Genomic DNA, 72,089 nt, shown 5'->3' with positions numbered 1-72,089 from the left:
GACAATCATTGAGGAAATTGTGGTCCCAGTTGCTAGTGGGAGTGGCCTAACGAGCTCAACTAATTTTGAGGACATTGACAACAACTCACTGCTTGAATTGTCTTTGAACATTCAGAGGGGGATGACACTGCTAATACCAATAACAGTGGGAAGGAGTGCTCCGGCTGAGAGTGTAAGCCCAATGAACATCCCCTCTGGATTGTTTAATCTTGTCGGGGGGCTACAGTCGACTGACAGCATGCCCAAATTTAGCTATGGCCTCAATGGTGGATCTCCCTGACAGGGCGACAGAGGACCTAGATTGTCCCTATCCGTGGGCAATTGAAATAGCTGAGATACAATCTTCAGTGGCATCCCTACAATTTGCACTTAGGATTCTATTGCAAATCTCTGGGCGTATTCTGGCTAAAACTAATATACTTGCCTTGGCTCAGGTGCAGGTGGGAAAAGAGTACGAAGAGGTAGAGGCTAATCTGTCTGAAGCTATCCAGATTGCTGAAGACACTGAAGAAGAACATAAAGAGATTAATCAGGTTCTAGAACAAAGTCTCGAAGTCTTTTTCTCAAGGAAGCAACGTAGAATGGCAAGGAAGGCGCAGAGGAGTAAGAAACCATGCACCCTGACCTCCCTGAGGGAGAAATGCCAACAACTGGCCTACGCTCTCAGAAAACAAAGAAAAGAGCAGACAGAGCGAATAAAAAGATGACAAGCTGGTGCTCGCAGAGCAGGAAAAGATGAAAGAGATGGTAGAGGATGTAGAATTACCGGAGGTAGAAGACCTGGGTGAAGAAGACACGATAATATTGAGCCCAGATAAACCCCTGAGCCCACTGACTGAATGGAACAAGTCAGCAAACATACCATCTAGGCAGGCCAAAGATCGGAAAGACCTGGTAGGAAACCACATCTGCTTGATCAAGAATGTGTATCAAAGCAGTGATCATAAATGGTTATAACAATCTGAATTGCTGATTAGATTAAACTCAGTCCCACAGCTACGAGTATTGAAATCAGATGACTTCCAATTTGTGGAGCCATTGAAAGGGCCCAACCCAAACGTTTCTGCCCTAAATTCTTATCTACAGCACAGATGATTAGAAAATATAAAGATGAGCTGATGGCAGTTGATGTCGACATTGATATTGATCTGGATGAGCTGGACCCCAGTTGCATATTTGAAGAGACAGTAACACCATCAAAGGTGTTAACATGCCCCATTATAACCAAATGAAAGAAGGTGGAAGTCTCTGAAGTACAGCAAGTTATGGCAAACCATTGAGATCTTACCATCCTTTCTTGGAATTGCAGGGGCTTTGGGCACCTAGAGGGTCAGAGGGTTCAGTGGAACTGATAGCAAAACATAGCTTTATTTGTCTCCAATAGACATGGGCTATGGACCCTTTGATATTAGATGGCTATGTTATCTACCAGTCATATGCAAAAAGGGGAGAAAGTGTCATGCCTTTGGGGGTCTTCTGTTGGGGGTGGCAAATATGTTGGTATACAGACGGATTAATTGTAACCAAGAGAGAAATTTGATTGCAGTTGAGGTGGAGTACGGGCAGGAGGGAAGTCTTGATAGATTTCTCCTTGTAAATCTTTATAATCCCCCTGGTGCAGTGTTAAGGGAGCTAATACAAGATGCTCTACCTGAACTTATGACATCATGGCTGACAAAGCCAGGAAATACAGCTGTAATAATGGTGGGAGACTTTAACTGCCACATGACAGAGGAGGGGTGGGGGACTTCCCAGAGCCCGAAGTTAAAAGAGAAATGTGTAATGTCCCATGCCAAGAATGAGGTGGAGGGGTTGGGATGGGTCCAACTGTTTAACTCCTGGGACTTAGAAATGATCAATGGCCATACATGTAGTGACCACCCAGGTAAACACACATGGACTATTCATGGAAGGCCCTGTGCGTATTTTTCCCGGGATGTGCGCCAAATCCGCGCTTACCTTATACGTCACTGTGACTTCCCAAGAGGGCGGAACACAGAGAATGGGGTACAACGCGTGAAAATGTAGGCGTAACGTGGGAAGTACCGCTGGGAAACACACACAATGCCCACACGCTAGTGAACAACACGTATTCATGGAATTGAATAGGGAAAACCCGCGTACGTCAAAACACACGCACACGCACAAATACGTCCGCCACACGAAAGCAGGCGGAAGCGCCCCCACGCAGCATAAAAGTGCACGCAAACAACAAGCAAGCATATACAGCTACGATGAATGTCCCATTCCTCGCAGCAGTGATCGTGGGACACCGCAGGAAGAGGAAAATAGCCAGGCCCAGCATTTTTCGGCCCAGAACCAGCCTTTTTGGGATGCCTGATGACGAGGTCTATGGCAGGGATAGGCTTCCAATTCATATCATCCTAGAGCTGGTCACTGAGTGGGAGGATGAACTCACATCACCCGCCCTGTGCCCCCAAGCATTGAGCCCACGCAGTCACTTTGCCTACACCAGGTGTTGTCAATCATCACTGCGCGCCCCTCAGTCCGCAGGCATATACATGCCCAAAACACCCGCAGAAAGGCAGGCCGTGGTCCAGGACTTCTACAGGGTGGCACACCTCCCCAAAGTGCTTGGTGCCATAGATTGCACCCATGTGGCCCTACTTCCACCTAGGGCCACTGAAAACATCTACTGCAACCGCAAGCACTGGCATTCCATCAACGTGCAGGTTGTATGCAATGCCAAGGGAATCATCACCTCTGTCTATGCAAACTATCCAGGGTCCACCCATGACAGTTTCAGACACAGAATGTCCGCCCTGAGCCAGGCCCTGGAAGCTGGGAAGCATGGCGACACATGGGTCATAGGTGAGTACAAATGCCTGTGCACATGCATGCATGTCACACACAGACAAATACACAAGCCCAACTAATGACAACCATTATCACCTTACCAGGGGACAGTGCCTACCCTCTAAGCTCCTACATGATGATGCCAATATGGAACCCCACCACACCACCCCAGGTAAGATACAACACAGCCCATATTGCAACCACGGCCATAGTGGAGCACACATTCAGAGTGCTCAAGTCACGCTTCTGATCCCTTGACCGCTCTGGCAGACAGCACCGATATGCACCCCCAGTAGTTTGCAGGATCATTGTGGCAGCATGTGTCCTGCACAACGTTGCAACACGGTGGGGCGTACCGGTGGACATGGTGGTGCCCCCACATCCCCAACCACATGCACGCCCACTGTGCATGGGAGAGGGAAAGGGCACGTGGCAAGGCAGCCCATACCCTGCATGTGGCCACATTTTTCACCTAAACTCCAACCCCTGGGGAGTGCACACAGGCCTGGCACATACCACGTGACAATCGATGATGAGAAAGGGGCAGTTAACTGTCACAACCTTACCACCCTGAGAATGTGTCCACGGAAGTGCCACATTGTGTGCATCACTAGCTACTTAAACACAACCAATCCAGTGTGACCAAAAAGAACACATGCAAGGTGCATATCCCACCCACCCCCCTGCAAAAGAGGGCATGAAAGTACTGGTATGCCACCGAAACCCTCCCAACCCCCATGACACCCGTCTGCCACACCATGCCATGGTATACAATGGCAAAATATCAAACCATATGCACAACACATTACACAATAGTCATGAAGTGCCACGTGATAAATGTAAATAAGCACCCGACAATCACACCTGATATGGAATCTGAAGAAATGACTGACCAAAACCTCACACTCTGAAAACTGTGGCACAAATGCATGCCACCAGTGGTACAAGCAACTAAAGTCAGAATACCTGTTGCCATGCACATTGGACAATAGCAAATTGGCATTACAAACACAGTGTGCTGCGTGTGTGTTCTCTACAACACACCGCTCACAGGATAGCACAGTGAGTGTGCATTGCGTTGGGGAAACCCCTTGAACATCATGAAAAATAAGTACAATCAACAAAATAGTACCATGTGATGCATGTACACAATCAATTAATTGGAAGTGAAAATGGATTGTAGGGACACAGCATGCCTGAGAAGGCAATCTGGGTGCATGTGTGTGCATGGTGTCGCCGTAGTTGGTGTGGGGGGGGTGTTGGCTAAGTGTTTGTGTCAGTAGGGACATGCATCGAATACATGCATGTGAAATGAAGTGAGCCTCAGCGTAATCAGTTTCTTATACACAGCACATGTGAACACTGCGCTCAAGGACCCCCCTGTGTGTTAAACCACACCATCCCCTGACAACTCAAAATCACTCTCAACATAGGATCAGCCACTGACCAGCAGAACATATCATTTACAGAGTACCCCAGATCGACAATGGCACACAATGAGCAATCATTGATTGATTGATTGTAAATCTGTATACGTCCTACACACAAAGTGCATCAAAGCACCTGATGGAGGGAGGGAACAAGGGAGAATAACAGTACATTCCTACAAGTCCTTCAAACAGTCCAGAATGTGAAAAATAGTCTAGGGAGGGAATGTGGGAAAACAAAACTAGCATCAACATTGCTATGCCTGACAGCAGTAGTTGCAGTGCAAGAGTCACATAAGGAGGGGGGGAGGTAAGAGGAGGGAAGAGGTGAGGAGAGTAACAAAACAAGTGACAAACAATGGAAGGTCGATGAATAATCAAGATAGTGCTGGGGAGGGGAAGAAGAAACACAGAAGGGAAAGGGGGAACAGACGAGCTGTAATCAGTAGTGGAGGGACTGATGATAAAAGTAAGTGCCAAAATAAAACTCAAAAAGGTGAAGGTGGGGGGTGGATGGACGGAGGCAGAGGGGGAAGTGTCTGCAAAGAACAAGTGGCTACGTATCACCATGCCTGATGCCAATTGGGTAGTGCCGGAAAAAGACAGACAGAGGACAAGGAAGAGGAGAAAGGGTGGTGGAGAGGGAGAGGGAGGAGAGAAGGGAGGAGGGGGCCAAGGTGTAAAGGCAAGAAGGGAATAGGGGAAAAGAAAGCACACACAGGGGGCAGAGGGAAAGAAGAGGGTGGAGATAGGGGAAGGGGTGTAACAGTGAAGGGGGACAGAGGGAGACTGGCGGGGGGCAGGTGGAGACTGGCAGGAAGCAAGGGATGCAGGCGGAGACACGCGGGGGGCAGGTGGAGACAGGCAGGAGGTAGGGAAGACAGGGGGACAATCAAGGGACCCAGAAGGGTGGGGTACCGTGGTGGACAGGAGTAGACAGGGCCTTCGCTGTGGGCCTTTGGTAGTGGGGGCTGGCTCCAGCCTCTTGGTTGCCCAGATTGTCTCAAGGGCCAAGTGCAACCAATGGGAGGGGGAGCAGGGCCAGGCCACAAACAGGACAGTCAAGTCAAAAGCAATGTGGCCATATTTCAAATGGCACAACAAAAAACCAGGCAGAGCTGCAAGATGGCCAAAGCAGGGGAAGCAAGGAACTGGGGGTCGATGAAATACGTGGTCACAAGGATAACTCAGCATGCAGCGTTGTTGTGGCATATGAAATCACTATATGCCAAGTGTCCTAATGCAACATTGTCAGCACACGGACCCCTCCCACCATCAGTGTGTGTTACACAGCCAAAGGGTGCATGGTACCGCCTACAGCAGGAAGTGCATGAACATAGACAGTCAAGTCATAAAAAAATCACAAGCAATATGATGAAATGCACAGTCAAAAGTATACTCACAAAAATGAAGTGCAGACATGCATTGGAGAAGCCATCTGGAATACCCACTAGAGGTGTACACACAAGTAGGACTGCAGGCTGGCCACAGATATGATGGAAGCCCAATGCCCCTGTGAAAGCTGCTGTCACACCCAGCCATCCTTGCGAGCCCATGGAAAGGGGAAGCAGGAGTAGCATATGTGTCAGGACCCCAAGCAAAACACGAGACAAGCCTGAATGGGCCTTGCTGGAACACACAGTGGATGCCTTCAAATGCCACAAAGCACCACCGTGTCACATGAATGCACAATAGACCATTTTCTTTGCTTAATATTGCAGGAAAAAAAAAAAAACATAAAAATAAAAAATGGCCACATACAACCCGGGGGGTGGGGAGGGCACCCTCAAGGGGGGAGGTACAGGGTGCACCTCAACACCCACATGTGTAGATGTTGAGATAAAAAAAAACTCAATGGTCTCAGCGCCTGCACAGCCCGACCTATGTGGGAGATAGGTTGTTGTTGTCACCCTCTGGATGGAAATCAGAAGGTGGACGTGGCACAGTTGCCTGCCCATGTCTATCCGCGGCTTGCCCCTCAGTGGCAGCAAGCATGCGGGTCTGGTAAGCAAGGTCCTGCATGTTAATGACACGTAGGTCTGCATGCATTACCGCATGGGGGAACACACAAATACAAAAAAACATATGGGGGGATCCCAAAAGTCCACTCCCGGGGCGGGGTGGATTCCTACCTTGGATTTGGGCTTTATAGAATTCTAGATACAAGGAAAGGTAGGGAAATGGAAATGTCAGCAGTTGCTCCCTTTCAATGAAACTTCATGAGTTTTTACAAAAATATTGATTTTATTAAGGGTTTCAAGATAAAAATCTCATAAATTTGAGAGAAAATTCATATTAAATAAACTGTCAAAAAACTCTAAGAATATAAACAGATATAATAATGACAAAACACATACAAAATTCAAAAAATAGAAACAACAAATGTTAAAGTACATCAATAAGTAAGTCAACCTCAGGAATATATCCTATTGGGTAGGGTTTCTGATTACTCAAGATCTCTAAATACTTTTAAATAATCTAGTAAAGCTCCTAGAATGCGAACTCAACATGTTTCAGTCCTCTCGATGGTGGTGGGACTTTCTTCAAGAGTAGTCATTTGCAGTATTACAGTTTTTACAAAGCTGGTGTACAATTTTCTTTTATTGAAGATTCATTCAATATAAGTGGAGCAACTGTTTACAAAAACCAAAAAAGAAAGAATCAGCACTTAGGCTCATGTTCTTTTGACACATTAAAGGTGTCGGGAAAAATTCATGGTTGATTAGATTACCTGAACTCCCAAGTGTAGTTGATCCCTTGAAGGAGGAAAAAGGTCCACAATAGTTGAGCAATTTTATCATGGGAAAAGGATAGTTTCCACAAACTCCTACAATTAAATTGAGAAAATGAAGGGATCATTAGATTGGCCTTTCAACCTTGGATGGCAGTGCATCTGTGTCTTGCGCAGTATACCTACACGGTCTGTGTAGTTAAAACTTTCTAACGCTGATAAAAAACCATTTTAGTTCCGGGAGTCATATGGTGGATCTAAGGACTTTAGAACAAATATGGTGAACACAAAAAGGGGAGGCATCTTACCTCCTTAAATGGATGGTTAAAGCTTTAGGATCAGTTTTCCATTTGTAGGATAGACTGGCTGGTAATGGTACAGCTGGTTTGAGATGATTTCAACGGATATTGTTGGTCTGATATTATGTTGCTATCCAGACATTATCTATAAAAAATGTAGCCACAGAAAACATAAAGAAATGTTAAATCTGTAACTCTATGTTGGTAAGTCTGTCAAGTTAATTATATTCTCGGCGTAGCTATCTGCTCTGCTCCCAAAACCAGCTGAGTCAAATATACACTTCTGACTCGATTCAATCTAGGTTGCTGTTGCGCTTCTCTATGCAGTGCCGATCAATCATCGTTGGAAAACATGCAATGTCTTACGGAGTGGAGACCTATTCCGTTTAATTATGGCATTAATATCTATTATCTAGCGTGTTTAACTACCGGAATATGACCGGTTGTTCACTTACCTTGGTTGATGTCGCGGTTGTGTTGTGTGCGGTCGGGAACTTGTTTCCTCAGCATGAGTCTTCCCCTCCTCTCTCTTAGCTGGCATCTATGTGCCTGTCGTGCATTGTTTACTTGACAAAAAGTGCCGTAAACAGCTAGAAAAATGCCGCAAAATTACGCCATCTTGGTGTTCCTAGATCGGGCTATTCAGTCTATCCTGAACCTAGATAATTGTCCCTTTTTGGTGTCTACCGGTATGTTGTTTTGAGTATAGCAGAACCTGAGAGTCCCTGGCTCGATACATGTTATTAAATAAATCTAATATCTGAAAATTTGGGCGAACAAGTCTCTTTTACTTTGGATCTCTTCAATCAGAGTAATTTGTGTGATCGTGTTCAAACCACGATATGCATGCTATTTTCAGGTGGAATTACAGGAAGCTATACAATGTCCCTATTGTTCATAGAGTATTTGGAACAGACCACAAAGAAAGTAGTCCTTTTATAGGAGGCTCACAACTAAGATGTTTAGACCTTGAGCCATTGAATGGACTCATTAAGACCGATCCTGACGCTTTTGGTAAAAAAAATAAGCCATTGTTCTTTTTCAAAAAGGATTTTACTTTTGGTGTTATGATTGCTACCCCATATTATCAGGAGTACTGTCCATTTAAAGTCTTCGAAGCCATGTTGTGCTTCGATAAAGTGTTTGACTAGTGAGGTGGTCAGTATTTTGTTTTTGAGGCAGCTTTTATGTTCTGAAATCCTCACTTTAACTTTTCTATTGGTTTTCCCTATGTAGTGTTTTTACATGGACAAGTGATCATGTATACCACATATTCTTAATTGCAATTGGTCATTTGTTTTTGTTGCCATGAATTTGGTAAGCCAATATTCACTTCTTTGGTCTTCTCGGTTAGTTTACACACTGTACAACTCCCGCAGGGATAGTGTCCAACAATGGGCATCAGTCCCCATGATTGTGTCAGACTATTCACAGTCGGTATTTTTTCTTTGAGTTTGCTGCTGCTAACTCGATTACCAATGGTAATAGATTTTTTTATATGCAAACATGGGTACGAATACTTCAGGGTTGGAATCTGTAAACACCTTCCAGTGCTTTTTGACAATTTGGCTAATTTTCAGACTTAAGTTGGTAAATGTGTTGACACACACTAGCCTGTCTCCTAGGGTTGTTTTGTCTTGTCTCCAGAAGGGCATCTCGATTGTTATTGGAGGCTCTTTTCATGGATTTCTTGATCAGTTTTGTTGATCAGGTTAGCCCCTTTGTTTTAAATTAGTCAGCCTAATTCGTGAAAAATTGTCAGATCCAAGAAATCTATAGACAGTTTTTGAATATTCATAGTCAATTGTAAATGGCGATTGCAATTGTTAAGCCATATGAGAAACTCTTCCGCTTTTTCAACTGTCACTGTCCAAGTCATCAGGACGTTGTTAATGTTTCTTGCCCATGATTGAAAGTGGGTGGATTGGGTGTGTAGATGAACTTCTTTTAAAAAAATTCCACAAATAAATTGGCTTGACATGGGGCCATAGTTGCTCCCATGGCTGTGCCTTCAATTTGCTGGAAGAAGGTGCCTTGGAATTCAAAGTAGTTACGTGTAAGGGCTACTTCTACTCACCAAAGAATAAACAAGCTGGGTACTGGGTCATCATCAATTCTGCTGAGTAAGATCTCGCTGATGGTTTCTAGAGTCGCTTGTTGCGGAATATTTGTATATAGTGAGACAATGTCTAGACCTATCAGGTAAGAGTTCTCTGGATTGTAGGGCTGGTTTTCATACTTTTTTTTATAACTTCCTTGGTGTTTTAAGGTAGGATTTCATGTTGAATACATAGCCTTTCAAATAGCGGTCAGCGAATTTGAAAAGAGGTTCTAATATCGAGTTAATGCCCGAAACTATTGGTCTACATGGGGGTTTCACTAATGATTTGTGAATTTTGGGTAGACAGTAGAATTTAGGTGTAACTGGTTCAGGATCATTAAGAAACGACCACTCTTGTTTGCTGATCCAGCATCTTTCATGAGCTTTCGTTGTTTTCAATTCAATTAGATTTTTCAGTTCATTAGTGGGAACTGTTGTCAATATCTTATAATAGTTTACATTGTCAAGTTGTCTAAGGCACTCTTCAATATAGTCCTTCCTGTTTAGCATCACAATGGCTCCACCTGTATCAGCTCTCTTGATAATGATATCATCATTCGTTGCCAGAGATTCCATTGCTTCTTTTTCTCGTCTATAGATTTCTTGGATCTGACAATTTTTCACGAAGAAGGTCGACTCTTGGTAAAACCATTCCATAAAGCAACAGAGAAAAACTCTCTTTTACACTATGAAAGCCGTCACGTCAAACAGCTGAGAGACAATTTACCATACGGCCAATTTTTACACCTAAAGAGGAACAGCAGTCACAGAGTAGCTTTTGAAACCGAAGCAAAATGCCCTTTTGGAAGACAAGACAAAACCACCCCCAGGAGACCGGCTAGTGTGTGTCAACACATTTACCAACTTAAGTCTGAAAATTAGGCAAATTGTCAAAAAGCACCGGAAGGTGTTTACAGATTCCAACCCTGAAGTACCTGTACCCATTTTTGCATATAAAAAATCTATTACCATTGGTAATCGAGTTAGCAGCAGCAAACTCAAAGAAAAAATACCTACTGTGAATAGTCTGACACAATCATGGGGACTGATGCCCATTGTTGGACACTATCCCTGCGGGAGCTGTACAGTGTGTAAACTAACCGAGAAGACCAAAGAAGTGAATATTGCCTTACCAAATTCATGGCAACAAAAACAAGTGACCAATTGCAATTCAAAATATGTGTTATACATGATCACTTATCCATATAATAAACACTACATAGGGAAAACCAATAGAAAAGATAAAGTGAGGATTTCAGAACATAAAAAATTGCCTCAAAAACAAAATACTGACCACCCCTCTAGTCAAACACTTTATCGAAGCCCAACATGGCTTTGAAGACTTTAAATGGACAGTACTCCTGATGATACGGGGCAGCAATCATAACACCAAAAGTAAAATCCTTTTTGAAAAAAGAACAAAGGCTTATTTTTTTGACCAAAAGTGACAGGATCAGTCTTAATTAGTCAATTGAATGGCGCAAGGTCTAAACATCTTAGTTCTGAGCCTCCTATAAAAGGACTACTTTCTTTGTGGTCTGTTCCAAATACCCTATGAAAAATAGGGACATTGTATAGATCTCTGTAATTCCACCTGAAAATAGCATGCATATCGTGGTTTGAATGTGATCACACAAATTACTCTGATTGAAGAGATCCAAATTAAAAGAGACATATTCGCCTGAATTTTCAGATATTAGATTAATTTAATAACATGTATCGAGCCAGGGACTCTCAGGTTCTGCTATACTCAAAACAACATACCGGTAGACACTAAAAAGGGACAATTATCTAGGTTCAGTATATACTGAATAGCCCGATCTAGGAACACCAAGATGGCCTAATTTTGTGGTGTTTTTTCAGCGGGTTCTGGCGCTTTTTGTCAAGTAAACAACGCACGACCGGCACATAGATACAAGCTAAGAGAGAGGGGAAGACTCATACTGAGGAAACAGGTTCCCGACCGCACACAACTCGACCGCGACATCAACCAAGGTAAGTGCACAACGGGTCATATTCCGGTAGTTAAACACTCTAGAGAATATATATTAATGACATAATTAAACGGAATAGGTCTGCACTCCGTAAGACATTGTATGTTTTCCAACGATGATCGATAGGCACCGCATAGAAAAGCGCAACAGCACCCTAGATTGAATCGAGTCAGAAGTGTATATTTGACTCCGCTGGTTTTGAGAACAGAGCAGATAGCCACGCCAAGAATATAAGTAACTCGACAGACTTACCAACATAGAGTTACAGATTTAACATTTCTTTATGTTTTCCATGACTACATTTTTTATAGATAATGTCTGGTTAGCAACATAATATCCAGACGAACAATATCCGTTGGAAACATCTCAAACCAGCTGTACCATTACCAGCCAGTCTACCCTACAAATGGAAAACTGATCCTAAAGCTTTAACCATCCATTTAAGGAGGTAAGATGCCTCCCCTTTTTGTGTTCACCATATTTGTTCTAAAGTCCTTAGATAAACTATATGACTCCCGGAACTAAAATGATTTTTTATCAACATTAGAACGTTTTAACTACACAGACCATGTAGGTATACTGCACAATGTTTATCAAAAAGGGCACCTGGTTGATGCCTTGCTCTACCAAGGTGGGTAGTCACGTATCAAAGAGCAAAAATGAGCAAGGTCATGGGATACCTGGCTGTTGAACGAAGAGTGAACACACTCCTATGGGGGTTACACATTGGTAAGTGTGTACACGTTACTGTAAATGAATTCTGACAAAAATGTATCAGGACAGTTCTCAGTACTGAAGTCAGATTTTTTATAAAACTGCAGTTTACGTTTTTGTAGATACACTTAACTAGAAGTTACACAAGATACAACAGTATTTACACATTTTTCAGGTATAGTAACCAGTTTGTAAGTGACAAATTTCAAATATTTGTAGCGTCTTTCCAAAGCTTACACATCTACTGAGGGGTCCTTGGGAAGGAGACCAGTGGATTTAGTGAGGTGATAGCATGTAATAATCAGCACATATACATAAAAACAATGTAGGGTTGAACAAGGACAACACAGACAATATAACAGTCAACACAACAGTGTTTCGGCCATAAGGTGAGCTGGGATGAGCTCTGATGGTGTGGCCTTCATCAGGACGAGATATTCCAAAGCGGGAAGTATCTTGTGAGGTCTGTTGAGATAAACAGACAAGATGTTATAGGAGTGGGCACATTCGTGGGTATCTAGCACAGGTAGAGGTTTAAATACATGAAGGACCGGTGCTTACCGGAACTTGGGAGCGCAGTGGCCCAGGGAGTAGCAGTGTCAGGAGTACACTGGAGGGTTTCGAGGTCCTAGAAGTGGCCGTTCCTGTGGAAGTAGGAAGGACATGGAGGCTTTGTTAAGCCATAAAGAGTGGGGGAGAAACTAAGGGTTAAAAAAGGTGTAAGAGCAAAGCTTACCTTAAGGAGGCCTGTTACCGCGCAAATTATGTGTGGAACAGGCTGATGTGATGAATACGCAAAGTCAACCGAAAGCGTGAGGGGCTGCAGAAAAAAGGACACACGGGCTCAGATTGCGGGCCTCGGAGTATAATAAGCGTCATGGTGCACGTAAGGGCTGGTGAGGCGTGCAGGTCACAGATGGCCACGGATGAGGTGTGGTGGATAAAATCACGGGTGGGTAACATAACATGTGTGTCCCATGAGGAAGTAGGTCTGAGCATGACTTAAAAATGGACAGAAGTGCGAATCGTTGTGTTCGCGGTGTCAAAAACGTCTGTGATGCTAAAAAGGGAGTATTTATAACATTACAAACCCAGGCGGCGGATTAGCGGGATTGCCAGTGCAGGATGTCATGCTGGGGTGAAGAAGGTGGAAGTCTAAAATGGAGGCTAGGCTCCCGTTCTTAAGTGAGACATGCAGCCGAAAAATAGGTGCAATGGATCACATAGCTGCAGTGGTTGCATGCGCGTGTACTCACCTAGGGTTAAAGGAAGGATGAGCGCTGAAGAGCAAGCTATCAGCGGTCGCGGTCCCTGGCAGCGCGGAGTGAGCTGGTGAGGTGACTGTGATTAAATGGGATGAGCGGCCATGATGCGGTGTGCGAGGCCGGGGTGCCCGTGAGGGTGCCTGACCGGAAATGGTGCTTGGTTCCAAAGTCAAAATAAAAAACACACTCAGCCATGGGGGAGCATACTGGTGTGTACGCATAGGCATGAAAAGATGCGTGGCTCGAGTAGGTTGTCCATGTACAGGCAGGCGGGCGAAGGACGCCGCACTGCCATGCTAGGATGCTGATTGGTCGGCATAAAGGGTGGAAAAGGTGCCGAGAGCTGCTAAAGAGGAGTAAAGAAATGGAATGGATGGTGTGAGCATAACAACATGTTTAGGTGACACATATCATGATACATATTTACAGGAAATGCCCCATTTTTGATGGTGGTTATGTTTAGCAGGAAAAGGCACATATTAACCGAATAGGGTTGCGTTTACAAAGTCCAGAAGTGCCACATGAGGTCAATTAGGAGTGGATGCATTGTCTCAATTACAGGAAGTGTTTCCACTCTATGCAGATGTTTAAACCTGACCGGACAGAATTTAATTTGTGCACCCATTTCTGTTCTAAACGGGTTAAGATTCTGTCGACGTCTCCCCCTCTGATGGTGGCAGTAACTTTTTGCATTACCACCCATTTGAGGTCCATATTGGTGTGATTTTTCTTGACAAAATGATCTACAAGGGGTTTATGAGGTACTTTGTTTTTTATGCACGAGCGGTGCTCGCAGATCCTGGTCTTGACTGGTCTCATGGTTTTGCCCATGCAAATGAGTCCACAAGGGCAAGTTATAACATATGTGACCTGTTTCATGTTGCAATTGGTGTGGTCTTGCAGAATCCAATTAATGTCATTATGTTGGAATATTTTGGTAGTCTCTGTAAATTGGCAGACAGTACATTTGCCACACCGGTAGTGGCATTGTACGGGTGGAAGATTGCATAGAGTGCTGGTGGACTTGGTGGGTTCGATGAAGGTGTGTACCAAGGATTCTCTGATGTTCTGGTTTTTCTTGAAGGCAAAAAGTGGGACTTTTTGTAGTGATCCCACGTTTCTGATGATGGGCCAGTGTAGTTTGATGGTCTTTTAAATGAGGTCACTGAGTGGGCTAAACGTGGTGACGCATACCAGTCTGTCAAGTTCCTTTTTGGCTGTTTTGGTGAGACATATAGTGCGGTCAGTGTTGGCGGCCCGCTTCTTGGCATTTTTGCTGGCTTTTCTGGGGTAACCCCTGTCGGCGAGCCTAGTTTGGAGGTCAGTGGCATGTTTGTCGAAAGAGGTGCGTTCGGTGCAGTTTCTTCTGATGCGAAGGAATTGTCCGTACAGTAAATTGTACTTCATGCTTATATACAAGACCAGGGGGGGTCAAAAGGGATAACTGCACAAAATATGTTGACAACCTAAAGGGGATGAAAACAGGCAGTGCAGTTCATCTTTAGGCCCAATTCAACATCAGTTATTCACCTAAGAGGCAGTCCAAGCCCTAAGAAGAGGGCAGCCTTGTGCTCAATAGTGCCTGTATGACAACGCACGCGGTTGTTCCAATGGGCAAAACAGGGTCTCTTCAGGGGTCTCTAGCAACTCGGGAAGGTGGATATGGTGATAAAGAATAAGTTCCCACTATTCAAGAAGGACCTCCACTTGAAGGCAGAGGCAGTTCGAGAGTTCAGGATGGAGTTGCTATTTCACAATAGCAATGAACAGGAGAGGGGCCCCGAGGGGCCACTCATGCATATAGTTGGGCTCTGGTGTTGGGGCCACCAGTTGGGGTAATGATTACTCACCGGTCCCTGAGGCAAGGAGACCCAAACCTCGGTAGGTTAGTCCAATTCAGTTGCAGGTTCAACGGCGGTAAAAAGGACGTCTCAGCACCTTTTAGTTCCTGAGATCCAGTGAAGATTCCCAAGTGGGACAGTGGCGATTCCTCCACTCTGGGTGTATGAATCGCCCCAGTTTCACTGCATCAGGCTTCAGGGGAAAGAGGGTCACAAATGCAGCGGACTTGCAAAGGACGTTGCCGCAGCAGGACAACACGGTAACCGCATTTACTCCGGACACACTTGTCTCACTTTAGACCTGGGAATGCCAAGTGTACAAAATTTGGTGTGAGGGTGCCATGGACACAGAGCTAGCAGTATACCAAGTTTTGAGGGTCTCCTCAAATCGACGGCGGAGACAGAGCAAAGGTCCTGCGTAAGCTGGTCAGCCCACTGGTTGGCCTAGGGACACTTCCGAGAAAGCTTACTTGCAGGTTTTGGTGAAGGTGCAGAGAATAGTTGGTCCCACTATTCCAATGGGTCTAAGCGTCTTCGCAGACCTTATAGGATGACCAGATGCAGAGTGGCCCCACGGGACGACAGCGGGCTCAGGGTGCCAAACTTTCGAGCAGGTCACCAGCGGTTTCTCGACTCAGCTTCGTAGTTGCACTATCCTTTGTTCAGTGAGAACTCAGGAGATCGACCTGGCAGTGGTGTTTCCAGCCTCATCTTATCCAAAGTTCCCATTGCGCCAAAACGGAAAAGACCTAATGGGAGCTCTGCTCACAAACACACACTCCATACGTGGACCAATCACAGACCATGGAGGTCTCAGGCATTCAGGACACTCCAGACTCTCTGGCACTCAGGATGTGTATTGGGACCAGACATCCCAGCCCACATCCTGGAGGCGCACCCACAGGGCATGCAGAAGCGCGCAAAAGCATTGGGATTCGCAGGAAAATGCATGACCAAATAAGGACAGGCCCGGGTCGACTCGACCTGGGGAAGGTGAAGGGGCAAGATGGCCAAAGGACAGGACAGAGAACCTCGTGGCATGGCCATTTTGGAGCCAGGCCACCTATTTGTTACACGGTTAACATGGCAGGTAAGGGTTAAAAATAATGTGAAATGATAGCTGCCACCAGTCCTGTCCATGACACATCTGCACAGTTCATAAAAAGTCCAGCGAGAGTATCTAGGGCCTTTGGAAATTACTATGGACCCACGTGTGCTGTATGGTAAAATACACTGCACACTTGTTACAAGTTGCACAAAAGTTGCAACATGAGAACAGGACTAAGGGAAACAAAGTCTCCCAGTACTGACTGTCTTAAGGGCATGTAAATTTCCCCATAAAAAGTGAGCAAAAGCCCAGAGGAGTGCAGCTGAAGGCTGTGCTTCTCTGGCAAAGTCAGTCAGTGGTATCTAAACAGCAGCAAAACGTTTGGGGGTTGACACATGGAGGGAAAATTACATACACATATGAAATCTTTCCTCAATGGATGATGGTTCCACCTTCATGTACGTGCACGGCGTACATGTTTGTGTGTGTGTGAGACATGTGTGCAACTGTGATATTAGCAAAACAAAAGAGGTGATGGCTGGAAGGTTTAGAATGAATCTTAACCTCTGGCATCGCTCTGGGCAACCCTCCAGACCATCTTTCTTCGCCTGCCAAGCCATTACAAAAGGGGAAAGACCATATGCAAATCAGGCTTGGTCCCACCCCCAAAGGCGTAGTCCAGCCCGAACTGCTAAGTCACATCCCTTCTGCACGAGACGGCAAGCATCCCCAGACATGTTTCAGCCTTGTTGGGCGTCATCAGTGAGGAGTAGCATGGGTCTCTAGGCCCAGCAGGCACGGGACCCACGTCTGGGCATACCCGTCCCACTCGGGGTGACAATAGCAAAACAAAAGAGGTGATGGCTGGAAGGTTTAGAATGAATCTTAACCTCTGGCATCACTCTGGGCAACCCTCCAGACCATCTTTCTTCGCCTGCCAAGCCATTACAAAAGGGGAAAGACCATATGCAAATCAGGCTTGGTCCCACCCCCAAAGGGGTAGTCCAGCCCGAACTGCTAAGTCACATCCCTTCTGCACGAGACGGCAAGCATCCCCAGACATGTTTCAGCCTTGTTGGGCGTCATCAGTGAGGAGTAGCATGGGTCTCTAGGCCCAGCAGGCACGGGACCCACGTCTGGGCATACCCGTCCCACTCGGGGTGACAATAGCAAAACAAAAGAGGTGATGGCTGGAAGGTTTAGAATGAATCTTAACCTCTGGCATCGCACTGGGCAACCCTCCAGACCATCTTTCTTCACCTGCCAAGCCATTACAAAAGGGGAAAGACCATATGCAAATCAGGCTTGGTCCCACCCTCAAAGGGGTAGTCCAGCCTGAACTGCTAAGTCACATCCCTTCTGCACGAGACGGCAAGCATCCCCAGACATGTTTCAGCCTTGTTGGGCGTCATCAGTGAGGAGTAGCATGGGTCTCTAGGCCCAGCAGGCACAGGACCCACGTCTGGGCATACCCGTCCCACTCGGGGTGACAATAGCAAAACAAAAGAGGTGATGGCTGGAAGGTTTAGAATGAATCTTAACCTCTGGCATCGCTCTGGGCAACCCTCCAGACCATCTTTCTTCGCCTGCCAAGCCATTACAAAAGGGGAAAGACCATATGCAAATCAGGCTTGGTCCCACCCCCAAAGGGGTAGTCCAGCCCGAACTGCTAAATCACATCCCTTCTGCACGAGACGGCAAGCATCCCCAGACATGTTTCAGCCTTGTTGGGCGTCATCAGTGAGGAGTAGCATGGGTCTCTAGGCCCAGCAGGCACGGGACCCACATCTGGGCATACCCGTCCCACTCGGCGTGACAATAGCAAAACAAAAGAGGTAATGGCTGGAAGGTTTAGAATGAATCTTAACCTCTGGCATCGCTCTGGGCAACCCTCCAGACCATCTTTCTTCGCCTGCCAAGCTATTACAAAAGGGGAAAGACCATATGCAAATCAGGCTTGGTCCCACCCCCAAAGGGGTAGTCCAGCCCGAACTGCTAAGTCACATCCCTTCTGCACGAGACGGCAAGCATCCCCAGACATGTTTCAGCCTTGTTGGGCGTCATCAGTGAGGAGTAGCATGGGTCTCTAGGCCCAGCAGGCACGGGACCAACTGTGATATGCCATGGATGCATGTGACCCGGACATGTGTGTACCTGATTGGAAGATGTGACTTAGTTGCCGTTGATGGCACTGTGACAGGTGTTACAGATGTACAGATGCATGTCTGTCTGGTGGCGTGTGTGCATGTGATCGGCACTCCCCATGTTGCTTGTGACGTTATGCCAACCTTTGGTTGTTCATGCAGTTACATGTGTATGGATGCTGATGCCTGTTGCATGATACCAGTTTACTTGTGCATGTGTGTGTGGGTTCAAACGATATGAGTGTTGGGGATTGTGATGAGCTCTGTGAAGTTTGCCACTGCCACTTATGTGCAACTGTCATGTGTGTATCAGACCATTGTACAGTGCCCTGATTTCTGTGTTCTATCTCTCCCTGTCTGCAGCGTCGACTGATGTGGGCGGAGGCAGTGCTGTGGATTACAGTGGCATGGATCCCGCCAGCCAGAGACGCAAGGCCCAGCTCCCCTCTCAGGTACTGATGTCTTCGGGTGAGGAGTCTGGTGCGGCATCCGTGGCCGCAGCTGCCGAGGGAAGGTCCAAGAGGTGGAGTTTGGAGGTGGACTCCTCGGCAGCAGTAGGGGCAGCTGAGCCCCACAGGGACCTATGGAGGAAGATAGCACGGAGTCATCCAGGTTGGTGGGGGGTTCTGTTGAGGAGGAGGCCGTGGAAGGGCCACGCATGGGGCCTGGAGGGGGGGATTCCACTTGTGCTAGTGGTGTAGTCCAGTGGCAGGGACAGGAGGCAGCACAGCCCGCCACGGAGGTGCCTGTGTGTAATCTGTCCCCGATTATGTGACTGCATCATCCGGCACCAGCAGCAATGCCTCCGTCCTGACCTGTTTTCCGGGAGGGGATGCAAATACAACAACTGGCCTCCTCTCCCTGCGGACGTGGCAATCGTGACTAGATTGAGCCTGCCTTGCTGGTGTGGCATTGCGCCAGCGTGGTATTCGGGATGACATGCAGGGTTCTCGTGAGGACGATGCACGTCATTTCGAATACCTGTCTGGCTGCGTTGCACTACTAGGACAGGTCGTCATCACTGGGTTCCTCTGTGTGCTGGATCTTCTTGCAACCCCCTCCTCAACTGAACCCCCTATGCGCCAGTCATCCGCTGTGCCATCTTCCCGCCTAAGTGTCACCTGGGCCCCCTGTGGAGCTGTCCCGGAGCCAGCGGCCAGGCTGGTAGAGGACACATCCCTGCGACAGTCGGGAGGCAGAGGTCCAGCAGGGGTGGCCACCCCACCAACTGGACCCCAGCAAATGGATGACGTGCAGGCATGAACCAGCAGGGCACGTGCACGGCGGCACCAGAGGATTACATCAGCCTGGATGCCGTCATGGTGACAGAGGCAGTTGCATTGGAGGAAGCAGCAGGCTCAGCGTGGGAGCAATCATGGCTTGGGCCATCAACATCCAAGGGACAGGCATCGGCCGGTTGGGCCAGCAAATAGATGCGGAGCGGCAGCGGGTGGAGACGGCACGGCTCACAATGGTCAGGTCGGAGAACTCGATGCACCAGGCTTTGAGGCGGGCTGAGTGCCTTGAGGCAACTCCCAGGGAGTTGGAGGAGGCCATGGCTGCATTCCTGCGAGTCCTCAAGGCCAGGGAAGAGGCCCGCCTCCGGAACATCGACATGGAGTTCGATGATGCCCTGGCACGGGACATCAAAAAGTGAGCCGTCGGACTAGCCCGCCGCCTTTTTATATAGTTATTTAGGTTTAGGTTTCATTAGGTTTTTATTATGATTTGGAGTCCACGGACTTTGCTCTACTTTGTGTATATAGTTGTATTTTTGATAGGGTTTTTTGTAGGTTTTTGTAGGTTTCCTTATATTTTGGGAGAATGGACTCTTTAGACTTTCATTTACTATATTTGCGGACATGTACATACTTTCTTTTTTTAATCTTCAAATGGTGTAATGTTTTTTTATGCTATTCAACTTAGGATTTCTTTCTATGGACTTTGGGGGTGGACCACTTTTCTTTTTTCATGTTTTGGATTTTTATTTTTTCTTGGATTTTACTGTCTTTTTCATATTGCAATAATTATTTCTTCATTTGAATGTGTGCTTTTCATTTTGTCATTTGGTTTTCTTTTTAAAACATTTCATTATTCTTTATTATTGGTGTAGTCTACTATGATTTATTTCGTGCATGTCTCCATGAGCATTGGCTCAGTCATGTGTTGCCACGGTGCAGTTCTGTAGGACATTTATTAATGGGCATTCTGGTTCTTTTCAGACTCTCATGGCATGGGTAATTTACTAGGGAGTGGGTGCAGTGGATCGTTGGGTGTTTGTACTGGGGGTTGGGAGGAGGGATTTGGGTTGGCATTAGGGCCATGGGTCTGTATTGTTATGACGTGGTGTTTGTTGGGAACTTAAGTCGGGGTCTGCTGGCAGGTTGCTGTCAATGGGGTGGGGTGGGGGGGGCACGAGTCAGGGCCTGCTGGCAGGTTGCCGTCAAAGGGGGTGGGGTGAGGGGCATTTGTTGGGGCTCCCAAGTGCATGGTGCCATGTGGCCTGCCTGCAGGTCGTGTGGAGGGTGCATGGTCTGCCTGTGGGGCATGGGTAGGGTGGATGGGCTGCCTGCGGGGCATGGTCAGGGTGGATGGGCTGCCTGCGGGGCATGGGGAGGGGCACACCCGGGAGGACCCACACTGCCAAATCGTGTGTAAAATTCCCTGCGCACTCCTCGGAAAACGCGTATCGCACTCGCGGCAGGCCAATCACGTGTTAAACTCCTCGAGCACCCCTCGGAATACGCGTACCCCACTCGTGCCAGGCCAATCGCGTGTAAAATTCCCTGCGCACCCCTCGGAATACGCCTACACTTCTCGCGCCAGGCCAATCGTGTGTAAAACTCCTCGCGCATCCCTCGGAATTCGCGCACCACACTCGTGCCAGGCTAATCACGTGCACCCCTCGGAATAGGCATACCCCGCTTGCGTCAGGCCAATCGTGTGTAAAACTCCTTGTGCTGCCCTCGGAATACACGTACCCCGCTCGCTCCAGCGGAATCGCGTGTAAAGCGCACTCGCGTACCCCCATATTCGCGCACCCGTGTGGTGAGGAGCCACTTGAACCCCCGGCAGGAAGACCACACCACACCACAGGGGAGACCCTACAACTCTGGACATGCCCCACAGGCAGACCATGCACCCTCCCCTGTGAAAACAAAATCTAAATATCGAGGCCGAGTACCCCAGAAGGAAACACACTGAACACAGATTACAAAGGAACATACAAAGTACTTTATTTTATACTGAATCCAGTTACTAAGAACAGAGCAAAAATCAGATAGCTATCGGCCCTCAGTGCAACACAACGAACTCCAGTGTGGTTCAATGTGTTCAGTGAGAGACGCTGTACATTAGAATACATTGGTTTTTTATACTTTTTGTGAGCACGATGTCCAGCCCCACTTCGGGTTAATATTCCACTAATACATCACCGATCTAGGGTTCATGCCAAGTCTCGCACATCCGCATATAACTGGTTTGCTTTTAATTCATATATCAACAAGACTATACGGCAACTGTGTATTCCGAGATTTTCCATGCATGTCTTCTCAAACATTAATACAATGTAGTTAAACAAGTGTTCTACGTTCAGTATTTGGATACATTGTTCTTACCGTATGCTCGTGGATTAGTTTCATTGCACGAGTAATCCTTTACACACAGGTCAACGAAGGACAAGGTCTCAGTTCACGACCTCAACAAGTGGCCTGGAGGCAAGTTACATATTAGCTACATACAGAGGTCAAGACGACCATGTTGTATTTTGGAATGACATCGTCCACCATTTTAACTCACAGGGCGACTTTACAAAGTGAACCTAAAATGGCGGATTGATCTAAAAATGGCGGCTTACATTGATTCTAAGGTCAGGACCTTGCAACATGGATTCCTTCGCAAGCAACTTGTGAGCTGCTTGGCGTAGGCCAATATACATATTTCTTATTGCGATAGGAGGCACGTTATAATTTCTCATTTGACACTCCATGCCCTGCAGGCAGCCCATCCACCCTCCCCATTCCCTGCAGGCAGACCATGCACCCTCCCCATGCCCCACAGGCAGACCATGCACCCTCCCCATGCCCCGCAGGCAACCCATCCACCCTGACCATACACTGCAGGCAGCCCATCCACCCTCCCCATGCCCTGCAGGCTGACCATGCACCCTTCCCATTTCCCACAGGCAGACCATGCACCCTCCCCATGCCCCGCAGGCAGCCCATCCACCCTCCCCATGCCCCGCAGGCAGCCCATCCACCCTGACAATGCCCTTCAGGCAGACCATCCACCCTCCCCATGACCCGCAGGCAACCCATCCACACTGACCATGCCCCACAGGCAGCCCATCCACCCTCCCCATGCCCCGCAGGCAGCCCATCCACCCTCCCCATGCCTTGCAGGCAGACCATGCACTCTCCCCATGCCCCTGTGGCAGACCATGCACCCTCCCCATGCCCCGCAGGCGGCCCATCCACCCTCCCCGTGCCCTGCTGGCATCCCATCCAACCTGACCATGCCCAGCAGGCAGCCCATCCACCCTCCCAATGCTCACAGGCAAGCCATCCACCCTCCCCATGCCCCACAGGCAAGCCATCCACCCTGACAATGCCCCACAGGCAGACCATGCACCCTCCCCATGCCCTGCAAGCAGCCCATCCACCTTCCCCATGCTTCACAGGCAGACCATGCACCCTCCCCATGCCCAACAGGTAGCCCATCCACCCTCCCTAAGCACCGCAGGCAACCCATCCACCCTGACCATGCTGCACAGGCAGCCCATCCACCCTTCCATGCCCCACAGGCAGCCCATCCACCCTCCCCAAGCCCTGCAGGCAGCCCATCCACCCTGACCATGCCCCACAGGCAGCCCATCCACCCTCCACATGCCCTGCAGGCGGCCCATCCACGCTGACCATGCCCCACAGGCAGCCCATCCACCCTCCCCATGCCCCACAGGCAGCCCACACCACAGGGGAGCAAGCGGGGTACGCATATTCCGAGGGTTGCGCGGGGATTTATAAATTCGATTAGCCTGGTACGAGCTGGGTACGCGTATTCCGAGGGGTGCGTGGGGAGATTTACACGTGATTGGCCTGGTGCGAGCAGGATATGCGTATTCCAAGGTGTGCGCGGGGAGTTTTACACACGATTGGCCTGGCGGGAGTGGGGTATGCATATTCTGAGGAGTGCATGGGGAGTTTTATACGCGAATGGCCTGGCGCGAGTGGGGTACGTGTATTCCGAGGGGTCCGTGGGGAGTTTTACACGCGGTTGGCCTGGCGCAAGCGGGGTAAGTGTATTCTGAGGGGTGCGCAGGGAGTTTTACACGTGATTGTCCTGGCGCGAGTGGGGTATGCATTTTGCGAAGGGTGCGCGGGGAGTTTTACACGTGATTGGCCTGGTGCAAGTGGGGTACGCGTATTCTGAGGGGCGCGCAGGGAATTTTACACGCGATTGGCCTGGCGCTAACGGGGTACGCGTATTCCAAGGAGTGCGCAGGGAGTATTACACGTGATTGGCCTGGCGCGAGCGGGGTATGCGTATTCCGAGAGGTGCGCGGGTAGTTTTACACACAGTTGGGTTGTTCTGTGAGGGCTCGGTAGCGTTTTTAGAGCGTTTTCGTGGTTGGGGGGCTGTATGCTGGTCAACTGGCCTTTGCACCATGTAGGGGATTTGTGCGATGTTTTGGGCGCATGGGGCGGGGTTGCGGGCGTAACTGGCACTGCTGCAGGGTTGCTGCGCCACGCTGCACCACGGCTGGTTATGGATGTTTATATCCATGAATACGCGGTGTGTCAAAATGGGTTTTGGAGCACGCGGCGGGTGCACGCTCCCTCTGTGTGCCAGCCGTGTGCGCCACTTCTGCGCTTGATTCCATGAATTATCCCCCTTTGACTGAAGTTAAGATACCCTACTCCTGCCAAACAGCGATCTTGATTCCCGTTTTTAAAAAAGGGAATCGATTAGACTCTAATAATTATAAATTGCTATCAATGCTTGACGCAACAGGGAAACGGTTTCCCTCATTATTGCTCAAAGAGTTGCAGGAATGGGTGGATGATGCACACATCTTATGTAAATTCCAAAGTGGGTTTCAGCAAGGCTATTCTACCACCTATAACCTTATGGTGATGGACATTCTACATACTAGGGCATGTAGTGGGGGGCAGCACCCGGTGTATGCATTGTACATAGACTTGAAAGCAGTGTTTGATTCCATTCCCAGAGGACGATTATGGTTAAAACTGGAAGCAATGGTCTTCCCCGGTGGCCTTCTATATTATCTCAGATTACTCCATCAAAACACCTCAGTCAGACTCAAATTAGATCAGGAAGGGCACATTACCAGAAAGGTACCGCAGAACAGGGGGGTAAAGCAGGGATGTGGTTCTGCGCCACTTGCATATAATCTGTATGTCTACGACATACCTGAGGCAATAGCATCAGCCAAAAACTGTCCCCCAAAAATTGGTGAGGCCCCTTGTTCGATGTTAGCGTATGCAGACGACCTGGTAATCTTTGATAACACCATAAGCGGGGGCCGTCGATCTGCTATAGCCTTATGGGATTATGCGGACAGCAATGGCCTAATCATCAATTTAGAGAAGAGTAAGGTTCTGAAGTACACCAGCAAAAGAGCAACTTGGGTCAGCCTTATGGTAGGTAAAACAAATATCCTGTATGCTCCCTCCTACCGATATCTGGGGGTTGAGTTTGAGACTAGCCGCAACTATGTTGCATATAAACAATCACGCACCATTAGAGCTGCACAAATAACGGCTCTGTTCTCGAGCTTTACAATTAAGCAGGCCGGTTTCACATTATGGGGCACGCGCCATTTATATATACAAGTGTTTATCCCGATGATAACCTATAGCTTAGAGGCCCTTTTAACTTTTGATCTGAAATGGCTTCAGGTCATTGAAGGGAACTTTCCCTGTGTCCCTACGGCCCTTATAAGGCCTGCACTTGGGCTGCCTTCCCTAGAAGCCATATTATTAAAAAAATAGGTCAGGCCTCTATTTGAAGATGATTAGTGGAACAAATAATCCACTATTGATGGTAGTCCATCAGGAATTATTGAAAAAGTATACCACCTGTCCATTACATGTGGCCATGACAACATTTCTGCTGGATATAGGCTGGACCCGTAGAGGAGAGAACTACTCAGAGGCAATGCAGAATGCTCTTAGGAAACGTGTTGAGTTATGGGTTTGGCTTGAGAACTATGCCCACCACAGCATGCTAAAAAGTTATCAGTTTGTACAGTACCAACTATATTCCTTTATGAGACCTCAGGCTTACCTGAATCTTTGTCCATCTAAAAGACTTAGGCGCTTCATTCTACTATTTAGAATGGAGCAGCTTCCAACGATGATGGTTATTGGGAGCAGAGAAAAGATCCCTCTTAAACAGCAAGTTTGTCGCCTATGTAAAGCTCTGGAAGTATTGGCGACAGCTAAACATTTGTTGACCGAATGTCAAAATATGTCCAGCATAATTCAGCTTCATATTGGTATGTATGTACATAATCGGGGTACCATTGGGAGCTGCCTTTTTGGCACTATTGCACCAACACAAATAGCATGCGTCTGCTAGTCGCCCTGTATAATATATGGTGAAATATTGAAGCCAGATTGGACTCAATGATATGAGAAACAGGAATCTGATAAAGTGCTGTATGATAAATAGAGGGAGGCCCCAATTGGGGGGAAACTTTTTTTTTATAAAAGTATCCCCTAATGTCATGTAATCCCAGATGTTGTCTCACAAAGAGATTGGAAAACATGACTTTATGCTCACTCAAATTATTTAAAGCACTGGGACCTCATTCAGCAGCTACATGTTGGAGGACAGCAGAACTGTGAAGGTTTGATTTAAATGTAATTTATTGTGATGAAGAATGATGGCCAAATGGTTTTCTTTTTATTTGGGCTTTATGATGCGATGGATATTGTGATATTATTTTGTTGTGCATTTGTATCTATATAATATATGTAAAGTTTATTTTTGTACACTAAATCACATTAAATATTACATTAAATTTGTGGCTTGTCCCGGTAATATCACTGGAATCACTTGCACCGAGCAACAAAAATAAAATAACACAGCCTTTAATTTCTGGAAAGCCTCTCAGCCTCTCTACTGCAAAGCACCAAGGTTGATATATAAAAAGGATTTAGGAACAGTGGAACACCCAGGTCTCTGTTGAATATTTTTTAAACTTCTGGATGGATTTACCCAAACCAGTCAATGAAATTAAGGCTATGCATTGTGCCCATATTGTTTCTTATTTGGTCCAAATCTGCCCTGCGGTTTTCACGCTATGGCTGAAAACAGAGCATTTATGTCTTAATAACTTTTTAATTTTTGAACCAAATGTTCCCAAAATTTCCATTTAGGCGAGGCCTTGACAAACCTTTGGTTTCGAAAAAATTTCCTCCAAATCCATTGAACAAGTCAAACGTAATTAGACTCTCTCAGCCTCTCTGCTGCAAAGTGCCAAGAATGTTATAAAGGTTTTGAGACACAGGGGGCGCCCCTTCTCAGTCGAATATCTTTTAAACTACTGGATGGATTTACCTGAAATCAGTCAAGTAATAGTTTAGGTCAATGCTTTCTACCCAAATTGTTTCGAATTTGGTCCAAATCTTCCCAGAGGATCTTGCGCTATGGCTGTTGTAAAACTGCACTTTTTCTGTACAGGAAAATGAATGGGTTGAAAACTGTGAAACTGTGGTGTTTTTTTTTCCTTGTAACTTTTTCATTTTATAACATTTTGTTATCAAAATATGAAGTTAGGGGAGGTGGGGGGAGGTTAACAAACTTTCTGAGTCAAAAATATCATCCAAATCCATACAGCAAATCAAAAGTTATTAGCAACAGAATTTTGGGGAAAAATTGCTGTTTTTTTAATTTCTGAAATGCATCGCTACTGCAAAGCTCTGTGGATAATATAGCTCCATTTCTGGAAGAAGGGGACACCCCCTACTCTGTTAAATATCTTAACAACTACTGAACAGAATAATTCCAGTCCCTTTGTGGAAATTGAGTCAACACTTCATGCCCAAGTTGTTTCATATCTGGTCAAATTCTGTCCACCAGTTTTTGCTGTGCACTGTGCAGACGTTTTGACTTTTTTCTCTATTGGAAAATGAATGAAAGTAGGACAAAAACAGTGTTTTTGCTGTCTTAATAAACTTTTTCATCTTTTAACGAATCTTCCCCAAATGTTCAGTCTGACTGGTTGGTGGGAGGAGGTGGGGAGGTCAATGTCAAACTTTTTGTATGCAAAATATCAGCCAAATCTGTCATTGAACTGGATACTCACCATAATTATAGTGTTGCGAAAACTGCACTACAAAATATAGAATAAAACAGTTGTGCAATTCCCATCATACATACATACTGAAATCTAGGCCAGAATTGGTACTTTATCCGGATACATTATATTATTATTATTATTAATATTATTATTGTTATTATTACTGTTGTTGTTTTTATTGATCACAGACCTAGCTTTGAGATGCAACAGAGCGCTTTATAGAGATATACAATTTGGCACCTCCCTACCTGGCTCTTAGAATAGCCCAGTCAACCTCAGACAGACCTACCAGAATGGCTTATACAAATAGAATTGCCATTCCCAAGACCCAGAGAGTTTGCACAGGCGGGACCAGCTCTCCCACTATGGCAGCGACCCACTGGAACTCTTTACCCCACTGCATTAGGAGGATTGATTCACATTTAGCCTTCCGCAAAGCAATACAAACTGTGCTATTTACTTGACTTAGTATTGCCCGTGTCACCTCCTCTCCACTGGCCCCTTTCAGGCGGTACGTTAACATTATCTACTATGAAATTTTAATATACTGTACTTTACGCTAAAGATGTAACCATGTATGTACGTATATTGAACTATCTGTATTTGTAACTAAGAAAATCTTATTGTTCAGCTTCTCGTTCAATGTAACTTAGAACCACACCTTCTTATAATCTCATGCAACAGTGCCTCGATGCCTCTGGGCTGTAGTGCGGTCTACAAATCCCAAAAATAAAAACAAAATAAATAAATACAACAATACAGATACTCAACAGAGCACTTTATAGAGGTATACAACAGTACAGAAGCATTATGCAGTGCTTTTCAAAGGTAGCAACAGAAAGGATATACAGCGGGGTAGGATACTGAGGGGCACAGATGAGGGGTAGACTGTACAGGGTGGCAGGGTGGAGAGTGGTGTACGGCCTCTACTGAGTCAGTTGGCACAGGGGTGACGTGATGGCTTAGGTGTCGAGGAGGAGAGACTCCTTGAGGAGGAGGGTCAGGAACATGGGGTGAGTCTGAGTTTGATGCTGAGTCTGGTGGTCTGCAGTCCACCAGAGATGCTGAGTTTCTCTGCAAGGTAGCTAGGTGACTTGATGGTGACTGTCTTATATATGATGGAGCAATACTTGAAGGTGATTTGTGCATGCAGTGGGAGCCAGTGAAGGTAAATGAGGACCAGGATGATGTGGTCACATCTGCTTAGACCCTTGGTGAGGTCTGCGTGTGTAGGACATGCTTAGGGTCAAAAGGGAGGCCGATGGGAGGCCTTCAAGGAGGGCATTGACCCCATGCAGGTGGGAAAGAACTAGAGCTTGAATGGCGGATCTAAAGCGGGAGGAAGGGCTTGACTATCAAAAGGAGGGAGAGCTGAGAGCAAGCTGTCTGAGTTTTCTTAGCTATGCGTGCCTTGAAGGAGAAGACGTTGTCGATGTGTAACACGAGGGACTTGGCGCAGGAGGTGAGCTTGGCTGTGAAGCTCTCAGGGTTCATGGTCGATAGCCAGGTCTGTACGTCTGGGCTTTTGGTGTTGTTGGTGAGGAGTATGAATTTGGTATTGGAGAGGTTAAGCCTGAGGTATGCAGTTGGCATCCAAGATTGGATCAGCGAGAGGCAGGTTTTGAGACTGTGGATGTCCTTTGGTCTCTGCATGCCAACATAGAGGCTCCTCCCATATCTACAGTCCAACCATTTGCATATACTCACACACTGGATATACCCATTAAAAGGTGGACGTGGCTTGTGTAGTGGGCTGTGGTGCCTGCGTGACCTGCTGCTGCCTTGCTGGAGGTGCTTAGAGGAGTCTGTCTACAGTGTCCTTACTGTGGAAATGGGACCTGAGTTCCTTCAAAAACAAACTTCCAGCATGGAGCGCAGTGCAGAAGTGGCTTATGAAGGGATCTACGGTGCTCTGTGGTGGTGTGAGGAGAGGAGATCTTGGATATCATACCCCCCCCCAAGCCTAACAGATGAGCCAGCCCTCTGCGAGGACAGGACCTTTTGACACTGCTGTGACTCATGTTTGGTGAGTTAGATACTCTGAATATCCTTACCTATAAACCTATTTTTTAACTACTACATGTGGGAAGATCTGATCCCCCGTTCTTATAAATGAAATTCTACTCAATTAGAAGTGGAGCAAAACCAGCTTTAAGCACAGTGTCAATTTCTAAGCAAAAAGACTATGCTTGCGCTAGATAGGTCATGCCCTATCCCAGTACGCTCAGTGGAGTTAGAGTCCTCCATGACAAACTTCTGTCTCCATCGGATACAGCAAATTTGAATATGCCTAGCCAGGGAAATTACCCTGCAATGACAGTGGCCATTCCTACAGAGGTTTCAACGGTCAACTTACCGGAAGTACGCTGCATCTCTTTTTTTTCCTCAGAGACACACCACTCAACAGTAAGGAATTTGTCTCAGACTCTGGTATTGTTTTCAGTGGCCTCACCAAGATAGATATGCCTTGTCCCCCGTCTGCGATAGGCATACGCAAACAGAGGGCTACCTGGGATGTAGGTATAGTACCCATTTAGTCGGGGCAGACACCAGTACAATTCATGATAAGCTTATTATGTTGGATTCAGCAACAGACACAATTAACATACTCCAACATGAGAAGAAGACCAAAAACAAGAAAGACCTTCCAAAACAAAGTAAAAGGGGATCTCAACAATTCTTGAGGTTCCTCTAGCAGGAAACCTTCGAGAGAAAACAGGAAATCGCCTCCCAAGAAAAATCTTCAAAACATCCTAAAAATGCTCTGCTGGGGCTAATTGACAAATACCTTAAACAGGTGGCAGCCATTATAGAAATGCAGGACATGAGTAGCTTATCACTTCATTCATACATGGAAAGCATCGGAAAGCCGGCCGATAATAACATAGTAATGCTAGGGAGGGCCCCTCCCCTATCTGAGTTGGTCAGGGCACTGTAAGACTCACCTGTACATGCTTCCTTACCTATTCCGGCTCGCAGAACTAAAATCTCATTGATTAAAGCCCTGGCTCCCATTTTCTGTCCCCCCGGAACAGCATCCTTAAAGACTGCGCTACTACCGAATCCACCTTTGAATATCAGCCATCTCAGAACATGGGTTTTCACATTTTAATCAGGCTGCCGTTAGATAACCTACCACGGCAATACGCCAGGCCAGCCCTGCGGTCCGCACATGGACTTAGGTACGCCTCAGACGTTAGCATTAACTCATACTACTTTTCGCACTTTGGAAGATAAACGGAAGGTAGTGGGCACAGCTGCACCTGTTCCCGCTCCCCTGTTTATCAATTACTCAAAACTTCTCCCCCTTTGACTTGGTGCTGCCAATTGGAGGTGGAAAAGGGGTTGTAACAAACAGCATTTCAAAGCAATCCCAATACTAATTTAGAAGCCTCCAAATCGGGAGACCCTTGGAAGCTGGATGCTCTAAATGACCGAAGCCACCAAAACCAGGCCCCTAGACACAATGTAGGGGCTGGCTACCAAGGGTGACAGCGGCTTCAGCAAGGACAATTGGCCAGGATGGTAAGAGCAGTTTTTCAGAGGATCATATGTTATTCTTGAAACAGTTTTTTTTTTAAATTCAGAGTCTTATCCTTTAAATCAAACCCATATTATGGCTCTGTTCTCAGAAATACCTAACTGACGCCTGTTGTCTTCTAAAGATAGAGTTTGTAATTAAGGGTACATTTGACTGGGTAAAACTCTATTTTCATTCTCGAATGATCAGGTCATTAGTGCTCTCCGAGATAGAATCTCTTCTGTCTATGGGCTATGATTTGATATCACCCTCCGACCTGGAAATAAAAACAAAGACACCAAATGCCTGAGGGAGGGGACCCCGGGAATGGTTTGGTTAAATCATTTGTAGCCGACATGGGACCTTCTTAATCCCTCACAATAAAGGCAAACACTACAAAGGAGGGTTTACAAAGGCTTTTCGATCAATCAACTATTAAACCCATGTTTACATATAACTGGTCTACCATTCTTTCGTCCCTACATAATGAGGGCCCAGTTTTACCTAAATTACACCGATTGGAATACCTTCCTGTGGCCTCATGGAACTGCAGAGGCGACAGCAGATTGGTGTCGGACTTCGGTGGCTTGGCAGCCTACACATTGCTTTGTTTTCAGGAGACTTGGTTGACAAGCCTCCCTATCATAGATGGTTATACAGTCATTGATATTGAGGCAGTACAGGTTCAGCAGGGTCGGCCTTCAAGGGACTTCCTCTGCGCACTAAAGAAAGGGGTGGGCCTCACAATGATCAAAGTTGTTCCTTCCCAAAAAGATATCCCAACTGGTGATGCTGCTTCCTTCTTTCCATCAGGCAGATGCTGCTGTACCTATCCCTATTTGTTACGTATTTGATGTCTATTTCAATCCAAAAACTGCAGACATTTCATCCTTTTTGAAAGCCTTGTCGAACCTTATATCTGAGGTATTGGTAGTGGCCTTCACAGAGGTGATAGTCCTGGACGACTTTAACAGCAAATGTTTAGATCACAAATGGTATGTTAAATTAAATCAAACAGGATAGGCACTTCTTCCCAAGATAGAAAAGAGGCACACAGATAATATCTGAACTAAAATCATGGGACTAGACTTTGGTAAATGAGAATTTGATGCCAGATATTCTGTCGGAAAAAATGGCCCCCTGAAATCTACTTTGGACTATGTCTTCTTGTCAAAAGACCTGTACAGGAAATGTTCTAGTATGAAAGTTGTCAACATGAAGATTAGTGATCACAGCATGCTAACTTTGGTCTTGGATCTGAATATCTGTCAAACTAGGGAGTCTGACCCAATCATTTTGGCTGATGTAAACTTCCAAAACCATCACTCGTGTCTGGAAACCAGCTCTAGCCAAATGCTTTAATGACTGTATTCTGCATATGGGGGCACAGGATGAGTGACCTTTCTTAAATCCCTACACATATGATAAAGCAGTCCTAGCTCTCTGCAATGTATACATTTCCAAAACCAGCCAGACCTCAGCCCCCAAACTACTACCTATTTACATAAGTACGATGATTTGGTTGCAGATAAGAAGCACATTCTTAAAAGATCCTTGACACTTTTGAAGAAATCTCCTAATAGCTCCAGTGAGCAGGTCATGGTCTTAAAAAGAAACCATAAGAATTGGCTTAAGGGCCATCGTTTCAAATAATATATCAGATAGGCTGAAGCTATGCTTGTCTCCATCATACAAAAAGGTGCCAGCTCCTTTTGGAGATTGGTGAAAGAACCTTTACGTCAGCAATCTCTCCAGTCCCAGCAAATTAAAGCAGAATACTGTGAGGCCCATTTTTCCGAATTATACTGTGAATCAGCCTTAGATACCCCTTCTTTTGACGTCTGCTGGTGGAAAGACATGAAGGTAGAACTATTGGATGTAAAAAATATGATTAGAAATAGCAAAGCCTCAAATGCTCCAGGACCCGATGGTTTGGCAAATGCCACCCTGAAATTCAACATAAATCTATGGTCCGCTATCCTGAACATTTTCTTTCAGGATATCTTGAGGTGCTAAGAGCTCCATCTTTCTTGGAAGAAAGTGTTGATTGTGGTCATATAGAAGTTGGAGAAACGTTAATCCCATCAAACTATCATCCTATCTCATTGTGGACTCCGCAAGTAAAATCTTCATGGTGTTTATTCAGAGAGAATCGCAGCTTTGGGCATTAAATAATGGTTGTATTGATAAATACCAATCTGGCTTTAGACCTGGCCTTAGTACATCTCATAATTGTTTTGCAATTCACTTACTACAATCAAAGGCAACCCAAGAAAGGAGGGTTATCTATTGTGCCTTTCTAGATGCATCTCAGGCCTTTGATCGAGTACATCATTCTATTCTATGGCAAAAATTGCACGATTTGGGGTGCCCACCTGGATTTATTGGTATGCTAATTGCCCTACATTCAGACACCAAAGTGAAGGTCCAATTAAATCAAAATGGCAACTACTCCAGATGGATAAATACCCTCTGTGGTTTACGTCAGGGTTGCATGTTGGCTCCATTTTAATGTAACTTAAATAACTTTCCACCAAAGTTGGGAATTCTAATAATCAACTATCTAGCCTATCCAGAAGATTTAGTTTGGTTCAGCCTCACACTTATTGGTCTTCAAAGATCATTGACAGCTATTAACTCCTAACTTACATCTTTGAATTTACCATTAAATGTGCCTATGTCAAAAATAGTAATGTTAAACTAAACAAGAAAAAAGAGACAGCACTTCAAATGGTCCATAAACCACGAATGGTTTCTAGTTTTAAATATCTAGGAGTTGAAATCTTTGAAAGACGCTCACGTCGAACAGACTTAATTAAGATGAAAAATGAAATTAGATTCCATTCTTTTGAACTATCAGCCTAGGACAAAAAGTATGTAAGATTTTATGCTCTCCGGGTTTGGAAATACTACCATCAAAAGTCAAATTCCATGTTTGCTTTATGGGGCTGGTACAGGTCTTTTATCAAACACATGGGGCAGACTAGAATCAATGTTACTGAAGAGGCTGCTCTTACTCCATAAGGGAATTAATATTGCAGTTCTCTGACATGGGACTGATTTGCCTCTAGGCCCGTGCTGATTTAAGGAGACTGCAATTATATAACCTTATTAAGCAGCCCCAAAAATTCCTTAATGTTTGAATTGCGCACAGTACTGTTTACAAGTTCTTGTAAAGTTCTGCTAAAATGGGTACAGGACTCCTTGGAAATTATGAGAGGATAGCACGTAGGTCCACTTGCACTGATGGTTGCCTCAATCAAGACTAAAAGGCTTCTTTTTGAATCTGACTGGATTAGGAACAGAGATATAGCTATGAATGATTGACATTTTTATCCTCTTAATTACGAAATAAGAGCTTTTAGTACTCTGGCTTCCTATCTCACACAACATCCATCCAGAAAAAACAGATTTGACATGTTAAATTTTAAATTAAATTCACTCCAAACAAAATAGGTTGTTGGTGCACAGCAAGGCATTCCCTGCTCAGAGAGAGTTTGTAGGTATTGTGCAATGAGTGTTGAAACTCTCTTTCACTTGATTATACGGCAGATTTACGTTATCACCTTTTCAGCAGCTTTGTCCATGATGATGATTTTTTAAATACTGAGTGGTTTTGAGCCAGAATTTTTAATAGCAATGAACTTCTTCCGCTGGATATCTCTATGAAAAAAGGTATTTCCTTTATAGTGCACTAACCAATTTGCTGTATCCATTTTGTATCACTTGTTTTAACCTGCTTTATTCCCTTTTTTAAATAATTCAATTGAATAGTGTTATTGTATTCTGTCTTTATCTCTTTTTTTATCAAAAATTCATCATTTAATGTTATTTTTATTTTTTTTTATTGCAAAGGTTTTGTATAAGCATAAGCAATTAATAAAATATATAAACCAACCCATTAAAAATGAATGGAGCTTTTATGGAGGACAGTAAACAGAAAAGTCTTACCTAAGTATTGAGCTGCTGCAGTCAAGTGAAAGTCAAAATCTAAACTGCCTGCAGTATGGTACAGTTGTCTCCTGTCATAAGTGTGGGGCTGGGCAACTTAACTGCCACTTAACTAAGTATTTTTCAATGAATTCCAAGGGTTTTGTTATACCATAGTATTTTATGGGCCAGTAGTCATGGTCTTTCGCCCTGGCCAGTGATCATGGCCAAAGTATATTTTAAAACTCTACTGCACCACTAGCCATGACCTCCGGCCTTAGGCCGTGTCCATGCTACATATTCTCCCAATATGTTTCTTTTGAACCCACTATGAAACCACAACCTTCCACCGTGGCCACTATACATGTCTTTCGGCTCTGGCCAGTGAGCATTTCATTTGGCCGTGCCCACTGTATATTTTATAGCATGTCACCCCAATAGCTTTCTTCTGATCCCAATAGCAATGGCCTTCGGTCATTTTCACTTTCCATGTTGCACCATTTGACTCCTTAAAGTAACCCATTAGCCACACCCTTCGGCTACACCCATTAACCCACACATCGCAGTAGCAGTAAAATTCCACCTTTTTTCCCATAACCACGGTTATATTATCTATGTACTACAAATAACCCGTTACCAGTAAACTTCAGCAAATAACCATTGTTATCTTTAAAAAGTGTGGAAAATCCGAAAGTCTTCCATCCCTCCCAGACACTCACCAAGTGTCCCTCTCCTCTTGCCATGCTCCCCCCACTCCTCTCGAGTTATTTTTCCCTCCCTAGCCCTCTCCCATTCCTCCCCCTCCAACAGTTTCTGTATCCCGTTTTTTGCTATAACCTCACTGGTGCTTCTCGAAGTTAGTCAGCTCTCAGTAAACACCGTAATAGGAAAATATCTGCAGAATAACCCTGGTTATGCAAAAACATTTGACCTCTGAATTTGGTCCCGTCTTTCCCCCTCTCCACCTCTAGCCTGATGCCATTTCATCCTTTATCCTCCTCCAAATGGTACTTTTTCCAGTTTTTGTTTTCGGCTAAACACGGTTTACGCTTTATAACCCTTGCATCAAACACACAAAAAATGACGGATTTTCATTTCTGAAAGGCCTCTACTGCAAAGCACCCCCTTCAATGTGAAATATTTTAAAAACAACTGGATGGAATAACTACAGGTCCCTCCCGGAAATCAAGTCAATGCTTCGCGCCAAAGTTGTTTTGTACCTGCTCCAATTCCGTGCAACGGTTTTGAAAGACCACAAAAAATAGAGGCTTAGTACCACAAAATGAAATACGCCAATCACGGGTCGAAAGATACAAGTATCTTTGTTTCTGTACAGAATTCAAGGCAAAATATATAACTATCTGGCTCCCAACACCTCGCAATGTGTACCAGCAGACACAGTGAGGGGTGAGAGTGCTGGACATCTTAATGTGGGTTCTTTCATATATTTTTCCAATCATTGTCCATCCCCTCTCCAAACTAATAATTTACATGCTAGGGTTTGTGCCCAGTTCATATGACGAATATCACATTATTGTCTAACATATTTAATAAGTTTGCTTCTCCATGAAGATACAATGACAGTGTTCGGTCTCCGGCTCATAGTAAGCCTAGTTTCAAGAAAGAACACAATATATTACAACCAAAGCACACGGTTTAAGTTTGCTCTACATTGTTTTGCTGTTTATATGAGGATGAGGCTTGTGAGCGCAGACAGCACTTGGTTTGCAGTACATACAAGTCACAAGGTTTCTTTGAACAGAACAAACAGTCTGTTCTCGGTCAGCCTTAATGTTGACGTAACTCAAAGGTCGTTCGGCTCGGCTGTAGTTGAAAACACAGTCCACCATTTTAGGACACAAGCACAAGTTAAAATCAAAATGGCGGATGATTCTTAAAATGGCGGCGAAGTTATGTAGAAATCGGAGGATTTCAAACACAGTTTTCTGTGCAACACGAATGGGTTTAGGCCAATATTCATAGCAAGGCGGTACGAATATAGTTAAACAGTTTATGCTGTGCACTACGCAGAAATGTGAACTTTTTGTCTATGAGAAAATGAATGGGTATAGGCTGAAAACAGCATGTATTTGATTTCTTAAAAACCTTTTCATTTTCTTACTAATTTTTCCAAATATTTCCATTTGTAAGGTGTGGGGGAGTGACAAACCTTTTGTTAGCAAAATACAAGCCAAACCCATCATGCAAGTCAAAGGTTATTAGCAATTCAATGTTTAGATTTCCTATGGAACTTGATACTCTGCTTAATTACAGTGCAGTGTACAAAACACTTGAACCTCACTGAAAAAACTTAGTTAAGGAGCAGTTAAGTCGTGCAGATTTAACGCACGAAACCCTTGAAATTAAGCAGATGTGGGAATTATAATAATAAAAAGTCATGACCAGCTTAACTCGGCCCTTTCCCATTGCAAAGCCCATGAACACAGACATATTGTAAGAGAAGGGATTCACAATGACATAGAAAATGGCATTATGGGGGACATAGCATTAAGGGCGACATCAACGGGATCACGTCATGTTAAGCTTGCCATGACTTCCCATATCCGCTACATTTCAAAAATTGCTTTGCATTAAATCTATGCAACTTAACTGCACCTTATGTTTTTTTTCTTATTTATGTCATTCTCACAGGTAAAACGCTTCTTTCTCCTGTTAAAGAATATGAACATCCTAATCATATGTTAAAGTCTGCTTTCCTGAATGTTCAGGTAATATGGTCCTTTAAAGTCAAGAGTGAATCATACCGCAACACTTATTTTTATTAATGCAGCTTTACACCGAAATGATAGCAAAAATGGATTCAAAACAGAAGTAGATCATGGTGATACGCTATTGTGTATTTATCGTGTATTTATCCATTTATATATATATATAAATATATAAATATATACATTGTGTATATATTGTGTATTTATCCATTTGCATCTTCTGAAATCGTCTGAATTTTCATCAGTTTTGTTCAATATTCTGGTAAAAAGCAAAACAGTGAAAAGAAGTGTAGTGGGGATAATACAAATAGAACGGCTGGGTCTAAGGGTGCTTTTTTCCTGTTTCTTGAAGCTGCAAATGCTTAAAGATGTAAATACAGTAGATGTAAAGGTGTCGGACCGTAGCAAACGTGGATTTGAAGATGCCTAGAATTGACTCAAGGCCAACTGCTCACTTCGGCCACTGCATCTCAGATTGAGAGCGGGGATCTGAGTGTATCCCAAGCATTGCAACTGTTATATGTCACATCCAAGGGCTAGGGCTGTATGGCACACGTAGGTTTCAGCTCTTACATGGCAGTGCAGCTAAGGATCCCTGTTGGAATGAGGCTAACACAGAGAGATGGTCTTGTGCGGCTTTTCCCAATAGGCATGGTGAATTTCTGGGTCTCCAGAGCATGACAAATGGTCCAAAGGGACATGCATGCCTTTTCGGTGATGGACACCCACTACTCCCATGACATTGCAGATCTGTGATAATCATGAGGTGAGAGAGAGCACAGCCCCTGGGATGACATCAAGGGTGACTTTCGAAGGTGTCGCATATGAATGAGGAATCCCTGATCCCCGCTGTTTAGACGAGGTTCTGAAAGAAAGGTAGAAGATCACTGCATTTTGTGTGGGTCAACACTCCATCTGATTGGCCAGAGGACTGGAGGGAAGTAAGGTGAAGAATGAAAGGAGCTTCCCTGTGAATACTGCCACACAGTTGAAGGCCTTGTGAAAGAAAGAGGGTGTATTAGGAGAGCACCACAGCACTGACTTCTGGAGATCCTAAGTGGCAAGGCGGTGGTTTACCTAGCACAGATACTGTTGCAAAAGAGGTGCCACACTCTGTTCTCAAACGTTTTGAGAGGCCTCCAGACTTACAAGTTCACATAGAGGGAATGCACTGAGGAGTTGCATCTGGATGTTATTCAAACATTCCCTCGACACCTTTGTCTAACATATCTGCTTTATGGCGGCCATACAAGAGGAAGTCAAGGATCGTGATAATGAAACTAGCAGGGCATTATGAGTATATTACAGAAGAAGCGATGTGTGCGTGGACATGTTATTGGGTAATGGCTTTCATGTGAAGTTGTACCTCAATGAGTTGGAAAAACACATTTGAAATCAATTGATGTGTGTCTCCCTGATGTCATTGTGGATGTGTGTGTGCATGTACTGCCATCATTCGCCCTGGTAGTAGTTTCCACACTTGCCCCAAAACCTGTCTTCAATTCTAACTAGTGCCCTCAACAAATTGGTCAGTAAATTAAAGATCCATGCTTCTAAATGCTACCTTGCCCAGGCAACTTTATTCCTGACCATAGTTAAGCAATAACACCTGTGGTGGTGGCCTGGATAAGCTGGTAATGGCCCAGAGCACAGGTAATAGGTACACACAAAGCACGGGCCTTGACACTTGGCCCCAGTGCTATTACCAGCCAACTTTGATGACCACCATGGGTGTTATTGCTATTAGCCCCAAGTGATAATGCCCAAGGCGGTAATAGCATTTATTGTTTTTAAAACAGACCTGTGGTGTGCGGTTGGTGCATAGTTGGGCCAGACACATAAATGGAAGTTGGGTTCTATGTAGAGCCATTCTTCCATTTCTATGTTGAGGACGGAGGCGAAGCAAAGGGAAGAAGTGAAGTGGAAGCCAGTGGATAAGGTAAGTGTGGGTGTGGAATTTGAGGAATGGGTCGAGAATGGAGTTGGGGGGCTTGGTTGGGAAGGCTCAAGGACATTTCAGAGGACTAGGGGTGAACGTTGCCAGGCTTAAAATAGAACAGGTGCTTGTATCATAAGATCCAGCTCATGGTCCTCTGAGCCTGATCAGCTGGCGCCTTCTCCTCCAGTGCAAATTGCACATTTGGACCATAAGATAATCAACTTATCAATCCATCATGGCTCTCTAACAAATACACCTGCAAAGCTGTATTCAATTCTTAACAGCCTGGATTTTAGGGTATTAGCATAATTGACCTAAAAACATTTGACCTAAAACATTTGATCACATTTATTTTACATTTTTTTCAGTGAAATTTAAATATATGTATGGGGGTGGGTAAGGGTATAGATTAGGTTGAGGGGGAGGTTTGCGGGGGGTCTCCCCCACATTTTAGACAGAAAAAAGGATAAATAAATTTGATCAAATGTGATTAGGTCAAATGTTTTGAGTCAAATAGACCCAAACCGTTTTTAGGGCTCTTCGGAAGGCCAAGTAGGATTGCTCCGAACTTTGGCTGGACAAGTCAATGTACGTAGGCCAGTCTCACTGGCTAGGCTGACTGGAATTTTGTGAATCTCTGTGACAAGTAAGGCAGAGCAAAGTTGGTGAGGCATCTGCGTGTGATGGATAAAGTTTTGAAGATGATCCGTTCATGGATTGGGAGCCAGTAGGTATCTCTTCTTGCCGCTGAGATATGCTCCCATTTAGGAATGTTAAGGGCGGCTCGAAATGCATTGGTCTGGATACTCTGCAACTTGCTGATGTATGATAAGGTGCGGACAAAGAGTGTGGTGGATTAGTCAAGCATTGCCCAATGATAGGGGATAAGAATGGTCTAGCAGTGTTGATCAACTTAGTAATATAGGCTGCAGAAGAGGCAATAGCATTCACCTGGCATGTCAAGGAGAGGATTGCATCCAGATAGACTCCCAGGTCTTTGCTGAGACGGAAAACGGGATCCTAAGGTCATCAATGTAGAAGACGGAGTATTGTGAGTTTAGATTTTTTACCACTGCTGGAGGCCCTACCAGCAGGATCTCTGTCTTCTTGTAATTCAGAAAAGAGGCCATTAGGAGCCTTCCAGGATTGGATGTTAGTGTAAACTGTGTTTAGGGTGTGCGTGTCCTCAGGGTAGTTGCCGAAGAGGGGGAGGAGGATTTGTTTAACATCAGCATAGTTGGTGTAGGATATGCCGATGGAGTCCAGAAGGTCAAATAAGGGTTTGTTGAACATATTATAGAGAGCTGGGGAGGGCACAGGCTGATTTGACAAACACTCTGGTTAAGCTGTACTCTAGGAAGGACGCTACCCACGTCATGGCTTCTGGTGAAATGTTGGCAGCAGAGGTCAGTTGGTGGCACAAGATTTTCTGGTTCGACCAAGTCAAAAGCGGCAGTGAGGTCCAAGAGAAGGAGAAGAGCAGGCTTACCCTCATCTCTAATCACATTGTGTTGGTTCTTTAAATCCAGCAGGGCCGATTCAGTACCATGACCTGGCCGGAAGCCCGACTGGCGCATTCCCAGGATATGGTTGTGTTACAGATAGCGCTGGAGTTGAATGTAGGACACCCTGTCTAGGATTTTCAATAGAAAGGGGACTGTTGTGATCAGTCCATAATTGTTAGGAGCCGAAGGGTCTAGTTTGGGTTTTTTGATCAGTGGGAGAACCCAGGCTTCCTTCAGGCTGGAAGGGACTAAACCAGAGACAAAGGAAGCATTGATGAAGCTGGTGTTGAATGGAATGAGTGCTTTGGAGCAGTCTTTAATGATAGTGGCTGGGCAGATGTCGCCTTTGCACCTGGATGGTTTCAGGGTCTTGAGGATGGCTGCGACCTGAAATGTTGCAAAGGTGACACGCAGGGGCTATAGGAGGATGTAGTTAAGGTTGGCTATCCAATCTAAGGTCCGGCATCTCACATGGGTGGGGCACTAACACGATGCTTGAAGCCTACGACACTAAGTGAGTTGGCCACTGAGGTTGCGTTATGGTCAGCAAGGTCGTTGAAGCTCATGTTTAAATCCCCTAAGAGGATGGTTAAGGTGGTAGGTTTTGAGGTTGGATCCTAGGGTATGCAGGAGGTCTTCTTCAAAGGTTGAAGGTCGGCTGATGGGTGGTAGGTGGGGGGTGGGCTGGAATGTGTTCCATATCTTGCTGGGGTATCCTCCTGTAACCAGGCCCCTTTTTCTCACTGGAAGACAACCTCTTTGAAAGCGAGGTGACATACCTATTTAAGTATTATTATGAACATATGGGCCCTTTCCACAACCTTTAGTCTGGATCCACACTAGCTAGACCTACAACCTATGGCTGTCCAGATTGTTTAGACTGTGACTCTCATGATTCTGCATCATTAGCTATGTTGGTTGGGTCTGATGGAAGTTGTAGCCCAAAGCATCTGGAGGTCCAAAGGTTGGAGACCCCTGAGCTAGAGTGACAGAGGCAACTCTGCCTGGAATTAAGGATGAACTACCGAGAGTAGTGACTGAGCCTCTGGACACCTTGATAAAATGCCAGGTGTACAAAAATGATAGCCAGAACCGGTGCCATATTTTCAAAAAGGCTCAGAACCCACTTTTACGTTTCATCATCCCTTTCCAAGATACAGGGAAAGATGAGGGATAATGGTCCATGTCTTAAGAATGGTGTTCTACAAAATGAATACAGACCTACCTTATGAATTGCTGTCATCACTGGGTGGCAATTCCTACCACTGAAACCATGAAACAAAGGGCTTCATTCTAAGTTTTTCGGTCCGGAAATAATGGTGCTGGTAAGCTCACTGGCACCCTTGTTTCCGGATTGGCAAACTCTGATTCTGCCTGCTGTGGCCGATGTGCCCCACAGGGCTGACCCTGCCAGGGACAGCAGCCACGGTAGGCAGACTGGTCACGGAAGCACCGGCATCATTGCTAACAGTGCTGGTGCTTCCGTGTCCCCACTCCCATAGAGTCCCACAGGATTCTATGGGAATGGGGACTTCCAATTATCTGGCGCCTGACTTCCTGGGCTGCCGGACTCCTAATGAGTCATTGACACCGGGAAGTCAGGCGCCAGTAAAATATAACTGGTTTTGCAGCAACCCGCTGGTACCTCTGGCAGGGTTACTGCCGGACTCGTAATGAGGCCTTTAGGATTCTTACAGTCATATTGAACTCCTTGTTAGCATTCATCCCTCAGGTGATTTTTTGAAGGGGCATTTTTATAATAGGAAATTCTAATACCATAGTCCAACCATAATCCAGGATGGGCTGAGAGTGACCTTATGGCAAAAGGACAGTTGGCAGCTTTAAGGCATGCTGCATGGAGTGAAAATGCAAAACTATGTCAACATCTGGTGTAAATCAACCCAATGACACAGATTCAATTGACAAAAAGACCAAAAGAGTTAAAGATGCAAACTGAGGGCCTAATTCCAACCTTTGAGATAACTCTAAAACAGGTGTTATTTGCAACATACTTGGTCGGTTTTAGCACCCACCTTATTAGAGGCATAGAGGTATATATACCTGTGAAGATATTCCAAGGTAATTCCACCACTTATTACGACTTTATTTAACGGTGGTGTTTCACCATATAAATGGGAGAAGAAAATGTGCCTTGCAACACCTTCCCCACTATGACTCATGCTTAAAAGGTCCAGAATTGGTCCTTTCTGCATTACTAAAATGTCTTTTAGTGGTACGAACCACTACTGGAAACTATCCATTTCCACCCTTCTCAAAATAAGGGTAGACATGTATAGAAAATGTATTAACACATATACCAGCCACTGGCCATGTGCATGTTGTGGGGGGCAGCTTGCATGCCTGAAGTGGACTTTGGCAGAGTGGAACACTGGCGGTCAAATTTAGAGATGGCAAAGGTGGGGCAATCTCAGAGAGTGGAGGCAATGTACGGAGAGGGCATGGACAGGTCTTCACAGTTTGCAGTGGGAGGTGGTACTCAGGCCCCATCTATGAAGGAGGACATTAAAGACATTTTGCTGGAGATATCCATGCTGTGCGGTGAATTATTACAGGCCTCGGTCTCTGACCTCAGGGGCAGGGTAGAGGTCCTTGAGAATAAGTTTGAAGCGATTGAGAATAATCACCTCTGTGCTGATATTGTCGAAATTATGTTTGAAGAGAGACCAGAGAAGAGGACCACCAGCTAAAGATGGACAGCCTTGAAACAGAGAACGCAGGAACAATCTTCGAGCTTTTGGTCTCCAGTAATTGAAGGGGGAGTCAGCAAGCAATGTGGTGAAGGCGATCAAGGCATTTATGAATGTCCTTTTCTCTGACGTAGGCGGCATGGCGGTGGATACTGAACGAGCTTGCCATGGAGGGATGGCCAGGGGAAGAGGCCCACGATCTGTGGTTGTAATGTTGCTTAGGTACCTAGAGAAGGCTGCAATCTTTGAGAAAGCAAAACATCTGCACAACATTCAGTATGAAGGAGATTCAATACAAATGTGCCAGGATCTGTGGTGCTTCACCTGGGCGAGGCGCAGGACTGTATGTATGGAGACGGCTCCATCCTCGTGATTTGGGGTTTACAGTCTTCTCCCCCCCCCCCACAGTACCTACACACATATAGATTATATTTGTGTGGGGAGGGAAACGATGGTCAGAGTTGGAACCTGCGATTTCATTCCCATTAGCTGGGCTGACCATGATATGGTCTACATGGAGTTTTCCCTTATGGGTTTACAGGGCTGGGATTCGATATGGAAATCCACGATTCACTGTGGAAGGACGCAAAGTTTTGTGAGGAACTGATGGCAGCTATTAATGAATATTTTGATATTAATGATATCGTCGGTCCGCCGGCTGCCATTAATGATATTGCTGGTCCGATTGCACAGCGAGTAGAGCACTCGCCTTTGACATCCATGCAGAGCTTGCGGACGCAGGTTCGAATCCCGGCAAGGCCAAACTCAGCCTTTCATCCTTCCGAGGTCAATAAATGAGCACCACACACACGAATCCCGGCAGGGCCCAACTCAGCCTTTCATCCTTCCGAGGTCGATAAATGAGCACCACACACTGTAGGTAATAAGCAGCGCTAAAATTCCTGAGGGTTTGTAGCCCTATATAAATGCTAAATTAAATTAAATTAAAATTAAGGGAAGTGGGTCAGTTTACTGTTTGGGAGGTGGCCAAGGCCACGTGGCATAGTTTGTTGATTCGGGAGGGTGCAAATAAGAAAAGGGAAAAGCATTTTCTTGAGATTAGGCTGAGTGGGGCATTGATTCTCTGGAGCTGAGAATACAGGTGTGCATTGACGACAGGGGGAGGTTAATACAAGAGGTAAGGATAAAAAGGGAGTAATTGAAAGGGGTATGGTCATGCAACAACTGCAATTCTTAAGGCAGAAGTACTATGAAAAGCGGGCTAGGACAGCTGGGCTCCTGGCAACTCTGTGTGGAGAAAGAGAGCAGAAAGATGGGTTGATGGGATTGATGGTGCATATGGCCAAGTAGATGCATCCTGGGAGGGGATGGCGGAGAGTGTTGCCAAGTTTTATGAAGGTCTGTATAGCTCTGAGATGCGTGTTGATGGGGTACAGATAGATTCATATTTGTGGGATGCAGCTCTTCCTAGGTTAAGTGAGGATGAGGTATTAATGATATATGCTCCATTTAGCCCTAAACTGTATTCTGGCGCGTCCGCTAGGGTGGTGGTTAAAGGATGATAGCCCAAGGCTTTTTTTTTTGTTACATAGAGGGACTAGATAGGAGGGTTCGCTCTCACCCTTGCTGTTCATGCTATCGATGGAGCCATTGGTCGAGAGGCTCAGGAATATCCGTCAGGTGGAAGGGATTCAGGTTGGTCACTCCAGGTTTATGCTTGGGGTGTATGCTGATGATGTGCTGCTCCACGTGCAGAACCTGCATACCTTGATCCCAGCAGCAATGCTGGTGATGAGTCAGTGTAGAGAACTTTCCGGTTTCAAAATTAATAGGGCCTACTCTATTCTGTTCCTTTTAATGTGGATGGAGCCAGGGATGTAGGAATATTGTAACAGCTAGGGATGGAGGTGTGCTTGAAGGTGCTTCGCTATCTTGGGGTAGTCATCACATGCAGGCTGAGTGGCTTATGTGACACCAATTACCCACCTTTGCTGGGTGCATTGTATGGCAATATGTCAAACTGGGAGAAGCTCACAGTATCCTGGATGGGATGCCTTAATGCATTAAAAATGTACTTCCTGCAAAGGATCCTGTATCTCTTCCAGATTGGTATGATTTTCCATGGCATAATTGTTAACGGCGGAATCGACTGTAGCCAATTTCGCTGCAAACCCATTTTTGCTGTGGGCAAGATCATACCAATCCATCCCCATCTATCCCCCCAAAACATTCCGACCCCCCTCCCCACTTACCTTTCACTGTGCGCTTTCCATCTGACCCTGCGGCGTCAGTTCCGTCCCAGCAACGCGGGTCAGAACTGATGCTGCAGGGACCCTTACTCTGTTTTTTGTCTTTTTTAAAGTCCCCTGCTTCCACTGTCTTGGAAGAGGGACACACCCCTGCAATGCCCATTCCCATTATAGCGAGCAGGGGGAGCGGGGTTTCCCTTGTTTGCTCTTATGGGACCGTATGGCGCATTTGGCATCATTTTTGGTTGTTCGATCATTTTGTATAGCCTAAATTCGGTCAAATGGGCCATAAGGTAACAAATATTCGGTCAAATTGGCCAATACCTCTCTTTCAGAAGTTCCCGATTTATCTGATGTATGACTTAGGGAGGGAGCTTTCTGTGGCATGGAAGACACCTCAGGTGGCCTATGACATACATATGCTTCGCAAGGAGAGAGGGGGAGTGGGGTTGCCGGACCTTTGCGTGTATTAACAAGTGGAACGTTTGAGGATGCTGGTTCCTCACTTACATGCAGATAAATGTAGGCAGTGGGTGTTTTTGGGAAAACTCCAATTGAGGCCGGCAATGGTGTGGGAGTGGTTGTGGATTACTAGGTGGAAGATACCCGCAGGATTCGCAAACATCCTATCTTGGGGGCTACATGGCATGTATGGCACCCAGGAGCGGGAATGTATGGGATTACCTTGTGGTCATCACCTATGAGCCAGTTGTGGGTGCCAGGTATAATAGACGAAATCCCAGATTTGGCCAGGTACCAAGCATGGTTCAAGGAGGGGGCAGGGGCAGGCTTGAGTGGGGCAATTGTGGCGGGATGGTAAATTCATCTCAATTCAGGAGCTGGAGGAAGCTTTTCACATAGGGAAACTGTCGATCTTCTCCTACTTACGGATCAAGGGGGTCCTTTCGGCTGAAAAATGGAAATCACAGATACAGATGGAGCTCATGCAGTCTGAAAGAATATCAGATACAAACTCAGATTTCAAATTTTAATCTCTGCACTGTATGGGGCACTGATTGCGACTTCTGTTGGTGGAACAGAGGGCCTCTGGAGCACATGGGAGAGAGACCTGGGTAAGGAAATTGACAAGGGGTTGTGGAGGATGTCTTTCCGTAGAGCATACAAGACATCGATATCGTGCCAGTATAAGCTCCATGGCATCAAGCTACTCCACCACTGGCAATATGACTCTGTCCGCCTTTCCTAAATGTTTGAAGGGGTTAGTCCGTACTGCTGGCATGGATGCGGAAACGCATGACATATTGGCACATGTGGTGGGCATTTGATGGAGTGCAGAAAAATAGGGCTGATATGTTGGGTTGGGCAAAGGAGGTGGAAGGAATGTCACACCTCTTGTATCCCACGCTTGTTTTATTTGGTCTGGAAGGAGAGAGATGGTGAATACAGGGGCCCACTGCATATAGCACACTTTTTATTGCTGTGGGCCAGAACATACTTGGCTAGTCAATGGAAGACAGAGCAGCTGCTGGGCCCTGGTGAATGGTTGTCAAAAGCTTACAACATTTATGTGATGGAGAGGAGTAAGGATAGCTCACGGGCAATGTGTTTGTCTTGGAAGTAAGACAATGCGGTGCAACACGGGTTTGAATCCCAATCCCACGCTTTGAAACCCCTTGCTGGTATTAAGCGTGTTATAAATTAACAATAAAATAAAAAGATCACTGTGGCCCTTCATGGGGGGAGTCCTGTTGTGGAAATGGGATGGCTGGTGTTTCTCACTAAATACATGGGGTTGTGAAAACTTTCTTTTGATGTTGAGAACTGTGGTGTTTAAAAACTAGTTGGATAGTTGGAGGTCAATGGTCTGATTCCCCTAATGCAGATCCCCATGGCATTGAGAGGTTCGGTGCTTTTGGAGACGGTCTGTCTCAATATGTGCTAATTTCCCTTACCTTTTGAGACCCCCAGCAACTTTGCTGTATTTTCAGGATTTTTTTTTTACTTGGGTAGAGTGTAAGCCTTTTTTTCCCACTCTTCCGTGTGTTTTGTGTGTGTTTTACTTTTGTGTTCTTTGGTTATGGAGTTTTAAAACAACTCCATAGGCATCATCTTTTTCTGTGTGTCACACAGCACCTTCAGTGCAGTGGCACAGGGGTGTCTTTCAGACTCCCCAAGGTTTAAATACCTTCTCTGGGACTGACTACCGTCTCCCAGAGCATGTAAAGTTAAATTGGCTTTACTAGTCTTTTTAAATTTACTGACCCAGCACACACTATCTTTCTATAGAGTGCTGGAGGGGTTGCTTAGCTTCCCCTGAGTCAAAACATGCATGTAACTGTAAAATGTTACCTTTTCCTACTTTAAATGGCTGGTGGCAGTGGTTTAGATCAACTACCATGATTTTTCACGACCGCTAACAACGGTAGCTAAAAATCGGGTCAGCCATGTTTTTCAATATGGCACCCAAGACCTATCTGTAAAAACAGACTCCGGTCATCTTTTTTTTGCCATTTCTTTTAGAAAAAATCCTTCTTGTGTTTGTCTCTGCATGCCAAACCAGGTTTGGTCCCTTTGTTCATTGGCCTTTGGCGGGCTTCCGTGCTGAAGCCCTCCTCTGCTGCTTGAGTGTCTGGAGTGGACATGATGTGAGGGAGGTGCCAGAAACTCCCTGTGCTTAGTCTCCTAGGAGATCTGAATGCACTCTGGTGTGATTGGCTGGCTGGCTGTCCGGCAAGGACAGTCACCCTGCTGTGTGAGTGACAGCCAGGCTGTAATGAATGGGGATCAAACTGTTTAAAAGCAGGTCTCTGGGACTTGGAAAGCAGAGTCGACCACTGGAACGAAAGAACTGAAGACGAGCTAAAGGAAGAGGACTGCTGCAACTCCTGGACGACCGGTGAAGCCCTGCTGCAGGTCCGAATTGCCTGAAACTCCAATCGACAGAGAAGCCCTTCAAGGTTAACTTCTTCCCTTGAGTTTGGTGGGAACAACCAACTCGTAAGCCACATATACACCGTCCCCATCTGGTCGAATTTTCATCAGAGTGCTGTTGAAAACCGGATAGCCAGAGGGAAGGAAACCAGCTTGTGGACTTTAAGGCACTCAGACCTTAAACCGACATCTTGCTATAGCTTTTGGCCTCATCCCTGGGCAGTGCAGGAACCTCCCAACGTCCTCTTTCTTGTCCCCACGACTGAAGCTCAGGAACAGCGAGATCTGCCCAAACTGCCAGGAACAACTGCCTCAGCTACAGCTTACTTCTTTAACAAGCTACTGTGCAAACGCGGTCCGGAACATTTTTCGGCCATTGAGAAAGTGCATGAAACTTTCCTCAACTTCGAAGGCTTGTCCTTCCCTAAAGATTTGTCAAACTTTTCACCTAGCCAAATTCTTCTAAACTCTTTGGCAAAGAGTTAACCATTATCTACCAGAACTGTGCTATCCTATACAAAGACTCTGAACCATTGACTTTGGCCGAGGCCTATGAGAAGAAATGCTGGTTGTATTTAACTGAAACCCTTTTCCCTGCCTATGAATGTATTTGGGCGGTCTATTTTTATAACCTTGTCTTTTATCCCTTTTATAAGTATTTGAAGTGTCATTTTGCTCCCACTTCATTGGAGCTAAACGTGTTCAATTACTTACCGGTTGGATTTTTGTGGTTTATTGGTGTGTGATATTGAGCTGCTTATGCTAGTGTAATGTTTTCTAAATGAGTAAATAAATCTACATTCTTTTACCAAGAAACCTTGAGTAAGTGTTTACTTGAATCACTGTATTAGTTGGTCCTTTGTGTAACTTGTTCTACTGCTCACTTTAAACTCTTGAGATAAGTCTGGCTGCTCAGCCATCACTACCACTTTACTGTGTAGTACAGCCTTTTACCAAAGGTGAAATTGTGCTTACAGTTGTAGTCCTGATTGTCTGCAGTGTTCCCCAAGGGTACTGCAGGTGATTCTGCCTAACAGTGGGTTGGAGTAAACAGGTTTGCCGCGGTGTGGGTGGGGCAGGAGGAGGTGGGGAACAAAGGAAAAGGATGTGTCAGTGTTATTGTGGCCTGGATATGGCTTCTTGTTTGTCCTTTTGTCATGTTAAAAATGTAATAAAGATTTGAAATTTAAAAAGGAAAAAAAGAAACAAGCAATGTTGCTTTTATTTTCTGATTACTGTTAAATAATAGGTTAAACATTAACTTTTGCATTCCCAACATGTGTAGTCCTTCATTTTTTATAGGAAGTGTTGCCTAGGGATCTAGGCCCAAATGAAAGACGCACACACGGAGAGATAGGAGGAACTTCTTTATTCTTTCACAACCAAAAGGAAACTGGCATTCGCAGCGCACGTGCCCCATAACCCCCTTGCCCAGTCAAACTCCGCCTTTCCAACGGAGGGGGCTCACGAGCGTTAACCCCTTGAGTCCCGGGTAACACTACCCCCGGACAATATATCCAAACATCAACTTGACACACTGTGTCTCAACAAATAACTTCAACACTCCTCAACAAGTCTCATCGGCTTCTTTATGAGCCGTCTCGGCCTCTCACCTCGAGTCCCCAGATCGGGCTCTTCTTCCATCACTTCACTCTGGACCATGTCCCGGGGGTCCCCTTCCGGGGGAAACCACTCATCGTCCCTCTGCATCCGTGGTTCCGGTGAGAGTGCCCTTTGGGTTCCTTCCGCAGGCTCTCTCCTTGCATATGGCCTGAACTGCTGACAGTTTCTGGTGACGGTCCTGTTCTCATCTTCCGCCGTCACCATCGTGCCTTTCATGGCAACAATCCTCATGGGGCTCGGAGCAAACCGCGGGTCTGTCTTCCTGCTTGCCGGCTGCTGTACCAGGACTTCGTCTCCCACCTGGAGCTCCGGCAGCACCGCTCCTCTTCGTGCATCGGTGCGACGCCTCGCATTCTCTTTTGCCACCGCATCTCTCTGGAGCAGATCTTGGTCGGCCGGCTCAGCCTGCACCGTACTCCTCGGGATGCGGGTTCGCACCTCATATCTGAACATGAGCTCTGCAGGCGTCTTATTTGTGACCTCATGGGGAGTGTTCCTGTAGTCTCTTAACAGGCGGCATAACGCTTGGTGTGTATCGACGGCGTCCAGCCGTGCCCTCTGAATGGCCTTCTTAATCGATGCCATAAATCGCTCCGCCATTCCGTTAGCCTGGGGGTGGCGTGGTGTGATCTTCATGTGCCTGAACCCCAGGTGCTCTGCCAATGTCCCAAACTCGTGTCCACAGAACGGTGGTCCGTTGTCGGATTTGACCCACTTGGGGATCCCCCACTCACTAAAAACCTCTTCTACCGTTGCCGCAACTTGAGAGAACGCTGTGTAACTGACTCTCTTGGCAATCGGGAATCTTGAGTGTTCATCCACGAAGAGCAGAATGTAGTCGCCCGCTTCAGTGGGCCCGTAAAAATCCATGGCTACTCGTTCCCATGGGTGCTCAGGTATTTGGGTGTGTTGGAGCGGGGGCGGACGTTCTGCAGGGGCTGTGCACTGACAAGCGTGGCAGTTCTTCACCCACTCGTCCACAGCTGCGTCCAGGAGGGGGAACCACACATGGCATCTGAGCTGCTTCTTTGTGTTCTCGGCTCCCCTGTGACCTTCATGAGCAATGCTGACCACCTCGCTCCTGAGTGTGGCAGGGATGACGATCCTGCACCCTCTGAGCAGAATGTTATCGTCCTTTACCGCCAGTTCACCATGGACCCTGGCTAGCCGTTCGATTTCTTGCTTGTTCTCCCCCGGGTGAGCTAGAGTGGCCCTGTGGTGATCTTTCCACTTGTTGGCCGTCGTGAGGCTGATCGCCAGGGCTGTCGTCGGATCGGCTGCCGATGCGGCCGCTACCCTTTCGAGTGACAGTGCCGGGGGCAGCGCCTGAGCCGCCACATATTGCACATACGCAACGTCGCCCTTCCGTGCCAGCGGGGCCCCTACTGGGTGTCGGGAGAGGTAGTCAGCGGGGTTAAGGTCGCCCCCCGGGCGGTGTACGATATCGTAATCGTATTCCTGGAGGCGGATGCCCCACCTCTCAATCCTCGGCGGCATCTTGGTATGCGGGTTCCCAAACAATGAGAGGAGTGCCTGATGATCGGTGATCAGCGTAAACTTCTTTCGATTATAAAGTTATGAAAATGCTCACACGCCCAGACCGCTGCCAAGCTCTCCTTCTCGGCTTGGGAGTAGGCTAGTTCAGGCGTTGATAGCGCTCGGCTCGCATATGCAATCACGTGTCTGGGGTTAACATCCGCGCCACTGGTTTGGGCCAGGATGGCGCCGAGGCCTACGGGGCTGGCATCGACCACCACCTCGGTGTGCCACTGTGGGTTGAAATATGCGAGGCGATGGGCCTCGGCGAGGGCTTGCTTGATGTCCGCAAAAGCCTGTTGGCAGTCCTGTGTCCATTCAAACGGCGAGTCCTTCTGTAGCAGTTTCCTCAGCGGGTCTGTGATGGAGGCATAGTGGGGAATGTACCTCGCACAGTATCCTGCCATGCCAAGGAACGAGCGGACGTCCGCCACTTGTCGGGGCTCGGCGAGGTTGGTGATCGTCTCAACCTTCTCGGGGTCAGGCAGCATGCCGTCCTTGGAGAAGATATGTCCAAAGAACTTGAGTTTTGTTTTGCTGAACCGGCATTTTGATATGTTGAGCGTGAGGCCGGCACTCTGAAGGGCTTCGCATGTGTCGTGTAGAGCCCTGTCATGGGATTCCTTGGACGATCCAAAGACGAGAATGTCGTCGCTGTAATTGAGAGCCCCCTTGATAGGTCGGATGATCTGGCGTATAGCTTCCTGGAAGATCTCAGCGGCAGAAGAGATTCCAAAGTTCAGCCTCCGGTATCTAAAGAGCCCATCGTGTGTCGCAAACGTGGTTATGGGTCGGGACTCAGGGTGGAGCTCCAGCTGGTGGTATCCCTGATTTAAGTCCAGTTTGGAGAACATTTGGGCACTGTTCAGCAGCACAATCATGTCCTCAATACACGGTCCCGGGTGTCGCTCCCGTTGGATCGCCGTGTTGGCCACCCGCATGTCCACACACAAGCGGATCTTACCCCCTTCCTTGGGTACCACCACAAGGGGGGACACCCACGGCGTCGGCCCCGTCGCCGGTTCAATGATGTCGTCGCGGAGCAGTTGCTGGAGCGCCTCCGAAACTGTCTCCTGAAGGTGGAATCCGACCCTTCTGGGATGTTGCGGCACTGGACGCACGTTGGGGTCAATGTGGAGCCGGATGGGGGGTCCCCGTAGTTTTCCTAGCCCCACGCAGAGCTTGGGGAAGGCCCCCGCGACGTCTTCTTGTGAGACGAGCGATTGAGTTTGATGATAGGCAATCGCATCTGCCGTGTTCCCCTGGCCGGGCTTGGCCGCTGCGGCAGTGATCACGTCTCCCGCATTCACGTGAATTTCGATCAGTCCGAGGTGCGACGCCGTGTGGTAGCTAAGGAGGCATCGGCTCTTGGCGAGGGACCGTATCACGTGAATGGTCGCATCGACTTGCCGCCCGTTCAGGAGAAAGCACTGGGTGAATTGACCCACCGTTTGGAGCGGGGTGGCGGCACCCCACTGGAAGATTCTGGAGCGAGACGGACTGAGCTGTGGCGGGCATGGTATCCTTACGTAGTCTTGTTCGCCCATGATGTTCACTGTGGCCCCAGAGTCGATCATAAATTGAAATTGGCAATTCGCCATCTTGAGCGGGATCTGCGGGGCCTCCCTGGCCTCTTTGTTGTCGAGGATAAGGTTCACGAACTCATCCTGGTCGTAGTGGTCCTGCGGCACGTAGTAGGCCGCCGCCTGGTCGTCTTGGCAGAGGGTTTCCGGCCTGTATTCTGCAGGCGGGTTGTCGTATTCATCTGTGAAATGTCTGGGCTGTTCGGCCTGGTCATACGGAGGGGCATATCCTGCTGCTAGGTATTCGTCCATCGCACGAACGTAACGCCTCTGGCCGAGGCCCTGTTGATATGGTCTCGGCTGGCTGTATTGCAGGGGTTGCGGGCGGAACGGCATTCTGGGGGCCGCCTGGGGCCGCATCGGTGGAAATGGTACGCCCTCCCTGCAGACGGAGTGAAAATGTCCTTCTCTCCCGCAGTTGGTACATCGCTGGGACAGGGCTGGGCAGGACCCTGCGTGGGGGAAGGACATCCCGCAGCGGTAGCACTGTCTTTGCAGCCGCGGGGTTGACATCGACGGGGCAGTCGGTGGTCTATATGACTGAGGGCCCCTGTCGGGATCTAGGCCCAAATGAAAGACGCACACACAGAGAGATAGGAGGAACTTCTTTATTCTTTCACAACCAAAAGGAAACTGGCATTCGCAGCGCACGTGCCCCATAACCCCCTTGCCCAGTCAAACTCCGCCTTTCCAACGGAGGGGGCTCACGAGCGTTAACCCCTTGAGTCCCGGGTAACAGGAAGTAACCTTTAAAAAAAAAAGCACCCACTTTTCAACCCCACTACTTATTTCTGTGTTTCCCCTTTTCAATGCTAACTGTGCATTGCAAAGGGCCCCCAACACTGGGTCCCTTCCCCTGTTATCGGACCTACATTTTGTATTACAGAAGTAGCCTTGTGGTCCTATCTGTAATACTCATGTATGCTCCCTGAAGGGTTACATTTGCAGTGTGCTATTCGAGCATAGGGCTCATATAATCAGACACCTTCAAGTTATTTTAAATGTACAGCACTTTTCATGATGAGGCTTGCATGCAGATACTTAGCACGGAAAAGGGGAAGCTACAAGTCAGGTCATGCAAGGTGTTCTGCATTTAGCACATCTGTCTCATCAGGGCACTAGTCCAATCCGTTCAATGCAACAGCACCAATCCCATTTCTCCCAGAATGCATTAGTCTGTTAAATGAACCCCAGACAGGGAAAAGCAGTGTCAAGTTGACACGGTTGCAAAGTTCTGTTTTCCACATTTTTCAACAGATATTTAATTAAAAAGAAAAAGCTTCCAAGTGGTTCATGTCATGTGTTACATGTTCAGCAGGACCTGGGATGTTAGCGGCCATCTCCCAATGTGACCAATCCTGGTACACAGGGAGTCACTACTAAAGTACATAGCTGAAGAACAGGAATAGTTCATTTAAAACACAATCATTGGCAATACCACCAGTTTGGACTTTTGTGTAGGCATGGGAAAAACACTTGCCAAGTACTTATACACCAGCCAAAGCGGTTGGCTTTGCCAATGCTGGTCTTAAACGGGACTTCAGTAAAGGGCGCGCGTGGTGCTTATAAACCAATAGGCTGAAGGAAGATCTGGTTAATAAATGTTTATTACATCAGTAGGGTGTTTGCAGCTCCAATAATTAATGAACTCTCAGAAGACTGCTTTGAAATAAACACTGGCAGGCACTTCGAGTGCAAAGTTTGATCAACCGGTGAGCTGAAAAAGTCCCCATAAGGAAATGTTTTGGTGGGGGGGTGAGGAGCAAGAACACCTTTAAGCTGTGTGGCCCTCTTCATATGCCATTTCTACCTATCTCCACTCCAATGCAATAGTTGATTTGATTTGATTTTGCACTAATAATGCGCATATCTCAAAGAGAACCTGGCAGCAAACTGCAAAGGCTTAGATGATTAATATATTGCTGATTAATTTAAAAAAATGGCAATCAATCAGAACACTATGCAAACAGATAGGTTTTCACGTATAACGGAAGATGGTTAGAGAATTTATTTGATGAAGGAGCCAATGAAGGCTCTTCCAGAAGCCTGTTATTGATAAGAGAGGGATCAAAGATGCCACCGAGATTGAGAGCAGAAGTAGAAACGGGGAGGATAGAAGGAGGAAGTGGAAGGGGTAGACGGAGAGGGTGAATGATGGGGAAAGAATAGAATTTCAGTTTTAGAGGTGTTGAGGTGGAGCAGATGAGTGCACGTCCCAGACTAGATAGATGTGAGGCAAGGGGAAACAGTGGAGCGGAGAGAATCAGAGAAGGAAGACAATGCAAAGAACATTTTCGAATCATCAGGGTAGAAATGACATGAAAGATGAAAAGTGTTGATCAGGTAGTAGAGAGGAAGAGTGTTAAGGGGGAAAATTAGGGGACCACGTATAGAACCTTAGGGAAACACAAGGAGGAGGATCAGTCAGTGAAATAGGACCAGAGTTACTGGAGAACCGAGCCAGAGAAGCCAAGAGAGACTAAAGAAGATGGGAAAATAGTGTGGTCGACAGTGTCAAATGCTGCTGAACGATGAGAAGTAGGTGTATAGAAGACAGCCTGCATTGTCGAGTGGGTAGTAACAAATTGCACCTTGGCTAAAATTTCAGGGGAGCTATCCCTTCTAATGTTGGGAGAGGGGCTAACTTCAGAGACTGAGGAGGAGGGGCAAACCTACTTATGGGGGGGGCGTCTAACTTCTCTACACATTCTAATTAGACGATTCTAGTTCAGATTCAATGTTACAAGCAGTTAACTATCTCCTTTATTTCTGAAACGTCACACTTAAGGACTGCTGTGAGAATCAGCTGCCTCCTGTCCCCACTTCCCTTCTAATCACTCCCCTGGCATGTAAGTGCTAACCCCACATCACAAGTGCAATTGTCTAAGCATGCATGCATGTGAATACAGGTGCTAACAGTGAAATGCTTTTTTAGTAATTGCAGGGCCTTTGTTAACAGCGAATCCCAGGCACCCTTTAACAGCTGTGTCCTGTTCTGTCCGGCCACACCTCTGTAGGTCATCCAGGTCGAGTCAATTTAGGCCAACATTTTGAGGCGGCTACAACCCGATCTGCTCAGTGGTTTTGCGCCACTGCAAAGAAGAGATTTAGGCACATGTACTAAGGCAGTTTTGGTAGAGTCAGATCGGGGAAAGACAGATTTTTAAATAGGAAACACAGGGCCTGATTTACAGGAGCATTTTATAATGGCACAATCCCATATGTAAACAATCTGTGAATCAGGCCCACGGAATGTGTATTAAGGTAAGAAGAGAATTGGGCGTAAACAAACTCTTTCTCTGAGTTCAAGCAAAACTGGAGAAAAGAAATAGACTGGAAATTAGCGGGAAGTCTGGGATCAAGAGACTGTTTTTTAAGACTTTGAATAATGGTCACATGTTTGAAGGAGAGTGACACACTCCCAATCACATATTATTCGAGATGAAGTGTATCTGATTTTTTGTCGCGCCCTCACGCCTCTGGGTTTTATGGTGCGCTATACAAATAAAATAAAGTGAAGTAAAGGAGGCTGGGAATGATGAAGAGGAGGCAGAGAGATTGGAGGGAGGAGTAAGATAAGGAAGCAGAAGAGGCTAGACAACAGGTACTAGTTAAGAAGGACGCCGCAGCTGGCTGAGCCCGGGATATGAAGGAGGAATTGACGGATTCCGAAAAATGGGCGAAGGAGGCGACTGCAGGGGAGTGTTGGGAGTGGAGAGAAGCTTGGATCAGAGGACTCACCACCGTCGAAGAAGTGGAGAAGAACGCATGCAATGAGGACACTTTGGTAGTCTGCAAAGTCAGTAAATGAAGGAGAGGGGGGTAAGGGAGGGAGAAGAAGGACAGGAAGGAAGGATACCATTCAGGAGCTGAAAAGACGATGAGGGTGAGGAGAGAGGGAAATAGTGAGGTCACATCAATAGAGAAGCAGAAGAGGATCATAGGAAGAGTGGAGAAGGGGGTGAGGTCGCCCCGGGAGAGAGTTTTTCCCCAGCATCATTCTGCCTTACCAAGAGACGATCTAAGGGAGCGTAGGGAAGGACATAGCCAGGGTTGGATGGGTTTGTGAGAAGGGATGAGGGGATAGGATGGGTATTGGGGGTCATAGCATTGCTTCAAGCCCCCAGAAAGGAAGATGAGGACACACTTTATATGCACATTTCTAATGTTCACTTTAACTGCTTTGCACATTTGCCATGGGTGCTTACAACTACATCAGGCGACTGTGCAATGCCCACTGGGAGCCAGGACATAGGAAGGACACAGCACACGGTCATTAGAAGGGTATTGTTTCCTGGTAGTAGGACATATACATTCCTGTGCTACACACGAAGCTGATTGTTGAAAACAAAATTCTGGCTGACGGTATCACACTTGGCATGAACCACTAGACAGTTTAATTTCAGATTAAGCTTATGTTTACTGTAGGTCAGTTTGACACTTCTTTTCCAGTCCTTGTTTTTATTTAACAAACGAATGCATTATGGGAGCAGTAGTCTTGCTGTTGTTCTATTGAACCATTTGGGCTAACGCACCTGATAAATGAAATTCAAGACTTTGAAAGTGGCATGTAGAAGACATGGAGTCAAATGGCCGCTCTAGTTGCCATAAACACCAGACCTTTGCTTTTGAAGTTGGATGTGTATTGTACCCTTAGCTAGTACAGGTAGCATACATTGTACTTCTGGAGCACATGGTTGTATTATGCCAAGGTACCACAAGCAAGGTAGATGTTGTGCCAAAGCAATAGAAAAACAAGCATTGGGAATGCCAACAGTTCGGTATTAAGTACCCTTTGTGTGTAGAAGGAACAAAATGGTGCGGGTACCCGGGCATCTAATAGCAGTGCTTAGCAAAAGCATAAACCTTATGCACAAGCCAAAAATGTTGGCTTTGCAAATGTTTATTTTAAACAGGACTTCAGTGAAGGACACGCAGTGTTTCTAAATAGAGCGGCTGAAGGCAGACCTGGTTGACATTTGTATTACACCAGTAGCAGGTTTACAACTCCAATAAATTAATTTGGCCCCATTAGGAGTATGCCAGTGCATTATTAACGTGCTGGTAACTCCGTTTACCAGCACATTACCACACCAGCATTCACCGAGTTTGCCGGTGGGGGGCCTGATTTTCCTCCTGCCAAGAGCTGGCATACCAGTGCCTGTAATACCGGCAATCCCCACATGGAGTCATGTGGGACTCCATGGAATGGGGATTAAGTTAACTTTACTGGCACTTGGAATCTGCCGGGAATTCCAGAAGACAAAGTCCTGGTACCGGTAATTCCGTTTGGTAGTATCCCGCCAGGTTTAGCAGCAGGACACCTCCAAACATATAATGAGCCCCACTAGCTCTCAGAAGGATGCTTTGAGCAAACATTGGCAGGCACTTTGAATGCAAAGCCTGATGGTGAGGCCTGATTAAAGTAAGATCAAAGAGTTCCCATCAGAAGGTGTTTTGGGCGGGGAGGGACAGGAACTGGATGGGACTGGCCATAGGGATTTGCATGGTCATGGACAGTCAATGGGTGGGAGCGTAACCAAAGAACACCTACCGACTCTGTGCCCCTCCTCACGTGTCGTTCCTCCCTATCTGTATTCCCATGCCATAGTTGCAGCTTGTAGGTGTCGCAAGCGACACCTGATATACCCCAAACGGAACACACAGGGGCGAGTGGGGTGCGAACAACCAGAAAGTGCTGAGTCAGCGCTTTCTGCCTGCCATCTAATTTAGAACGCTGAAGGGGTTATGTGTTCCACAAATTCCTGCAAATAGTAAAGTGAGGTTCTTTGGTATAAACATTTAGCAAACTGGGAGACGATCCACACGTTCTGGGAGCACTAATTGAAGCTCGCCGGCATCCTGTTGCCATCACAACGGCATTGTTATTGATTTTGTAATGGGGAGCTATTGTCCCCTCCATGGCTTCTTGTAGGGATAACAAGGCCGGCTCAAATAATAAGTAAATAATTGGCCTCAGCAGACTCTCATTTTATTTTTCATTTGCAGTGCCAGTGCAGAACCTTGCAAACCTAATAATTTAATTATCGTGTAGGTTTGTTAGCAATTCCCGAGAGAATAAACCAATTATAGAGGCTCTATCTTTTATTCATGCTTTTTTGTTTGTTCTGATTTAAAGAACTAAAGGATTAACTGCATGGAGTAACTGTACCACTGTGTTATCATCCGGCTTCATGAATATCGGCTATGACGGATATGGGGCGCGTGCTGCTGCATGCAACATTGATTTCGATTGCGGGGAGGGGCTGTTGCCATCCTGTTACTCCCTCTGCCATTTTATGTGAAGGTCACCCCTACTGCTGCATCGCACTAGTAGAGCCACCTACATGCTAAGTCATTTTTATGTATTTATTTATTTATTTACATCTACATGAGGAACAAAAGAACGTGCAATAGATAAGAAATCAGATGTGATGGGAGGCGGTGAGCTGCTTACAATGGGGTGAGTTTGAGGGTCCTTCTGATCAGGTTGTGGAGGGGAGAAAATGGAACAGTCACCCGGGACCATACATGGGTGGACATGCATAGATTAAGGACAATGGACACTGGGCATTTTTAGGTGCAGGTAGGCACTGTAAGTGGAGCACTGCAACCCAGCAGTAAAGGCCCCATGGCATTGAAACAGTGTTATCCCCACTTTATTAATGCTGAGACTCCCCTTAAGTAAAAATATGGTAGTTGTGCCCCCCCCAAAAAAAGAACAACTGTTCATACTTTCTATTAAAAGCAATAATCGCTCTCCCTTTTTATATCGATGTGTGCTGCCCCTCCTCCCCCACCAACATCCTACAGGACCCTGTAAGGAGACCATTGCATTAGGAGAACAGAAGTTAAAGGAATCATTGAGTTTACCAGGCGCCTCTCTGTCATCAAGCACACCCCACTACAGTCCTGTGATGTGTTTCTACCTTAGATTTTTACTATAATCCATTTAATTCAACTGGCCCAAGCCTACAATTCCCAGAGTGCAATTGGTGGAGAAAGGAAATCCCGACACTTGGACCTGGTGTTTCTCATGACCTGGAGCCATCAGGTTGCCTAAAGGTCAAAGCTTTCTAGAAATGAACTCAATTTTAGATGAAGAGAAGTAAAGAAAGGCTCTGTCGGGTACGCTGGCTCTTTGTTACATGTCCTGAATCGTAAAAAATAACCAGAGATACAAAGTTATTCCGGAAACAAAATGCAAAGCACTCAAGAGATAAAAACATACAAGGGCTTGCTAAAGAGTGCAATAAAATTGCAAACATGAAAAATGGCACTTAACGTAGAGGTTGGAAATGGGTAAAAATGCTGTTAAAATATTAAAATACCTTCAGCTATTTTTTAATAAATAAGTATCGGCCATTCATTATATATAGCTGTACCAGGAGGACTCATATGACAATCTAGAGTTGCCCCCCTCCTCTCTCTCTCCCTCTCTCCCTCTCTCTCCATCCCTCCCTCTCTCTTTCTGTCTCTCTCTCTCTCTGCCCTCCATCCCCCCTCTCTCTCTCGAGCTCTCTCTTTCTATCTCTCTCTGCTCACTTCCTCTCCCTGCCTTGGCCTCTCTCTCTCTCCCCGCCCTCCATCCCTCCATCTCTCTCGCGCTCTCTCTGTCTCTGCTCACTTCCTCTCCCTGCCTTGGCCTCTCTCCCTCTCCGCCCTCCATCCCTACCTCTCTCTTGCACTCTCTCTTTCTATCTCTGCTCACTTCCTCTCCCTGCCTTGTCCTCTCTTTCTCCCTCTCTCTCTCTCTCGCTCTCTCTGCCCTCCATGCCTCCCTTTCTCTTTCTGTCTATCTCTCTCTGCTCACTTCTTCTCCCTGCCTTGTCCCCTCTCTCTCTCTCCGCCCTCCACCCCCCCTCTCTCTCGTGCTCTCTCTGTCTATCTCTCTCTGCTCACTTCCTCTCCCTACCTTGTCCTCTCTCTCTCTCTCCGCCCCCCATCCCTCCATCTCTCTCGCGCTCTCTCTGTCTCTGCTCACTTTCTCTCCCTGCCTTGACCTCTCTCTCTCTATCTCTCTCTCTCTCTTTCTTTCTCTCTCTCTCTCTCCACCCTCCATCCCTCCCTCTCTCTTTCTGTCTCTCTCTGCTCACTTCCTCTCCCTGCCTTGGCCTCTCTCTCTCTCTCTCTCTGCCCTCCATCCTCCCTCTCTCTCGCACACTTGTATGTGGGGAGCACAGATTGTTGGTTGTACACGGAGTATTAATAGTTGGTGTAGGCGCACTTTGCATGTGGGGGCTCAGATTTCTGGCTGTACAGGGAGTGGGAATAGTGGGTTTAGGCGTCTTGCATGTGAGGGGCTCAGATTGGTGGGTGTACAGGGAGTAGGAATAATGGGTGTAGGCACACTTTACATGTGGGGGCTTGGATTGGTGGGTGTACAGGGAGTAGGAATAGTGAGTCTAGGTGCACTTTGCATGTGGGGGCTCAGATTTTTGGGTGTACAGAGAGTGGGAATAGTGGGTGTAGGCGCATGCTGTATTTGGCGGGCTCATATTGTTGGGAATATGAATAGCGGGTGCCGGCGGCGCTTCCCATGTGGGAGATACAGATTGGTAGGTGTACATGGTGCAACCATTGGGCATATATTGGCAGAATAAAGTAAAAAGAAGAAAAAAAGAAGTGTAGAGAAGGTCCCAAATAAAACCTGCACTCCAGTCTGCCCTTTTGAAGAACCAGGAACATTCACACCAAGATATGTGACATATGATGAGCAAATAAACCAGCAGAGAGCCGCAGTAGGGCTCTGCCCAGTGCCTATCAGAAGAACAATACCTATTGACGTACCAATACCAAGGAAACCATGTACAGTAACGTACCCATTGAAAAAACTATGCCAACAAATGAAACGAAATGAAGATTGCCTAAGTACAGTCCCGAAAGAAACCAAAAAGGTCTTAATGGAAGATGAATGGTGACGTCACGAGGGGCCAGACAGACTCACAGATAGAAGAAATGACAACCCGAGAATGACACAAAGAGACGAAACGCCATGAGTAAGGATATCGTGAACTTAAAGTAAAAGAACGATGTCCAAATGTAAGAAAGTTAAGCTGTAAACAAAATGAAGATAGTCAACCAGTTTACACCTGTAAATATGCTTGGAACCGCAAGAAAGCTAAGAAAACAGTGCAGCTTGCTATGCTTAGTAGAACAGTAGTGCGGCAAACACCATTATACATAATCTACCTGTTACGCTCACCTGGTATCCACGGGGACGCCACCCAGCCGTATGGACACTGGTATCCTTCTCTGCGGTTCCCAGATGTGGCCAGTGGGGGAGGTTCTGCCTGTAATACAGGAGGGCTATGTTCAAGACTGGCCAACTGGGGTAATTAGCCTCCCACCGCCCCGTATGCCTTCAGCCCCTCCGGGGCCTCTCCTCACCTTATTGTTGATTCAGTTGTGCTCTCCGTCCTGCCTTCTTGGCAGGGGCGTGTTGTCCTTTGTGGACGGATGCGATCTAGTTACTCCACTGATGCCGGCCCGTTTGAAGTCTTTCAGGTAGGTCTTATTGCTGTTGTATATTGTTGTTAATCCTGCATGCCTTTCTTGGTTTAATAATGTCTCTTTCTCTTCCTTAGATGTGCGGAAGTCCAGTGTGGTGCATTGGCTGAATTGGGTCTCGCCGGTAAATGATGGCGTGTAATGAGCACTATGATGCGGTAAGTAGGCGCTATGTGCAGCGCAGTGATGCCTTGCCTTTGCTAACCTGTTTTCTTTTCCCATAGATCGTGGTGTTCACCCAGGGTGTGGAATTCCGAGGCGATGCTGGTCGAGAGGCAACCTGCTAGGTGAGCTTTTCGGCACAGTTTGTTATGTTGTAATGTCTCTAATACCTTGTTTCTTTCCTTTTTGCAGAACCGTCAGTACGGGAGTCGCGCTGATCCTAGGAAGCTGTTCGCAAGAGCTGTGGGCAGCCAAAGATGAACATTGCAGGTAAGATGCTGCTGCTAACAATGTTCCTTTTGTCTCCTTACAGGTGCTGTTTCTCCGAGGTTCGCGGGTATAGCTGGACACGGTGAACGTCACGTTGCAAGATTGCAAAGTAACGCAAAGCGTGTAATCCAAGTCGGGTGTGGTTTAAATAATTTCAAGAAAGTAGTCCAGGTAAAGTAGTCCCTAGGCTACCACACCCAAAACACAATACCGCATAGCTTGGGTCCAAGGAGCCAAGCTATGTGGATGCCTCCATGTTGGCTGGCAGTTATAAAATAAAGTAGTTCCCCAAGCACATGTCGTCACTGTGTATGAGTCTGGTGCCATTGGAGCCAGGACTGGCTCCAAGAGGGCCTAGGAAGTGGATGCCAAGGCTTATTGGAGACCCGAGCCAAGACCTCTTCTGGCCCATGGGCTTGCCAGAGGGGTTTTTGGATGTGGGTCGTGACACTACCTCAAACGAAGCACATTATTATAAGTATATTTCTATTTTGCACAAGAAGCAGAATCAACCCAGGTTACTAAAGGCCAAATGAGAAAAGATTAATATTTAGCAAAACGAGAAGAGACGGCTGAAATGAAACTCAGCAGAGGCAACTCGTGCCAGGAAAGCCAAGGTCATACCAATAGAAGAGGCGAACAGTAGCTACATATAATTAAAACTAAGAACAGAATATCCTGCCTCTGAAAGGTCGAGATAAGAAGACGAAGGCAGGTGGCGGGTGAAACGAGAATCAAATACACAAATTGAGGGAAAAGAGACAAATTCACGGTGTCGGAATCATATGACCAGCCGAGCAAGAAGAAGCGAGGGCTCACACCTACGCTTGGCACCTGACCAGGCAGAGATATCAGTACCTTTTCCAGACAGAAGATGCAGTCTCGAGGCCAACCACAGCTAAATAATTGACACATGGCTACTAAAGTGATGATTGATTGTTACCATAATCGGAGGAAGGCCGGGTAACTAAGGGGCACCCCGCACCTGGCCGACCATTCTGCGTGCTGCTAAGCGAAGTAGAAAAGTATGCATGGGGTTGGTTCCAACCCAATCACAATGGACCAAATAATCTAGGGTCCTATAGTTAGTAGAGCCAATGAGACATCGTACTTTTAGTGACATCTACAGTAGTCATTTCAAAGGAAGGGCTTAGACACTTACCCGACAGTGTTTACCCAATCCCCTTACTCCGTTACCATATACAAATATGGTACCTATAGTAAAGTTACCTTTTCCTAACCAATAGAATTACATGTTAACTTTCAAGTTTTACAAGTCAATGATGACGGGTTTTGAGTATAAATGTTAGAACTTGAATGAAGTTCATTGGAGTTGAAGCGAGAAGGAAGATCGCATTACTGCTGATATCCATAACTCCCCGTTTTATGTACGTGTCATTAAACGGACTCCCTTTGTTAAACTGTTTGAGTTGTCCTTATTGATTGGTGTTGGAGTAATGAATCTGTACCCCCATCCATCTCACGTGTGCTGCTATCTTGTCTTAAAGTGCTTCTGAGCAAACTCTGACTCTATGGGCCGGTCGGGGGTCTCGGAGTTCAGAAGGAAAAAAGGACCATGTGACGGAAATCTCTACCCACTTTAGAGGTAGGAGACTTACATCACAGGGGGATGGGTGAGTGGAGGATCAGTCAGGAGTGAAGGTAAGTTCCACGAAACAAAGGTTAGTAGGGAGCGGGGGTCATAGCTAGGGGGAAAGCAGCACAGTGTTATCCATGTGCTCCAGAATTCGCCATTTTCGGATTCGAAAAAACGTGGCAAGCAGTAATCACGTAGAACCGCTAGAACATCTCTTTGAACAACACAAAGCCATCAATACTTTTCTGATGAAATGCACAAGTGAAGAAAGCTCACAACTGTGTATGTCTTCTCAGAAATGTGACCGGGATACCTTGAAAGCGATGTCACGTTTTATGAATTGGAATGGTCCGAATTTGATATCCGATATATGTACTTTTGTAAAGAAAGGACTGAAAATGTTTTAAAGGGATATTTGTATGTAATGTATTGATTTTTACTGACCGTTAATGCCAAATAAAGCTTTTACTACTACTCTCAGAAATGTGCATTCATTCAGTGACTCTTCAAAATGCTTTCGTCCAAATGATTCCTCTCGTTTGTGTTCTCTGTGACCACCTGCAGCCGATGGGGAGAGATTTCATACACTGAAAAAAGCTGCGACTCTAGTATAGAACATGTGTGTGGACATTTGCTCAAATATTGGATCAAGAACTATAATGTTGACCCCCCAGGAATATTTCTGTGTCACAATCCTGGATACATGATGCATATGTGGACTCTGCATATTGGATCAAGAACTATCATTTTGGCCTTACATTTACTTTAAAGATGCTTTCTTATAAAGTATACTTTTGTTCTCCTTCAGAAACACCTATCTTTATTTATTCCATTTTCATTTTCATTTGTGCTAACAGTAATTCACTAACCCCTAATCAGAGTAAGAGGTTTAAAAGACATTGAGCACCATTTTCTAATGTCTAGTCAATTTGATCTTTCCCGTTGCACCGAATTTCATTGCAATCAACTAGCGCATCTCGCTGATCATGATGCACTTTTATTTTATAGCAATAAAACCTGGTCCGCCGAGGCACAAGGTATAGATGGATTTGGCACCTACCCCGAGTGCTAATGCAAGTTCTCCCCTGAGAGTTCTTCCTTAAATCCTTATCTTTTCAATCCGCACCTTCTGCCCTATCCCAATAACCAGGATATATTTTTGAGTTAGGCTTTCACCTTCTCAATAATTCAAACTGAGATATTCCCAGAACAGCAATAGGAGCTATCCAGTATGCAACCCTTTTAATTCATTGTTCCAGTCGTTTTCTTCATCAACAGACATTATTAGTCTCTTAATTGTGGTATGGTTGACTCTTTCGACACAACCATTTGGCTCCGGATGGTGAAGTGCTATTTGACTACTAAGTGCTATTTGACTACGAGCCATACCTTTGTTAAATTGACCATATTTAATTTTGTCTGTTGTACCCCATTATGTGTTACAATGTTCAAAAGGAATCCTTCCCTCCCTCCAAAATACTTTACTCATATGCACTTTGCAAAGCTTGCCATTATTTTACTGCCCACTTTCATTTCAGTACCTCTGGAAAATAATTCTATGAGCACTAAAATGGAATTGCTCCTTTCCCCACTAAAGATCGATGGACCTACCTTCATTGTAATTAAATTATCTCTCTGTTTTTACATTCTTCACACACTTTTAGCATATGCTCCTCCAACACCTCCAGACCCCTCAACAAGAAATAATATTGTATCCGACCTGGTCTTTGTCATACCTAGTTGTCCCAAATAGACCATACACCCAATCATCTCTTTCATTCCAATAGGTGGTCTCAACCTACGAGATCGTCATCAACAACCAGTTCATTTCACTTTCTTATGTATTCCTTTAAATCAAGATCATCTTCATCTTAGCTGGGTCAGTCTACACAACTCATTTTCTCTATCAGATGTATAACATTGTCACCATCCACAATCATCATGAAACCTGGAACAGCAATAACACATCATCCCAATGGATAATAAGACAACAACTCCAATACTCTCAGGTCAACAGCAGACTGGAACTTCGACGTTTCAGTCTATCCAGGAACTTAAATATTAATACCCCTCAAGAGTCCCAACCCCCCTCTCTATTCCCCAAATAACCAACACACCTTGCAATGTTCAGGCATCCTTAGAGTATCCATGGGCTCAATGGTAAGGGCAAGGAGTCAACAGATAACTCAAGATAACTCAAGACTATAAGGGCCTGATTCACAGATGTGCTTTATAATGGTGAAATCCCATAGGAAAACGCTCTGTGAATCAGTCCCTAAATGTATACATTAGAAGAGGTTATTTTACAATAAATATTTTACAACACAAGTTTGCCAAGGTTTTAGCATAAACTGAAAGTAAAAATGGATGATAATTTATTGTATTGATTTATTTTATTGATCATTTATAAGTACGCTTTATACAACAGAATTGTGTTTCAAAGCACCACAAGGCTAAATGGGAAACAATGGCAAAGCCAGTAATATACAGTCTTAGTCCTACTAGGCCTTGTGGCATTCGGCCTTGCAAGTGCATTCTGAGAGGTTTTGGGGACGGGAATGGTACGGGAGACAGAGGAGTGAAAAAGTGCTGGAAGATGGTTTGGAAGGAAAGTGCTAAGGGGGGCCAGGAGGAGAACTTAAGCCTAAGTGATGGTACAGGCTACTCTCAAGGAGGGATTTGGCACCACCAACAAGAGGCCCACAGGGCAGTGCAGTTGGAGGGGAGGCGTGCTGGTATTGACTGGGAGGAAGGGTCTGGGATCCTGCGAGATTCATGAGGATCAGGCCACAGTCGAAGCAGCAGTGGAGTGATTGGCAAGGAAGTGAACGAGGGAAAGTGGTAGAGAACAGCAGGGTTTTGAGCAGTTTCTGGAACTTCAGGAGGTCCAGCTCAAGTCTGAGAGAGGCAGGGAGGAGACAAAGAGAGACCTGCCCGCCACGCTCTGCTTGGAGAAGCGGTTGCCAGTCACAGAGTTGGAATTAGAGGAGTGTGGGGCTCTAGCAGGGGAGCATTTAGCACAGGAAAGTTGGAGATAGTGTGGTCCCAGGCCTCAGAAGGCCTTGTGGATGATGAGGGTCTTGATTTTGGTCCTTGCAGCCACCAGGAGCCAGTGGAGAGATTTTAGTGCTGGACATATATGGTCCCTGGGCTTGAGGCCAAGGATAAGTCTTGCAGCTCTGTTCTGGATTAGCTGGACGGGGTGAAGGAAGGAAAGAGTGAGATTGAGAAAGAGGCTGTCTCAGTATGCCAGCCTGCAGAGGACCAGAGCTCTGGCAACATTGAGCTTCTGGGGGAAGGTGAGAAAAGGAAGAATGCCTCTGAGGAGGTGGAGCTGGAAGTGGGACTTCTTGATAAGTCCATGATGTGAGGGGTGAAGGAGAGAACAGAGTCGAAGATGACCCAGAGGTTTTTGGCCTCACAAGATGATGGGGGAAGAGGACCCAAAGAGGGTGGCTAGAGGGTATGAAGAATGGAGGGCACAGGTTTCCCAATGAGGAGGATCTTCATCTTACTGGCAAACAGGAATGAGAAAGGAGGAAGAGGGGTAAATAGAGGGAAATTTGAAGGAAAGCTGTGTGTCATCGGCATAACACTGGAAATGAGGAGAGAAGGAGGAGATCAGGTGAGCAAAGGGGTGAGATAGATTTTGAAGAGCTATGGCGATAGGATAGAGCCCTTGGGGATGCCACAGGTAGAGAGGGTGGTGTTGGAGTAGAAAGTACCCAATTGCAGCTGGGAAGGGCAGTTAGTGAGGAAGAAGGTCAGCCAATCCAGTGCCCGGTCAGTGATGCCAAGGGTGTCACAGTGTCGTTTTATGAGGATGGAATGGTTTACCATGTCAAAGATAGAGGAGAGAATGAGGAAAATGAGAATGGCAGGAGAGATGTAGTCGAGATTTGCGAGCATGGTTTCATGGGTGTTCAGGAGAGCAGTTTCCATGCCTCTTGATGCCCGGAATCCAGAATGATGGCCATAAAGGCAATTAACAAGATCAGTGTGGAGGGTCAGTTGGAGGTGGACCAGCTTTTCAAAGATTTTACCCATGAAGGGGGTGATAGAGATCGGGTGATAGTTATCTGGGCAGGATGGGTCAGCAGATAGCTTTTTTAGGAGAGGGTGCACAAGTGAGTGCTTGAGGGATAGAGGGAAAGAGCCAGTGGTGAAGGAGTGGTTACAGAAGTCAGCAAGAGCCAGGGGGAGAGATGAAATGTTGTCCTTGAGGGTTCTGGAGGAGCGCCTGTTTTGAGGAGGCCTTCATAAAGCGGATCAATTTAGAGAGCTCATCCGGTGCTATGGGCAGTGGGGAAGAGAGTGATGGGCGTGGTAGGAGGGGGGCCAAGGGAGGCAGGGGAACAGGCGAGCAGGCATGGGAGAGGATATGGAGGAAGAGGAGAGTGAGCACACGATATCCTGAGTTTTGGATGATAAGTGGGAAGCCAGGGCAGTGCAGAGAGCATGGGAAGGAGTGAGGGAGGTGGCGACTGCAAGTGGATTGGTGATTTCCTTGCAGATTTAGAAAAGTTTGGCTGTGTCGTTAGTGGCTCCAGAGATGCAGGCTTGGATGTGGGCCAACATCTTGGAGTGGATAGAGAAGCAATATTCCCTTTGGAGCAGGCGGCAGACCAGTTTGTCAAAGGGTATGGTCAAGGACTGTGTGAGAAACCCCACAGTGTCTCACCCACTAGTCCTCGGGGGTCTCTCTCTCAGATGGCCATGGCACAGCCATCGCCTTTGAATCCAGACCCTGGGGTGGACCAGTGCAGGTGTACCACCTTGGTGAGGGGTCCTTGGGGAGTGGGAGTGGGGCACCTGATGGCGAGATGTGGTAACCCCCTCCCTGTAATACCATTACCCCATTCTACCTGATAGGATATTTAGAAACTCTACCCCACCCCTTTCCCTTCATGAACAGTTTCACATGGACAGTCCGCTCTGGGAGAAAACAGACTCACAACTGAGCATTGTACCTGACATGTCCCACTAATATGGTCAGGCAAGGTCAGGCAATTCCTGGTAATCACTCACACCTGACTTCCATTAATCTTCCCCACACGAATAAAAAGCAGAGCACAAGAGCACACTCTGAGCGAGGCAAAGCACACAAAGGAACAGTGTTTTCCTGAAGGCAGCTGAACAAGGGAAGAAAGACGGCAAACCAAGAAGAGTGCGCAAGAAGGGAGATACACTGTTGCTTTCCAGAACCCTTCAGATTAAAAAGAGTAAGGACAGGAAACCAGACTGAAGAATTCTGTATTGTGTGTGAGAGATATCCTGGACCCTCCTGCATGGCTGACTGAGTCAGGGAGGAACAGCAGCCGCTGTAGTACCATCCATGGCTCTAAGATTAAAGGGGCGCCAGAGAGATCAACACAGTCGGTGGGTTGGGGAGACTGATGCAGGACCGGTTTGTGTTGAAGTCAAGTTTGCAAGCGGCAACATTGTATAACAAGCGCAAGAACAAAGTTTGGTAACATGTGTGATGAAAGAGGTGAGGAAAGCTTAATTGCTGATGCATGTTTGAACATTTACGAAGAAAGATACAATAACAGTGACACAGTGGTCCGTGACAACAATGGTGCTTAATCAAGGGTCTCTGTAAGGAATGCAGACAAGAAGTGGCAGAAACAAAAGAGTGGGAAGAGGGGAAGAGTAGGTTGAGAACCTTGGGCCATGATAGTGCCATTGCGATAGGCATTAGTGATACACCTAGAGGATGAGAAGTATGCAAGGTGTACTTCCCACCTGGTGCTACCATTAATGGTTGAGGAGGAAAAAGGAGTGGAGACCAGATGGGGGGTCGATAGGTCAGGAAAGGGGACAGTGAAGAGGATGTCCATAATAGTCTCTCTGGAAGTGGCACTGACGTAGGTGTCAGCGATAGGCAGTCCTGGACTAGAGCCCAGGAGAGCTTTTCCAGCTTTTCTCTTCCAGAAATTGTGAGAGATGTAGGATAGGTGATAGAGTAACAGTTAGAATAGATAGGAGAGTTTGAGAATTCCATGGGGAATAGAAGGTGAGAGAGATAAGCAGGGGAGCTGCACAGTGCACTGGAATTTACCAAGTGGCCTAGCAGCCAGGTAGGCACAGAGGAGGAGGAGCGTGAAGGAAGGCAAACAGTGCACAGAAAAAAGTGCTCCTAGATTCGAAATTGCCAAGGAGCACTAAAAACAGCACAAAATGGAGAATGCGGTGATATGAAAATCACACCTAGGTTCGAAATTGCCAAGAGGCACTAGTAACAGCACAACATGGATGATAAAGATAAAAAAGGCGCTCCTGAAGTGGAATTATGGTTATGGCACTAGTAGGCAGCAGAAAGCAAGCTGTAAGTGAATAATCAAAGAAATCAAACATGAACAAATTGTTTAAGGATCGTAGCCATCAGCTTGTCACTCCATTCCTATGGGCTCTGACTCCTGGACTGTGGCTTCTTCTGCTCTGCACTTCTTTCTTGCTTTGGTTGAGTGGTCACTCACTCATCACCTGGTCCGGATGCTTCTCTCTGAGGCGGCAGTTGCATCCTTTATGGATCAAAGCTCCCTAGGCTCATCATTCAAGGTTACACACCTGAATGAGGCTGTGTTAGTCCTCCTTAGGCATGGTCGGACTTTCTCTGCACTGCCCCCTCATTTTGCCCAATTGCAACCATCTCTGCTCCAGGAACAT

This window comes from Ambystoma mexicanum, chromosome 5q, assembly GCF_040938575.1.
Source record: "Ambystoma mexicanum isolate Mex_15411 chromosome 5q, UKY_AmexF1_1, whole genome shotgun sequence".
NCBI classification, from domain to species: Eukaryota; Metazoa; Chordata; class Amphibia; order Caudata; family Ambystomatidae; genus Ambystoma; species Ambystoma mexicanum.
The sequence above is the reverse complement of the archived record's forward strand: the minus strand, read 5'-3'. Positions refer to the sequence as shown.